We start from the raw sequence: 72,089 nt of genomic DNA, 5'->3' as shown, positions 1-72,089 counted from the left end.
AGAGGAAGCTAGAATGGAGAAGGAAAATGCTAAGAAATACAGGGAAGACTTCCAAAGGGCTGAAGAGGAGCTTACAAGGTTAAAGGAGAGAATGAAAGGCAATATGTCTTTAATTTAGGCTAAGGAAATTCTCTGGGATGAAATTATCAAAGTCATCAGGAATATCTGGGAATTCCTTGTCATTGTGTCATTTGAGAAAACTATTGTTAGGGACATGGAAAGTTTGGTTATGCAAGGTAAGAAAAAATTGTTAGAGAGATCCAAGTTTGCAAAAATAATGATAGATTTTATTAACTGTAAGTTTGATGCAGAGCTAAAATAACATGACCTTATGGACATAACATTGTGTGCAATGGATTCAATAAATGTTTATTAAAAATGTCTATAGAAAAACTGCTGAGAAGAAGATGAATGAAATAAAAGAAGCAGTTTCCAGGCTCAATATTCTGTTTGATAAAAGAGTTAGAGTTGGGCTCCCCTCTTGCTAGGATTTACAAGGAAATTTGTTGCCATGGGAATCATATGAGACTTTACTAGTGGAGGAAAAAGTAATATTGATGGCATCCATGAAAATACAACAATACTGAAAGGAGCAACTATTGTGAATTATCTGAATAAGGATTTTAAACTTCTGTGGATGGTAAAGACTTTGTTTACAGACAAGCCTACTTATAGTAGGATCACAACGTTCAGAATGGCACTAAACAAACTGGAAGAAGCAACAAAGCCAAGTGTACCATTATGGATAAGATGCAAAGAGTGGATGATGGAACAGACAAAAGATTCATCAGCAGAGCTGTCTACCTATACCAACAATCCGAGCAGTGATCAACAATAATAAATCATAATTTTATTTGATTTCATTTTATGTTATTTTATTTTCTAAGAAAAGTGAGGTGTATTTTACCCTCCAATGTAATATTTTAAGATGACTTTTTTACTTTAGGCAGTTAGAAAGTAGTTAAGTAGTTCAACAGTTTTTGGTAGTTACCAACTGTCCCATGATGTATAAAAAGAGGGAAGATTAAAGAAAAAGGGTTCAATTCTTGGGAATCTAAAGACTACACAATTTTGTACTTGATAAATTGATTATTAATGAAAGAATCTGGAGTTTCCAGAAGGTGCTGAGTATGATTTGTAATCTCTCTGTTATGTGTCATTTTATTTCCTTCCCTCTTTGAATATGGTAATGAAGTTGCTGGTCTTTGTTTACTTCTACGAATAAAGTTAAACTCCCTTAAAATAGTGCTCCCATGTTTAAAGTTCTTTTCTCTGTATTTCCTCCAAGTTAAAGATAATAATTTCTGTTAAACACAACATATTGTTTGTAACCTTCCTAAGTATGATTCACACAAAATTTGTATTCAGCATCAAATGGCATCTTGAAATTTTCATGTCATCTATATGTCAAGGGTTTTAAGAATAATTATATTCATACTCCTCAAGATAAAGACACTTTATACTAATGAGTGACGTGCATAATCAAACTTTAATGTCTTAGGCACAATTTCTCTACAGCCAAGAAATTGGTTTCCTAAGAGACAACATTAATTGGTGCCGCTGCCGGGGAGACGAAGATAAGAATATTTTTCCCTGGGTTTTAATACTTTCCTTTGGTTGTTCAATGAGGAGGAAATATTTGGCTGTATTGAAAAATAATTGCAACTCTAGCTCCAAAAGGCCTCTTAAGAGATTAGATACCTCGCAACAAAAGGCTCAAGTCCTTTCAGATCCTGAGAGATTAGTTTCTAAGAGGGTTTGGAAACCAAAAACTCCATCTACACCAAGTCCCACACTATCTATAACTAGTAGTAGTTCTGCACATCTTTTCCCTGAAAACTTAGCAAAAATATTATCATTTCTTGATCAAGAATCACCTTTTACACCCACCTCATTTCAAGAGCCTAAGTTTCAAGAATAGTCTTTAGAGTCTATCTTTCTCTTTTCAGTACTTGAAAATATATCTTCTATTGCTGTTCAACTTGAACCTATATCAACATTACCTCCTTTTCATAATTCATTTACCTTTCAGGAAAGTTCCACATCTGCTAGTACTCAAGGCTCAGTGAGTTCTGGTGCAAACATGGTAGCACCTGCATTCTTCCTAAATAGGTATGCACCTATTCAGCTGCCTCAACAACTAAATCCAATGCCTCAAGAATACTTAAATATTCTTCCTCATTTCACGGGGGAAGATGAACAAACAAAAGGAAAAAATATAGTGGTGTTTTGTAACTTTGTAGAAAATCTCAATGTCGAACACCTAGACGTTGTTTTAAGACTTTTTGTGCAATCTTTAGATGGTGAAGCAAGAAAGTGGTTTAAGGGGATCGCTAATAACTCTATTCCTACATGGGAGGAGATAGAACGACGGCTCAATTAGAGATGGGGAGAGAAACAAGATCATGGATATTCGATCACAAAGTTTAATTCTATCAAAAGGAAATCTGATGAAAGTATCATTGATTTCATCAGGAGTTTCAATAAGCTTTACAACTATCTTCTAGTGGAGATCAAGCCCCCTCCTACTAGTGCAAAAGTGACTTTTGCAGGGGCATTTGAATCAGACTTTGGATTCATGTTAAGGGAGAGAAGATCCTCAACCCTTGACCAGATTCAAACTGATGCTCTAGAAATAGAAGAAAATCTGGTGGCTACAGGCAAAGCACCAAAGACACAACTTGCACAAGATAAGGGAAAGGCCAAAGAAGAATCATCTCAAAACCAGACATTGGAGGATATGAACAAGGTGATAAAATTTTTTTCTAGCAAATTAATTAAATTGGAATTGGAGAATAAAAATTCTCAGAGGCAAGTACAACAGAACAAAGGTTTTAATCCCCAATACAGAAGGCAGCCTTTGCAGATTTTGTAGAAGGAAAGAAAGGACCAAGATCAAGTCCAAGCACCACTCTACTTGGAGGCAGATCTTGGTGAAGCATTAGAAGAACATTCTAAAGATCATGATGATCATATTTCCACATTGTATGCAGGGGGCGAAGATGAAATAGGTGTTGAAGAAGAATATACTGAAACAGATGTCACTTTTGATGAAAATAAAATTGAAGAGTATTGGAACCAGTTTACTGATTTTATGTAGGCAAAATTTCACAAGAAGTATGACTTGAGATCAAGAAAAATATATAGAGTTCAGGATAATGAAGGTGAGCAGTAAGTTTTTGCTCCCTTACAAAAGGGGACTCCACAAGAGGTATAGCGTGCAAAAGAGTTGAACAAAGGAAAATAAAAGAAAAGTGTAAATAGCAAAACTCAGGTGCATCAAGCTGAGTCTTCTCAAGATAAAACTAATGAAATTCCTTTAGAAAGAATTGTTTCTATTCCTTAAGAAATTCCAATTATGAGGAGAAATGAAGAAGAAACAGAAAGGAATACAAGATAGCTCCATGCCTTTAGTCTCACTAAAGAGTTGGAGAAAATAAAAATTCAGGTACCCCTCACAGAGTTGGTCAAGGCACTAGCTTACAAAAAGGAAATTGCTGAGTTTATCAACTTGTCTCAAAATGTAAATGTGAATGATACTGTGAACCTACAAGAAGATAAACTTGTAGTTGTTTTTGGCCCACATGTTGAGGAGGTAGATTCTTCAACCCCCCCTTTCTACATTTCTTTATTGATTCATGACTTCATCTTGCATAACTACATGCTCGACTCTGGATCTTCACATAACCTCATGCCACTGTCAATACTGAAACAATTGAATTTACAAGTCACTAAGACCTACAGAGACCTATATTCCTTTGATTAGAATAAGGTCCAGTGTCTTGGTGTCATCAAAGATATGGTGGTGTCATTAGCACAGATACCAGCTAGAAGCTTAGTAATGGATGTAGAAGTTTCAGATATCCCAGCTAGGTTTGGGATGCTGTTATCCAGGTCATGGAGAGCTAAATTGGGAGGAGTTGTGAAGTTGGATTTTACTTATGCTATTATACCAATTTTTGGTGGGGAAGAGAGAAGGCTATATAGAGAAACAAGATTTGTTAAAACCATTACAAATAACGGAGCAAGTAATTCACCTATGTACAGTCAAGAAAAAGATGATTTCTCTTATTTTATGCTGCATGATAATGCAAAACTCACTGAAGATAATAAGAGGTAGCTCACTTCAGCATGTGTAAATATTGAGCTGCAAACAGAAGGTGTATTGAAGTGCTTCTTTGATGGTGCTTACTCTAAGGAGGGCATAGGTGTTGGTTTCCTGTTGATTACTCCTAGAGGTAACATGATGCGATTTTATTTTAAATTAAGGTTTGAAGAAACTAACAATGTGGTAGCATATGAATCTTTAATCAATGCTCTTCAAACAACAAAACAAATGGGGGTTCAGTGTATCTCTGTTTTTGGAGATTCAGAATTGATTATAAAGCAAATCAAAAATCATTGTCAAGAAAAGCACCCTAGACTCAGGGCATATAGAAATGAAGTTTGGGATCTAGTTGAGAATTTATTTGAGGCTTTCAATATACAGTTTGTTCTAAGAGATGGGAACAGGTTAGTAGACTCATTGGTTGTTGCAACTAGCACTTTCAGACCTCCTATAAATCCAAAACTGAGGTATGAGGTCGAAATGAAGTACAGACCATCTGTTCCAGATAACATAAAGCACTGGCAGGTTTTTGAGGATGACCAACAAATCAAGGAGTTCTTAACAATGATTGAAGACTTTCAAGGCACTGAAATTGATCAAGATGGGTATGAAGTAACCAAAAATGAAGAACTAAGTGATTATCAAAAGTCCATAGCTAATCAAAAGATCATTCAATTGAAGGATAATGTTTTGCCAAGAGGACTTATCCCTCTTGAAAGACTCTTTAATTCTAATGATGTAGTAGTTGGTTCAGAAAAAGTTTCTCAAGATGAACAGGTCCAAGATTGCAACATTGGGACTCAGAAGGAGCCCAAGCTAGTCAAATTGTTTAAGGGAGTTCCATTTAATTATAAAGAAAGGTATATTGAACTTTTTAAGAAATACACTGATGTTTTTTCTTGGCCATATGATGATCTCAATACATATGATATGAACATAATTCAACACAAGATTCCCCTGAAATAAGGGATTAAACCCTTTAAGAAAAAACTCAGGAAAATCAATCCTTTGCTTTTGCTATTAATTGAAAAAAAAGTTAAGAATCTTCTAGATGCCAAGATAATAGTACCACTATGATACTCTAATTGAGTGACCAATTTAGTACCAGTAAGGAAGAAAAATGGTGAAATAAGGTTATGTGTGGATTTTAGGAATTTGAACAAACCCTCTTTAAAGGATAACTATCCATTACCTAAAATGGACCATGTGTTGCAAAAGGTAACTGGATCATTCAGAATGTCAATGGCTAATGATTTCTCGGGATATAATTAGGTGGTTGTTGATAAGGAGGATCAAAAGAAGACTACGTTCACAACCCCTTGGGGAACCTTCATGTATGCTTGGATGCCCTTTGGGCTGATGAATGCAGGTGCAACTTTCTAGAGAGCTATGGGTATTGCATTTGTGGGTGATAAGTTTGTGGTGATATACTTGAATGATATCACCATCTTCTTCGAGTCATATGAGGAGCATTTGGAACATCTGAAAAAGACTTTTGAGAAGTATAGGAAATATGGCCTATCTTTGAATCCTAAGAGGTTTGTTTTTGCTCTAGAAGAAGGCAAGCTGTTGGGACACATTGTTCCAAGAGAGGGAGTAAAAATATATCTGGAAAGAGTACAGGCTATACAAAAGATACCTTTGTCCAGAAGTAAGAAATATATTCAAAAGTTTTTTTGGAAAATAAAATCTTTAAGGAGATTCGTGTCAAACTATGTTGAAATTCTGAAGGAGATTACTAATATGTTGAAAATGGAAAATGAAGTACATTGGACCAAAGAGGCTAAAGAGTCATTTCCAAGAATCAAAGAAGCACTACAAACAACTCCAGTTTTGATTAGTCCAGATTATCAAAAGCCTTTTCAAATATTCTCATTTGTATCACCTAGTTCAATAGTTGATGTTTTTCTACAGAAAAATGATGAAGGTAAAGAGCATCCAGTTGCTTTCTTTAGTAAGGTACTCAGGGATGCTAAAGTTAAATATAACATTCTTGAAAAGTAGGTGTATGCCTTAGTGAAGGCCCTAAAAGCTTTCAGGACTTATATGTTATAGTCACAAATTATTTCTTATGTACCAAATGCAGCAGTGAAGGATGTCCTAGTCTAGAGTGATGTGGAGGCTAAAAGAGGAGAATGGATAGCTAAGATCCAAGAATATGACCTAGAAATAAAGACAACCAAACTAGTGAAAGGAAAGGGGTTGGCAAAGATGTTGGCTGAGTCAAGTTTTTAGGCTTTATGAATCAATTTACTAACACTTGTAAATGAAGAAACGAGGGACGAAAATGAAGACAAGTCAAATCTAGGTACGAATATCCGATACAAATTTCTATGATCAAATTGGTATAAGCACATAGTTCACTATTTATGTTTTATTTCTTTCCCTCGGTCATTAGATAGAGAAAGATATAGAGCATTAAAAATCAATGCACAACCATATGTGATTGTAGAGGGTAGATTGTATTGGAAATATCATGCTGGAATTTTGCTGCTATGTTTGACAGAAGATGAGTCTACAAAGATAATTAAGGATTATCATGAAAGGTTGTGTGGGGGCCATTACAGTTGGAAGGTCATTGCTCATAAAATTCTGCAGGCAGGCTTTTATTGGCCTACCTTATTCAGTGATATATATAGGTTTGTCAGAGGCAGTCAAAAGTGTCAGTTGTTTGCTGAGAAGAAGAAGTTGGCTCCTTTGCCATTGATTCCAGTCTTCATAGAAGAACCATTCAAACAATGGGGGCTAGACTTCCATGGAGAAATTAATCCCCCTTCAAGTGGATAGTATAAATGGATTCTTACAGCAAATGATTATTTCACCAAGTGGGTAGAAGTTATACCTACTAGAAAGGCAAATGACCAAGTGGTGATGAAGTTTTTAGAAGAAAACATTTTCAGCAGATTTAGGTGCCCTATTAAAATCATAATTGATAATGCTTAAGTTTTTAATTTAGTAAGGTTTGTTGCTTTTTTCAGAAATATAATGTTATTCTATCTCATTCAATAGCTTGTCACCCTCAAGGGAATGGATTTGTTGAATCCACCAATAAAACATTAGTGAAAAATCTTAAAAAGACCATTGCAGAGAATCAGAAGGATTGGGATTCAAAATTGAAGTTTTCTCTTTGGGGCGTTCGAGTGACTACAAAATGATCTACAAGAAAATCACCTTTTGAGCTAGTGTATGGAACGCAGGCTTTGTTTCCTTGTCAACTTGTGAAGCTTGTGATTGCAATGATTCAGGAGGCAAAGGAAGAACCCAATGCTTTAGTGAGAAGGATGCATAATGTAATGGAGTTGAATGAATGCAGAGATAAGGTGAGAGATAATTTGATTATGTATCAATAAAAAATGAAAGGTATTTTTGAAAGAAAAGCTAAAGAAATTTATTTTAAAGTTGGAGACCTGGTGCTAATGTGGGATACCAGGAGAGAAGACAAGGGCAAACATGAGAAGTTTAACCCTCTCTGGTATGGTCCATTCAGGATTACAAAGGTAAGGGAAAACAATACATTTCACTTGGAGAACCTTGATGGTGAAACTTTATAACTGCCTATCAATGGGCACTACCTCAAACATTATTTCCAGTTTTGAGTTAAGTACACCTTGTCATTGTAAATACTGGAGTGAATTCATTGTATATTTTCATAGAATTAAATTTGGCGAAGAAATACATGACTCCATGCCTGAGGTGAAGGCACTAATCTACGGTTCTTAGTGCTTCTGTGGCAAAAGCACTATCCCCAGGTGGAGCCAGGTGTTGTAGCTTACTCTGTCATTTTAGTTTTTAATATTATTCAAAATCCAAAAAAATGAAATATCATGTTTAAGTTTTGAAAAATCAAAAGAAGGTTTGAAATTTTTAAATATTAGTTCAAATTGCACTATCGGCGACATTTAAGACGTTATGAAAGTGGGCCTGATTCATTTGCTAAAGCCCGAGTGTTTATGTGAAGCACGATTAAATATCGGCAAAGGAGGTGGGTAAAGTGCTCTGCAGGGGAACAATGAGTGCAGGTTATAATTCTCAGCTCAACCCCTGCAGTTGACCCTGACATCAGCACGGTTGACGGAGATCGACGACCTGTGATCGAACCGGGGGTTCAAATGAGATCAACATCCCGTACACCCCCTACCCCCGTGGTGGGCCACCCATCAACATTTCGCTCCACCTCACCTCCTCCATGCCATCCTCCACTCCCATTCATTTCTGTCCAGCTCACCCTCCGTACCTCGTCACCTCATCTCTGCCACTTCATTAATTCGTTACATGATTCCCTTTTTCCCTCCGTTTTACTTACCATTTATAAAAGAAAAAATGAAACCCCGTTATATTAGTCACTTGTTTTTGGTACGAGAAGCACCAGCGTATCAGCTTTCACTTCCAGCTCAGCATTCCAAGTCAACAACTATCATTTTCAGTCGTCATGGCCAAACAAGTAATTTCATCCTCTATTATCCATACCCTGTTAATGGACATTGAACATGATATTTCTGATACCTTCTGTACAATTAAGCATCTCCCCCTATATCAAGACATTATTTTGAGCCATAAGAAGTCCCCTGTATTCATGGCAATGGTGAGGTCAAGTGTTTTAGCATCTTTTGTCCCAAAAAATCACTTGTTTCCAGAATCCATTTAGTGGTTAGCTTCTTCCATGTACCCTAAGCAATGTTTTTCCATGAATCAGTTAGGAGAAAGTGTCTTCTGGGTAACTTCTTAGTTAATCCACCAAGATTTCAATTACCCTGTCTCTGGAACTTATGTCACCTTTACTGAAGAATATTTAATCTCATATTATGACAACCTATCATCCCAGGAGTCCTCTTATGCTTTATCCTTCTTGGCTCCTAAACCTGGACAGTTCTCCCTGGATGAAAATTTGTTTTCTTTAGATATATTTGCAGCAGATATAAGACCAATTTTTCAAGTCATTTCTAAAATTATGGGGAGAGAAGACTCCAGACAGGTTGATAAAGCAGTTTTGGGATTTTTCACCATGATGATGAAGCCAGAAGTGGTATTATATATTCCAGCATTTTGGGTGGACACCATTAACACTCAATTCATGACTCTGTCACTTATTGGTTCATTAAAATTTCCTTCAGTTGTCACTTATTTGTTCTTGTACTAGAATGCTGAGCATTTTTCCAATTTGGGGTTAAACATTGTAGACATAAATAAAAAGAAACAGTTAGTGGTGTTCTGGACAGACTTGGTGAGGGGTGATCGAGAAGATGGTGGCCTATTTGAGTTTACCTCTTTATTCCTTCCAGTGGTCTATACGATTTTGAATGGGACCTTTCCACCAACATTTCTTTCCAAGGCTCACGAATTTCTTCAATTGGGCAAAGATGTAAGACGTGGAGACTGGTTTATATTTGAAGAGCATGCAGAAATTAGGCTTTATGGGGCCTCAGTCAAACCATATAGACTACTAAGATTTGTGCCAATGAGACTCTTTTCTCTTGAGTTTATTAGACAAAGTTTAAATATGGATCAGGTTCATTTTGTCCCAATGAAAAAGGGTTTTCTCTTTAAGTTGCCCAGAACAGTGGGACCTTTCATTGTGAACACAAGACAGGCTGCCCAAGTTGAAAAATTATTGGGTGATATGTGTCTTTTGCAGGTTGTTGAGTGGGCTTATGACCCTCATCAGATTATTTCTAAGAGAAGAACAGAAAATGGATATTCAACTTTTGTACATGAAAGCAGGCCAGAGGTTGAGAAAATGGCAAATGGAGGTCCACTGAACACCAAAGAGGTGGAGATTGAAACCCCTAGTATTTCAGAAAAAGGTGCAAAAAGGGTCAGAGAGGAAGTCATTGATCTTGATGAAGATGAATCAGAAACAACAAAAAGAACCAAACTATTGGATGCAATGTCTTCAACACAACTTGGTTTAATAATTCAATTGGGAGAAACAGAGTGTGCACCATCTTCTCCGTCCTCTAGTGAGCTTGTTCATGAGCAGGTTCCTCTTATTCAGAGCATGTTTGCCCAGATAGTTGTTAGAAACCAGAAAATAAAGTTGAATATGGAGGCTCAAGCTGAGTCTCAAATCGTTTCTAAGCAAACCAAGTTATTGTCTTCCATGGATTTAGAAAAAGGCCAACTTAAAATTGCACTCTCTCATCCCACAGAGATGTCAGTTGGATCCTCTAGTAACTTTAAAACTATCAATTTGACAGTTGATACTCAAAAACTCCCCATGCTTGACAAAATCAACTTGCACATGCAGACTCGGCAATTGATTTTCAATGATTTACATAAAACAAATGCAACTGCTATTAAAGCAAAGAAAATGTTGCATAAAGTGATCAAGAAATTGAAGCTGGAGAAAGCTAATTCCAGAGCTCTAAATGCTTAGGTGGATGAATTAAAGAAGATTATTGTGAAAATAGGAGTCAATCCTGATGATCAACCTGAAATACAAAAACTATTGCAATATGCTAAATTTGAGATTGGAATTTTGAGAAAGAAGTTGAATCTCCCTATAGGTGAGCATCCTATTGCTACAGGGATAGTTGAAGTTGAAAATGAAAAGGAGAAGCTTTTACAAGATGTTTTACAGAAGACTGAAGAGGTTTCTGTGCTTAAGGAATCATTGGCCAAGCTACAGAAACAAGTAGACACTCATGTTTGCACAATAGTGATGCAAACCAATACAGCGGATCCAGTGGCACAGGTGATGCAGTTGGGTACAGAATTAAAGATGGTTGAGCATGATCTAAAAAAATCTCAGAGGGATGTGGAGACAGTTTGTAAATTATTAAACTTGAGCAAAGAGGAAGCTAGAATGGAGAAGGAAAATGCTAAGAAATACAGGGAAGACTTCCAAAGGGCTGAAGAGGAGATTAAAAGGTTAAAGGAGAGAATGAAAGGAAATATGTCTTTAATTCAGGCTAGGGAAATTCTCTGGGATGAAATTGTCGAAGTCATCAGGAATATTTGGGAATTCCTTGTCATTGTGTCCGTTGAGAAAACTATTGTCAGGGACATAGAAAGTTTGGTTATGCAAGATAAGAAAAAATTGTTAGAGAGATCCAAGTTTGCAAAAATAATGATAGATTTTATTAACTGTAAGTCTAATACAGGGCTAAAACAACATGATCTTATGGACAGAACACTGTGTGCAATGGATTTCAATAAGATGTTTATTAAAAATGTCTATAGAAAAAATTCTAAGAAGAAGATGAATGAAATAAAAGAAGCAATTTCCAGGTTCAATATTCTGTTTGATAAAAGAGTTAGAGGTGGGCTCCCCTCTTGCTATTATTTACAAGGAATTTTGCTCCCATGGGAATCATATGAGACTTTACTAGTGGAAGCAAAAAGTAAGATTGATGGCACCCATGAAAAGACAGCAGTACTAAAAGGAGAAACTATCGTGAATTATATGAATAAGGATTTTAAACTTCTAAGGATGGTAAATAATTTGTTTATAGACAAGCCTACTTATAGTAGGATCATAGTGTTCAGAATGGCACTAAACAAACTGGAAGAAGCAGCAAAGCCAAGTGTACCATTGTGGAGAAGATGCAAAGAGTGGATGATAGAACAGACAAAAGATTCATCAACAGGGCCATCTACCCAGACCAACAATCCGAGCAATGACTAGAAACAATCAATCATAATTTGATTTGATTTGATTTTATGTTATTTTATTTTCTAAGAAAAGTGAGGTGTCTTTTACCCTCCAATGTAATATTTTAAGATGACTTTTTACTTTAGGCAGTTATAAAGTAGTTAAGTAGTTCGATAGTTTTTAGTAGTTACCAACTATCCCATGATGCATAAAAAGAGGGAAAATTAAATAAAAAGGGTTCGAGTCTTGGGAATCTGAAGACTACACAATTTTGTACTTGATGAATTGATGATTAATGAAAGAATTAGGAGTTTCCAGAAGGTGCTGAGTATGATTTGTAATCTCTCTGTTGCGTGTCATTTTATTTCCTTCCCTCTTTGAATATGGTAATGAAGCTACTGGTCTTTGTTTACTTCTGTGAATAAATTTAAATTCCCTTAAAATAGTGCTCCCATGTTTAAAGTTCTTTTCTCTGTATTTCCTCTGAGTTAAAGATAATAGTTTCTGTTAAATACAATAGATTGTCTGTAACCTTCCTAAGTATTCTTCACACAACATTTGTATTCAACATCAAATGACATCTTGAAATTTTCATGCCATCTATATGTCAAGGGTTTTAAGAATAATGATCTTCATACTCCTCAAGACAAAGACACTTTATACTAATGAGTGACATGCATAATCAAACTTTAATGTCTTAGGCATAATTTCTCCACATCCAAGAAATTGGTTTCCTAAAAGACAACATACTCCATAAGAAAATTTTTGATCAATAATTGATAAGCCTTCTTGAGGGAATTTTCTTGTAAACATGAGTGGGTGTCTGTCTAAAATTTGATGGCTCTTTCACCCAACGCTTGACAATATCTCTAGTGTTCACAAAGCTATGGGTGCATAGAAAAATGAGTCCATGCGCTTCACCGGTGAGGAATTGATACATCTGCTAAAATTTCTCTTCCCTAAAGGTGGAAAGTTATATCTCACTGACACTTCTCAATGTCATAATCTGTTCATCTATGTGTTAGAAAATCCAGCTAATAATGTCCGAACATGGGAAGGTTGGGTACCTGCATGCAACCTTGTATAAGCCTGACTGATGGATACTAAGATAAACCTGTGAGTCCTCTAAGTCCTATTTGAAGTTCTCTCCAAAAGTATATTTGATTTGCTACCAATTCAGTGTTGAACCCTTCTCAATGAACAACTAAGTATCTGCATAAATTGGTAGATCAACTAATATCTTCTCAACTACTTCCCCGGTACTGCTCTCGACGATTTCCTTTGATATATCTCTTTTGGATGCCATGTTAAATGTAACTTATATAGAGATGTTAAACAAATTTTGTACCTGTGGGAGAGAGATGACACTGATAGAAAGAAAATGTTAGCTTAAAAACCAAAGAAACTTCCAGACAAGATCAAGCAACAAGTCGAGCCCATGATGGGAAGGATTGCGCAATTCTGGTTGACAGAGGTCATTGTCTGACTGTGGGAATTGCAAATTGCACAACCCCAATAGTCAGTGAGGAAGCTTGATGGTTGGAACTGTGTAATGCACAGTAAGTCTTGGGCCAAGGCTGGGAGAGACTGCGCATTACGTAGTATCAGTGGGTAAGCTGGGAGGTTGGCCCCTGGAACTACGTAGTGCACAGTTAGAGCTAGCCCAAGATAGGTTCTACCCAATTCCATAAGCCAAGGTATAGGACTTGAGCTCCTAGATTTCATAGTGCATGCAGTGAAGTGTGAGATCTATGTAAGGGGAGCCCATATCTGCCCTTAGGGAGTGTGCAAAAAAGAAGATCTGAAGCATGGTGTGATCTTCAGTGTAGATCTGACTAAGTATCGATTCATGCATGTGAAACAAGTGCAGGAATAAAATAGACATAAAGAAAACAAAGCATGTGACACCTCTTAGTGCAAAAACAAGGTAACTCATATGACACCTTGGAAAGGCGATCTAAAACTTGAAACAACACTTCTCTAAGCTAAAAGAAGTTAAAACACCAGCATTCCTTCAAAGAAACAAGTGAAACATCACTCTCACAAGCTAAATAACAAAAAGCGACGGAAAACATGGCAAAAGACTAGAAAAGCAAAACTCACCCGGAAAAATGACACTTTGTGGCAGTGTCCAAAACTAACGCAAGTTCCTCCTTCGGGTTACTAAAATAGATCCCTACTTTTTAGGGATGATTTTTTTTTTGCTTTTTAGTAAAAACTGCCATGCATTGCTTGATAAGATTGCACAATTCTGGGAAGAACCAGGCAACTCTCTGGCTCATGCATTATGAAATTTCTGAGCAAAGTGGGTTTATATAATTTTTGGGTTGAGTGGCTCTAGGATACCTCTCATGTCTACGCAATTTTCTAGCTCAAGGTTCGGTACCATCCAATACTGCTCATTTTCTAAGCTCAAGGCTCACTAGCAGTCAGGACTGCACAATTCCCAAGAGCAAGACCAGTTTCCCTCAAGCATTGCATAGTTCTCTAAGGCAAGCCCAAAACTGTTAAGGGACCAAGTCATGAGATCAACTTGTGGGTTAGAAAAAGAGCCAAGTGAGCAAGCACAAGTTGAGATGAAAAGAATAAAGTTCAGTCAAAACACAAGTACCTGGGTCAGTGCAAGATATGTTATTGTGGTTTAGAAGGGAGGCTCCAAAAATGAAGCATAGGAAAAATTTTGGAGGGTGGTTGTAGCCATTAAAACATTTGCGAGACACTGGTAGAACTCCAACTCTCTATATGGACCTTATCTCATGAAAAATAAGTCTGATTCTTCCGGAATTATTTTTCAGTTCTTCAATTACACTAGCTTCTTCACTTAGCTTGAGTTAAATATGTAGCCCCTACCATTATCTTTATTGGTAGCACAGATACCAAGCCAAGTCAAACTAAGTTGTTTTGATTGGGGATGATGGGTATATATATGCACAAGTAAAATAGACTTCCAGAGTTTTAGTTTCATCTCTGGTGTTTCTCCACTGCCAGCAGGCCTGGACAGTACCCCAATGTAGTCACTTTAGGAACACAAGCATTTCTCTACTGCGATCGAGCCTAGATAGTACCCTGACGGAGTTACTTACTTCACCTCTCTGCGTAGGAAACCTTTCTCTTCTTTCACCCTTTATTTATTTTTTCCATTTTTCATTTTTCAAAGAACTATGCATAGGAATTTGTTTATTTCGTGAGGCATAAGAGGGATCCCAACTTATTGAGAGAAGAAGAGGTTGTCACTTCAAAGAAGGATATTTATATATACATCTAACATACTTGTTAAGGTTTCCCCCCTCTCCTGAATTTACTTGACTAAGTTGACAAGGGTTAACCAAATATAGAAAACTTATTAGAGTAGGTTGTTATCACTCAGGTTGTCCTTAAGCTCCTGAAAGGATACGACCGAGGTAACCACAAACCAATCTTTGGACTGCGGGTTTTAGCCCACCTGCAATCAGAGAAGGCTCTCTCTTTGTGATTTAGCTCTGTTGATGATGATTTTAGGCTAGTTATTGGGTTCAAGGGGTTTGTTTGTGTTTTGGTGGGAAGGAGGATGCCTTCAAGTAGAGAGGCAATGCATAGTATGGTAAGTTTCAAACCATTGGGCATGGAGTCATGGAGTAAGACTGCTGGTGAATTTTCTTGGTCACAAGAAGGAATATTAAGCAAGCTAGCTGCATATGAAACAATCATTTAAGCTTAATGGATGGAATGAATGGTAAGGGATGAGGGGCAACAAAGAATCCCTCTATCAGGTTAGCAGAAGAAAGATGAATGAGCCCTATCTAGGAGCAGTTAAGAATTCCTAGATAATAGTCATCCATATGTGAAATAGGTCAAACATGAGCCATAACAGAATTCATATTTATGCCTAAATCAAGAAGAAAACATTAAGAAGCCATAGAAACTGAGCATAGAGTGCAGCTAAACAAATTCTAAACCAATCCTTCGTTCTGTGACTTGAGCATAAATGAAATTGAAATAACAGAGGTGAAGAACACTTATTAATTCATGCTGCAGCACAAGAATTCCACATTCAATTCTTCAGAAACCATTAATAGCACATCAAACAGTCCATTCTTTAGACTTGAAGCAGTCTTTGATTATAGAAAATATCAGATATGCAGTGCGAGTCTCTCTTGGAGTACATTTTCCGACCAACCCTTTTAATAATGCAGAGGGTGGTATATATACAAAAACAAGATACAAAAATATCTAGATGATGAGTTAATAGCTCATAACTTCTTTACCAACTCGTAAGGAGCGGTTGATGAGAAAGTAAATGCTGAAATAAAGACAAATGTAACAGCTGTTCTTTTCTGTCAGCGAATGTTGACCTTTGAGTTCATTCAAGTCGGCTGGACTGCACTTTCAAAAACCCGCGCTCTTAGGCTTGCCATCACAGATCTTTGTTTTATGACTGCTCTGACATGCTCTGCGTGCTCCTTAAATGCATTGTCCGGTGCTTGCTGCTGACCTGTTTTGGCTCATAGCTGACCGATATTTGAAATAAACAAAAAAGGGGAAAAACTGGAATTACCTGGGCAAAATGGCTAGCATTTCCTGCCACCAATCCTCGGGAGGTAACTGATGCTTTTGTATTTTGACAAGTGTCTCATCGGCCTCTGTATACTTGTAATAGTTGGGTGGCATCTCAAACAGATGGTTAACTTCATGTTCCATGTAAAATAAGTTTTCTAGCCTGTCATAGAGAGTCTGTCCTGAAGGGGGTCCTGCTTGTGCCAGAGAACTTGATTCAGCAGTAAGTTGATTTGTGACAAAATTATTGATCCTGGTTGCATATTGGTCACGTGTCAATAACTTTCCAGCGCTGGTCAGTAGGCTGGGCAATCCTTTAGTCTGTAGTGCTGCAAGCTTTATTTCAAAATTATCCACATCCTTTTGTATTTCTCGACACCTTGCTTCCAGAGTTTGCACAAAGCTTCTCAATGTGAGCACCCTCTTTGCTGTCAATATGGCACCTGTTCTTTGCTGTAGCAATTTTTCAATCTTGGGGCCAAGGAGACAGGAGGCTTCTTCTAGCAAGTTGTTCATGGAGAAGGGCAATAGTATCAGAGTCTGTTTGAAATTCAACATCTGGTTGATGGAGTCAGGTGTGATATGAAAAAGTATGCTCCCAGATGGAGACTTAACAACCCTCTGACTTGGCTCATAATTTGCAGCACACAGGTGAATAATCTTAGGAAAAATATTGACAGAGGGGAGGAAATAATGTGGCAAATTGGACTCCCATATGCCATACATGTCAGTGTTGTTTTTAAAGTTGTTTCTTAGCTGACAGTAGGTATGCAAATGATTTCTGTTCGCAACCAGGTCTTGAATAAGATAATCTGTGTCAACCAAGGCCATTGACTCAAGATCTTTACTTGGTGAGTTCATGGGATCGATGTTCAGAGCTGATGGAGTGGCCATTATGCAACTTTTGAATGCTTGAGCTGAAGGGAGGATTAATGCTGTGAGAGACCAACTTTGCAGAGTTTTGGGTCAACTTTCCTTCCCTTAGTGAATTCTCTGGGGTTAGAGACTGTGAGAAACAATGCAAAGGGGGCCAAGGAAAATTATAGCTTCAGTGGACTGACTTAAGCAGTGGAATAAGGTACAAAGGGCAATGCTGAGCTGCTGCGAGATTTTCCCTGGAGGTCAAGCTCTAAACGGAACTCACCAGTGAAATTGTAAATGGACAGAAGGTTTATGAGGCTTTCTCTGAAGTGAAGGGTTTCCAGTGGTTTTGAATAAAGATTTAATCATGGCAGAGCTGCCAATTGGGGAAATCCACAGGCTTACAGTATGTGCAGTGGATAAAAGGAAAAACAAGAGCAAAAAGGGGGAAAATATGACAAATACCTGGTTTAAACAGCGCCGAGAGTGGGTTGGTTGGAGCGACGGTAGACTATAAAGTCGAATTGTATGCCGCATCAGCTAGTTTGGTTGATTTCAAACTTTCGGAATGAGGAAATGAATGAAACAGTGAACCAGAGCCTTCAAATGAACCAATAGAAGTGAAATAAAATGGTCGTTTGCGTGTTTCTTTTAAGCAAAAAATTGACATTTTGGCGCTTTTGGCGCTTTTTCGGGGTGACGTCAGCCTGACGTCATCAGTGGGTCCCGGGTACGGATGGATGATGCAGCAGCTGACGGGGCAGTGACGTGGGAATGACACGGTGGCAGGGCGATGGGAGGTGAGGGATGAGGTGGCTGCAATCGTGGCACAGCAGTGGAGGCGCGGAAGGTGACGTGTTGGGTGTGGAGCCTGATTATCTTCTATATTCAAAGGTATCGCCACATAGGACCCCAATTCAAAATGGAGGCAGCAACGCTGCCCGTAAAATATTCGCTGCAGGGGGGGTCCAGGGGGGGGCAGCTGCGACCTTTGGGAGCCCCCCCTTGGCGGGGGGGTTTCGGGGGCAGCGCCCCCGAAGCTAAAAACAACTGTAAAATTCCCTTGTAAAAGTATAGTAATTTCTAGTCAATTTGGGCCGTTCATTAGGCGGATGATCTGATGGTAGAACTTATGTTTAGTTTAGGGTTTTTTGCCCTAGAAGGCAACCCCTCTCTTTGTATGAGGGTATTGTATTTGAGGCTGTGTGATAGATGTGTGTTTGGTGAGCGAGAAACAGAGAGGTGAGACTGTGAGAGAAAATAGAGGATATTACAGCGGATTTGCTGTAGGTTGTGTCTCTTCATTTTGCTGGATAATAGAAAGGAAGGACTGGCTGTTCGGGGTGGACGTAGCCCAAACTGGGTGAACCACGTATATCTATGTCTCTCTTGTTTTGTGCGTTTTTTGTGTTTATATTTCTGCAATATTTTATGTGTTCCATTGCTCCGTAATATATAATTTTCTAACATGACGCGTGGTGGAACGTGGCGGTGATGTCATGCAGGCGAGGGCGGTAAGCGGTTTCATGGCGCACCACTTTAGCGCCTGGGTGGTTTGGGAGGAGGGGGCTCCGCCACAGCTGAGGAGGTGACGCATGGTGGGAGTACGACAGGAAGACCGCCGATCTCCCGGACGCTAACCCTCGTCATGTCCGGGTGTGAAAACACCCGCCCACTGTAGATCTTGGGTGCGCCAGATCTGACGGCTGGCAGGGCGGGAAAGGCAGCGGAAGGGTAAGAGACGGGGCCCGCGGCGCCTTTTCAATTAATTTGATTCGGTGGGGGGGGAACTTTAGGAAAGTGGGTCTACGGGTTTATGTGTGAGCGGGGGTTAAATGTAAGTCCCAGATGGATTTGACATTTCCTCGTATTTTTAGAACATATGGCTATAGTGCCAAGGGGTGGGGATATTTTTTTTTTTGGGATTTTATATCATTTTTGTAATAATAGGGACGGGAAAATTTAGTTAGGGAGCTATATAATAGGACTAGAAGTTAATATGAGTTTATGAAATGAACATGTAAGGGGAATGATGATAAACCTATGAAGTGATGATAGACATAGAAATTGTGTAGAAGATGAAAACATTTTTACACAAGAAATGTGGCTTCTTTTCATGAAGAAAGCCAAAACTTTGACTTAATGTTTCACAAAAATGAAATGGAATCAATACTTGTTGGGTAGATCGCAAGGTCCTTTGGGGGCGTTAGTAAGAAACTTTGAGGGGGAGTGAAAGGAAATTAGACATGCTTTCCAGAATTCTGCCACCAAAACACTGCTTTGCTACCTCTGCCACTGATGAGCTGAGCTTTCTTAGTCAAGGCCAAAAACTGAAGATGATCTTGCTTCTGCAACCCCAAGCTACCTACCCAACCTAATACACCTAGCATTTTTTGTTACTTCAGGAAGGGTGCACTTGGACTTGCAGACCCTGATTGCTTTTTTCTTTTTTAACTGCCCTCCTATCTAAAAACTACCCTTATTGCTTCCAAGGGCCCAGATTAGACAGTTGGGCGCCTTCATTCTCTACCTAGCTACTAACCTGCCAAGCTTAAACTGTTTGGACAGATTTTCTTTCTCTATCATCTAAGACAAACAATTTAAACCTAGGGAAGCCAAGCTTAGGCTGTTTGGCTTTCCCTAACTGAGAAATCTTTCAAAAATGGAACTTTTGCAGCATGAAAAAGATGAACATTTTTGGCACTTCCACTGTCAATCATGAAATATGAAACCTGTTGCAACAGGAGGCTAACAGTGGCTCCACTTGGGGATGACTTTTCCTTGTGAAAAGTCAAGAACAGCAGGTCAGAATGCCTTAGTATGCAATTACTTGCTGTATTCTGAAACTTTCCCTTTGCTGGCCGCTTTATTTATATATATGACAGCAGACTTGAAGAGCTTAGGGCCTTCACTTCGGGCTTCAACTGCAGCAAGTTTTCCATCTAAACAAGAAACTGAAATCCTACCTACCTACCCTAATCAACACCTGTTTGCTGGTTAGGTAAAATGAAACAACCAGTGCAACCACTTAAGCACTTGTAGAAAGAAACAAACTTTTTGACTGACAGTTGGTGAAATCAGAAACATTGTTTGGTTATGTGCTCCCATAATCAAAATTGTGACATATAAAGGCCACTGCTGAACCACTTGGTCCTCATAGAGAAAATATATTAAATATTTTGAGCTGAGAAGATCCTCCATGTAATCAGCTACAGGATCAACAAAAGCATCATGAGGGAGAGTTTCTTCTAGGCTTTCTTTGTTTGATGGAACAGCTGCATCTTTAGTAACAAATTCTGCAGCCAATACTTCAGTCCTTCTTTTGAAAGTTTGATTATCCTCCATCTGTAAGTCAGAAGGTAGTACAATTTCCTCATGACTTGGAGAAGGAAGATTTTGAAAAAAACTTTGGGATCATGAAAATCATATGACTGGATTTGAGAATGCAAAAGTTCAATCTCATTTTCATGTTCTTCCACAACTAAATCAAGAAGACACATTTTGATTTGAGGCTGTTGTATTGCTTTGACTTTTAACAATACCAATCTAAAAAAATATTCATCAAGTTCATATTCTGATAACAACTTGCTAAATTCATTTACAGCTTGTTCAAATTCATCTTCCACACACCCGGTCATCCTGTCTGACTATTATCACTTTGAAATGGGATTAGTTGGCTGCAGTGGTGTTCTGAAACTTGAAGTTTTTGGTTTTTGAACAAAAATATTCTGACCTTCCCTTTTCAGGTTCGTTCCTCCAGTGGAGTCTTGTTTGAAAATAAAGTGGAGTCGCCAGGTGGATGATCAACTTTGGAGTGCCTGATCTCTGTCCACCATCACAGATCAGAACTGAACTTTGTAAAAATGGTTCTGAGGGAAATAGAGAAAGAAACCTTCAAAGGTCTGGTTCTTTCCCAGTGGAGCTTTCCAACTTGACTTGTGAAATTATCTGAGGATGGTCCCCAGTGGAGTCGCCATTATGTTATCACTCAGGTTGTCCTTAAGCTCCTGAAAGGATACGGCCGAGGTAACCACAAACCAATCTTTGGACTGCAGGTTCTAGCCCACCTGCAATCAGAGAGGGCTCTCTCTTTGTGATTTAGCTTTGTTGATGATGATTTTAGGCTAGTTATTGGGTTCAAGGGGTTTTTTTTGTGTTTTGGTGGGAAGGAGGATGCCTTCAAGTAGAGAGGCAATGCATAGTGTGGTAAGTTTCAAACCATTGGGCATGGAGTCATGGAGTAAGACTGCTGGTGCGTTTTCTTGGTCACAAGAAGGAATATGGAGCAAGCTAGCTGCATATGAAACAATCATTTAAGCTTAATGGATGGAGTGAATGCTAAGGGATGAGGGGAAACAAAGAACCCCTCTATCAGGTTAGCAGAAGGAAGATGAATGAGCCCTATCTAGGAGCAGTTAAGAATTCCTAGATAACAGTCATCCATATGTGAAATAGGTCAAACATGAGCCATAACAGAATTCATATTTATGCCTAAATCAAGAATAAAACATTAAGAAGCCACAGAAACTAAGCATAGAGTGCAGCTAAGCAAATTCTAAACCAATCCTTCGTTCTGTGACTTGAGCATAAATGAAATTGAAATAACAGAGGTGAAGAACACTTATTGATTCATGCTGCAGCACAAGAATTCCACAGTCAATTCTTCAGAAACCATTAATAGCACATCAAACAGTCCATTCTTCAGACTTGAAGAAGTCTTTGATTATAGAAAATATCAGATATGCAGTGCGAGTCTCTCTTGGAGTACATTTTCCGACCAACCCTTTTAACAATGCAGAGGGTGGTATATATACAAAAACAAGATACAAAAATATCTATATGATGAGTTAATAGCTCATAACTTCTTTACCAACTCCTAAGGAGTGGTTGATGAGAAAGTAAATGTTGAAATAAAGACAAATGTAATAGCTGTTCTTTTCTGTCAGCGAATGTTGACTTTTGAGTTCATTCAAGTCGGCTGGACTGCGCTTTCAAAAACCCACGCTCTTAGGCTTGCCGTCACAACTCTTTGTTTTATGACTGCTCCGACCTGCTCTGCGTGCTCCTTAACTGCCCTGTCCGGTGCTTGTTGCTGACCTGTTTTGGCTCATAGCTTACCGATATTTGAAATAAACAAAAAATGGGAAAAACTGGAATTACCTGGGCAAAATGGCTAACATTGCCTGCCACCAATCCTTGGGAGGTAACTGATGCTTTTGTATTTTGACAATTGTCTCATCGGCCTTTGTATACTTGTAATAGTTGGGCGAATCTCAAACAGATGGTTAACTTCATGTTCCATGTAAAATAAGTTTTCTATCCTGTCATAGAGAGTCTGTCCTAAAGAGGGTCTTGCTTGTGCCAGAGAACTTGATTCAACAGTAAGTTGATTTGTGACAAAATTATTGATCCTGGTTGCATATTGGTCATGTTTCAATAACTTTCCAGCGCTGGTCAGTAGGCTGGGCAATCCTTTAGTCTGTAGTGCTGCAAGCTTTATTTCAAAATTATCCACATCCTTTTGTATTTCTCGACACCTTGCTTCCAGAGTTTGCACAAAGCTTCTCAATGTGAGCACCCTCTTTGTTGTCAATATGGCATCTGTTCTGTTCATGATATGCAGTGCTGCTAACTCTTCCTTGGTCTGATGATTTAAGAAATTGATCATTCTATTGGCCTGCTCAGGCATGTTTCCCAATGCTTCTTTGGCTCTCTGAGTTTCAAACTGAGCAAGGCCAATTAGTTCTACCTGTTCATACATTGCCTGAATTGACCTCCACTGCCTAGTGATTGACTGATTAATCTTGGTCCACAGAATCTTTTTTATTTCAGCCAAGGTTTTATCCAAAGACAGCTCTTTCTCCAAGGCCTTTATTTTGTCCTTCAGGGCTTTAATTTCCCTTGTCTGCTCAGCCACTGTCATTTTGGACTTATCATATTTTCCTTCCAGATTGGCCAACTTTTCTTTGGCCTCTTTTATCTCTGTTGCTTGAAGCTCTAGCTCTTTGACAGCTTTTGTCAATTCATCCATGCTCATGCTAGAGTCAGGAGCTGTTGCTCTTGTAGCTTCTGTCGCTGTTGTAGTAGCTGGAATAACTGGAGGGGTCGCTGCTGCCTGTATAGGAGGAACAGTAATAACAGTTGGAACTGTTTGAGGTGGCTGGGAGGTCGACTCTCCCTGCTTTTCTTGTAGTGCTCTCTCCAACTCTCCTTCCATCTCAATTACTCTCTGGTTCAGTTGCATCAGCAAATCCAATGTATCTTCAGCTTCTTTCTCTTTGACCAGTTCACCTGTTTGAGGGTGCTCAGTAGGAAGCAACCTCAATCGTTTTTTCAACGCAGCAATATCATCATCTTTCTTTTTCATAAGGGCCCTCACACCCTTAGGATCCTTAGGATTATGTCCTAAGTCCACAATAATGTCCTCCAATGTTTTAATTCTATTGTCTTTGGCTGTGGAGGACATTCTTTCTAAATCCAGTTGAGTGTTCGTATTCTTCAATGATTCATTCAACTCATGAGCCAGTGTGGCTTTCTCTGCAAGGGTGGCATAGAGCATTTCCGCTGTCTGCTTATGTAGCTCTATTTGATCCATGGGGTGAATGTCCTTGGCTAGGACCTCTAGCCTTGTCTTGACAAAGTCTGCAGCTGACTGAGGCTGCTGAACCTTGGGCTTGAAGTGGCTGAGAACCATTTTTTCTTGTTTGATGTCAAATGCTGCCATCAATCTTTCCTGCTTGGTAGGTGTTGCCTTAAGAAATTGGTCATATAGTTGCACTCTAAGTAGCTCATTTTGAGCTTTTATTTCTTTGAAACTAGCCTTGATGCTAGCTGGTCTTTTGCCTCGTTGTGTGGAGGAAGACACCTCCATGTCGTGCTGCCTGTCTTGCTCTTGCTGAAAAGAGCTTGTAGGTGTATGTTGGCTTGCTTCCCTTCTCGGGCTTTCCATAACCTCTTCACTGACTTCCTCCTCAATTGGAGAGTCAACTCTTTGCCTTTTAGATTCAGGCTGTTGTGTAGACCCACTAGCAGGTGTGGAGTCTTCTCGGTCTCGTTTTCTGCCTCTTTCTTCATTGACAGGAGTTTGCAGAGGTGGCACTTGTAGTGTCTCTGTTTGTTGAGGAGGGGCTTGCTCTTGAGTTTGTTCCATTGAAGTGACAGGCTGTTCAGTGGCCATTGGTTGTTCTGTCTCCATTGGCTCTTTTCCTTTGGCTGTATCTGTTGCTGATGTAGATGCTCCTTGGGCGGCTTGTGAAGCTGCAGTTGTAGATGTGTCCTCTTAAACTTGGCATGGCAGTTTGAAAGTTACCTGGCCAGCAGAATCCAAGTCAAGAGTCTTTTCAAGATCTTTAGCAGTTTGCTCCAAAATTTCCTCCTGAGTGAGTTCTTCAACTAAAGTGCCTTGTGCCCACGCATCTTGATTAGCATATTTTTCAATGTGTGGGATTTTGTAGTGTTCATAGGGTGTCAATCTATATTTGACTCTTCTCTCATTAATAAAGCCCAGCGGGTCATAAGGGACACACCAAAAACTTCTTTTCAACTTAGGTTGATCCTTGAGTATCAAGTCAGCATCTTGCCAACCTTCCTTCTTGTTCATGATGAAGGGGCCTAGGTGATCTCTAAATTTCAGTTGAGCCTTTTTCTTAGTGCTCTAGAAATGAGTCAAGTCTGAATTGATAAGCTTCCTGTAGTATTCCAAAGCAAACAGCCTCATTGGTACATATCTTTGGAGCCTGTAAGGACAAAGCTCGTAGCCATAGATTCTGATGACAGTGTGATCCTGGTATAGGTACCAATCACCTAATTTGTAGTTCTTAGATAGCTGCAATATCTTCTGCATCTCATAAGTTATTCTGGGAGGCGGAGCTTTCATTAAGAGGCAGGAGACTGGATAAACAAACTGGTCAATGAACTCACAGTATGAGGGAGGATAATGCTGGACTTGATGAAATACTGGTGACCAGAAGACAACAGATCTTCTTTCTCCCTTTGAATCCAATTTCTTGATGGGGCATTGGAAACATTCAGATTGGTAATACATGAACAAATGATAGATGTAGGAGGAATACTTGAAAACTCCCTGCCTATCTAGATTAATGAGCTGGTCATGGATTTTATTTGCTATGAACTTGGCATACTTATATTTGATAGCAGGAGGTTGTCCTTGGCCAAATGAAGACAACAGAACCAACACTGTCTCATCCACATGCTCACTGGTTGTGAAGCCTAACACATAGGATATCATGTCTACAAGTAGCTTGCCCACCTCATTGAAATGGTCATAAAGGAATGGAGGTGGTTCCTTAGGTTAGCAATCTGTCCTCATAAATGTCTTAGCAATTTTTCAATCTTGGGGCCAGGGAGCCAGGAGGCTTCTTCCAACAAGTTGTTCATGGACAAGGGCAATAGTATCTGAGTCTGTTTGAAATTCAACATCTGGTTGATGGAGTCAGGTGTGATATGAAAAAGTATGCTCCCAGATGGAGACTTAATAGCCCTCTGACTTGGCTCATAATTTGCAGCACACAGGTGAATAATCTCAGGAAAAATATTGACAGAGGGGAGGAAATAATGTGGCAAATTGGACTCCCATATGCCATACATGTCAGTGTTGTTTTTAAAGCTATTTCTTAGCTGACAGTAGGTATGCAAATGATTTCTGTTCGCAACCAGGTCTTGAATAAGATAATCTGTGTCAGCCAAGGCCAGTGACTCAAGCTCTTTACTTGGTGGGTTCATGGGAGCAATGTTTAGAGCTGATGGAGTGGCTATTATGCAACTTTTGAATGCTTGAGCTGAAAGGAGGATTAATGCTGTGAGAGACCAACTTTGCAGAGTTTTGGGTCAACTTTCCTTCCCTTAGTGAATTCTCTGGGGTTAGAGATTGTGAGAAACAATGCAAAGGGGGCCGAGGACAATTATAACTTTAGTGGACTGACTTAAGCAGTGGAATAAGGTACAAAGGGCAATGTTGAGCTACTGCGAGATTTTCCGTGGAGGTCGAGCTCTAAATGGAACTCACTAGTGAAATTGTAAATGGACAGAAGGTTTATGGGGCTTTCTCTGAAGTGAAGGGTTTCCAGTGGTTTTGAATAAAGATTTAAGCGCAGCAGAGCTGCCAATTGGGGAAATCCGCAGGCTTACAGTATGTGCAGTGGATAAAAGGAAAAACAGGAGCGAAAAAGGGGAAAATATGACAAATACCTGGTTTAAACAGTGCCGAGAGTGGGTTGGTTGGAGCGACGGTAGACTATGAAGTCGAATTTCAGGCCGTAGCAGCTGGTCTGATTGATTTCAAACTTTGGGAATGAGGAAATGAATGAAATAGTGAACTGGAGCCTTCAAATGAACCAATAGAAGTGAAATACAACAGTCGTTTGCGCATTTATTTTAAGAAAAAAATTGACATTTTGGCGCTTTTGGCACTTTTTCGGGGTGACGTTAGCCTGACGTCATCGGCGGGTCCCGGGTACGGATGGATGACGTGGCAGCTGACGGGGCAGTGACGTGGCAATGACACGGTGGCAGGGCGAGGGGAGGTGAGGGATGAGGTGGCGGCAATCGTGGCACAGCAGTGGAGGCGCGGAAGGTGACGCATGGTGGAACGTGGCGCTGATGTCATGCAGGCGAGGGCAGTAAGCGGTTTCATGGTGCACCGCTTTAGCGCCTGGGTGGTTTGGGAGGAGGGGGCTCCGCCACAGCCGAGGAGGTGACGCGTGGCGGGAGTACGACGGGAAAACCGCCGATCTCCCGGACGCTAACCCTCGGCATGTCCGGGTGTGAAAACACCCGCCCACTGTAGATCTTGGGCGCGCCAGATCTAACGGCTAGCGGGGCGGACAAGGCGGCAGAAGGGTAAGGGACGGGGCCCGCAACGCCATTTCAATTAATTTGATTCGGCCGGGGGGGGGGGGGGGGGGGGGAACTTTAGGAAAGTGGGTCTACGGGTTTATGTGCGAGCGGGGGTTAAATGTAAGTCCCAGATGGATTTGACATTTCCCCGTATTTTTATAACATATGGCTATAGTGCCAAGGGGTGGGGATATTATTTTTTTTGGGATTTTATATAATTTTTGTAATAATAGGGACGGGAAAATTTAGTTAGGGAGCTATATAATAGGACTAGAAGTTAATATGGGTTTGTGAAATGAACATGTAAGGAGAATGATGATAAATCTATGAAGTGATGATAGACATAGAAATTGTGTAGAAGATGAAAACATTTTTACACAAGAAATGTGGCTTCTTTTCATGAAGAAAGCCAAAACTTTGACTTAATGTTTCACAAAAATGAAATGGAATCAGGACTTTTTGGGCAGATCCCAAGGTCATTTGGGGGCATTAGTAAGAAACTTTGAGGGGGAGTAAAAGGAAATTAGACATGCTTTCCAGAATTCTGCTACCAAAACACTGCTTTGCTACCTCTGCCACTGATGAGCTGAGCTTTCTTAGTCAAGGCGAAAAACCGAAGATGATCTTGCTTCTGCAACCCCAAGCTACCTACCCAACCTAATACACCTAACATTTTTTATTACTTCAGGAAGGGTGCACTTGGACTTGCAGACCTTGATTGCTTTTTTCTTTTTTAACTGCCCTCCTATCTAAAAACTACCCTTATTGCTTCCAAGGGCCTAGATTAGACAGTTGGGCGCCTTCATTCTCTACCTAGCTACTAACCTACCAAGCTTGGACTGTTTGGACAGATTTTCTTTCTCTATTATCTAAGACAAACAATTTAAACCTAGGGAAACCAAGATTAGGCTGTTTGGATTTCCCTAACTGAGAAATCTTTCAAAAATGGAACTTTTTGCAACATGAAAAAGATGAACATTTTTGGCACTTCCACTGTCCATCATGAAATATGAAACCTGTTGCAACAGGAGGCTAATAGAATTTTGCATGTTTGCAAGGGTTTGAGGGGCTCTTTCTTTTAACTGGTAGGCCATATCTGGGTCGAATCCATCAGGGAATTTATACAAGGCAAGGTCAGGTGGAGGTCTCAGGTTCTGTGGTATTGCATTATAGACATTATTGAATCCTGCACAGTAATCTAGGATAGACTCTTGAGGGCCTCTTTTTCTTGTATCGTATTCAGCAAGTATGTGCAAGGGGTCTTTCTTTTTCTCCCATCTGTTGGTAAAGGATTGGTAAAGCTCATCCGGAGTGGTTATGGAATTTGCAGCAAGTGATCTGAACCAAGTTCTTACATCACCTGTTAAACTTTGATAAAAAAATTTCATCCTCACACTATCATCATCTATTTCGTAGTTCTCAAAGTAGTCTTGCATCTTCTTTGTATGCTGAAGGGCTGTGCAAGTGCCAGTTCCATCAAAATATGTGATTTTAGTTTGATAATCCTGAGGCATAGCCCCAGGGTTTGCAGGTAATTGCAGGGGTGCATATCTATTGGCCATGTTTACAGGGACGATCGGAACAACAGGGAAAAGTGGAACAACTGGGACAATTGGAACAACAGTAGTGGTAATGGTAGTATGTGCAGTGAATGGAGGTGTGGAAGGGGTGCTTTGGGAATTAGATGATGAACATGGGGAAGTAGGGGTTGAACGAAATAAGACTTTGACAGGGGTTGGAACACTGCTTGGGTGAACTGCTTCAGGACTGTTATCAGCAAAATCTTCTCTTTGTTCTTGCTTCCTAAGGATTTTTGGGATTAAGTTCGGATTTTCAAAAGAAACTGGTGGATTTGGGTCTAGATTTGACCTAGTATAACGAGAATTCTTTTTAGGAGCCAGATTCTGAATTTGTTTTGTTATTTTCTATGAATGTTTTTAGAGTTAGCAAGGAACTGATCAAATTTCGGGGACAGCTATCTGTAGTTTAAAACTAGCATGAAGATTGACTGAAGCAACATTTATTTTCTCCTGTAACTGCAAAGCAAGAACAGTTTCAAAGGCTTCCTGGTTGACATTCAGACTTCATCTGTAGTTTTAAGGAATAGACAGCACTGATTTTTGTTCCTATGGAGTTTTCCAACTTGATTTGTGAAAATAACTGAGGAGGTCCCAAGTGGAGTCGCCATTATGTTATCACTTAGGTTGTCCTTCTGGTCAGCTCAAAAGGATACGGCAGAGGTAACCACAGACCAACCTTTGGACTGCAGGTTCTAGCCCACCTGTAATCATTGAGGGATCTCTCTTTCTGATTTAGCTTTGTTGATAAGGTTCTTAGGCTAGTTATTGAGTTCAAGGGGTTTTGTTTTTTTTTTCAGTGGGATGGATGATGCTTTCAAGTAAAGAGGCAGGGATAGCATGAGAGTTTTAGAACCATTGGGCGTGGAGTCAAGGAGTAGGACTGCTGGTGCATTTTCCTGGTCACAAGAAGGAATATGGAGCAAGCTAGCTATATATGAAACAATCATTCAAGGTAAAAGAGATGGATTAAGGGCTAAGGAATGAGGGGAAATTAAGAATCTCTCATTCAGGTTAGCAGAGACAAGATAAATGAGCCCTATCTAGGAGCAGTTAAGAATTCCTAGATAACAGTCATTCATATGTGAAATAGGTCAAACATGAGCCATAACAGAATTCATATTTATGCCTAATTCAAGAGGAAAACATTAAGAAGCCACAGAAACTGAGCATAGAGTGCAACCAAGCAAATTCTAAACCAATCCTTTGTTCTGTGACTTGAGCATATGTGAAATAGAAATAACAGAGGTCAAGAAAACTTATTGATTCATATACCAGCACAAGAATTCCGCATTCAATTCTTCAAACCATTAGACACAGAGCAAACAGTCATTCCTCCAAATATTTTCAGCAATCTTTGATTAAGTAAAACATCTCAGATATCCAGTGTGAGTCTCTTCTTTCACCCTTTATTTATTTTTTTCATTTTTCATTTTTCAAAGAACTATGCATAGGAATTTGTTTATTTCGTGAGGCATAAGAGGGATCCCAACTTATTGAGAGAAGAAGAGGTTGTCACTTCAAAGAAGGATATTTATATATACATCTAACATACTTGTTAAGGTTTCGCCCCTCTCCTGAATTTACTTGACTGAGTTGACAAGGGTTAACCAAATATAGAAAACTAATTAGAGTAGGTGGTACTAGTTAAGAGTGCAAGCATCGTGATTTCACCATGACTCTCTCTGAAAGGAACATATTTTCTATCAGGGTATCATCGACTAGAAGAAATGAAAGATTCACATAAAGAGGTAATAAACATATAACCAAGTGTTGATAGTTGTACAAGCTCCTCTTGGATTTCACCCTACTTGTCTAAGAAGCCAAACATGGTTTCATGCGGAAACTAACCTATAGGCGAGAAAAGAAAACAAATAAAGGAACAAAGGAAGACAAAGAAAAAAAAACTAAGAAATCACGAAATAATCAAGGAAAACAAACATTACTCCTACTCCTAACCTAAGCATAGCCAACTCACGTAAAGTGATACTTCCAATGCAGCCATCAGTGCATTGGTTGGCCCATGTAGGCAAGAGCATGATCAACAAGAATGATATGCAAGAAAATCATCAGACAAGAAAGATAAAATGATGCAAACGTTCGAAGCTTGAATGCATCCACAGAAAAGAAAAAAGTAAAATCACATGAAAGACACTCTGCAGATGTATCATGGTGTCCTATCACATTGCGCATGGAAGACAAGAACGTACACACATTCAAACTTAAAAAATGAGAAAACATAAAGAAAGAAGAAAACTTACGTTTCACAACAGTGCTAGCTACATATGACTCCTCCAATGATTGATCTATAGGATCATGTGATTCTGGTGGAGGATGCGAAAACCATGAAATATATTGATTTTCAATGTGAGCAACAAAGTGATGAGGAGCCTGGAAAGATTCAACAGATTTTTGAACTGAAGTGGAAATGACCTCAAACCTATGAGAACTTGACATAACCATCATCTCAAACTAAAGTTCCTCGACAACTTGAGGAGTTTCCAGTTCATCAGAAGATGGATCATCAAAGACCAAAGGCTTAGAAAGGTCAACAATGGACAAATCATAATCATGATCGGATGAATGAATAGATCACGGCAACCATGATCATAAAGTTCAAGATGATGGATAGCGGCATCCTCATCATCTAATGAATTGTAAGGAGGGGAGGATAAAAAACAGGAAATTTCACCCTCTGTGTTTCTGAAAAGGTAAGATGATTGCTTTAGTGGATCAAGGAAGATATATTTATCCTCTCCGCATTCCAATGAAAAACTGGCATTCCACATGTTCTGCGAATGATCAAAAATAGAAACATCTGGGAATGAATTTTCACAAGATGGAAAAGGAATGATAGAACCGTGGAAGATGTCGGGATAAAGCGGATGAGGTGCAGACAGAAGGAGGTCATCCTTCACCATAGATCCTTGTTTAAACTTCCACACATACTCATAAAAATAAGAGCGCGAGTTGGTTGTTCAACACTAACTCCATCTAGAACTTGATCCTCGTGAATATCACATGTGAAATTCAAGATGGATGAACACAACACACCAAAATTTGGAGGATCAAAGGGCCATGTTGCATTTAACTATGCAAGGAAATATTTCTCCGAGATCTCATTCTCGATTGAGATCACCAAACAACAAAATAGAATGGCTAAGACAATCTATTATCAATCCCCAATCCATATGGCCATGCAACTTCGATGCAATTTCTAATGCTACAAAGTATAAGAAAGTACCTTGCCTCCTCGCAGGTTGGTGAATGGTTTTGGGCCCGATGAAAAATCTTTGCGCTCCAATGAAGCGATGTATTTTATCCATTCCTGATCAAAAGCCTTCAGAAAAGCACAACCAAGCAGAGATGACAAGTGATCTTCCATAGAATATCGTTAGCTCAAAACATCTAGAAATCACACATATAAATTATTGCAAAACTGACATAAGGGGAAGGAACATAGATTTGTGTTAACCATATAAATGAAAGTACATAAATTTTATACCTTCTAGCAATGGAGATCCTCTCCTCCATCTTGTAGTATGGTCTCCTCTCCCAATACAACAGAGCTCTTGTGCTATAGTTTGGATACTCTCTTTCCCCCCCTCTCCTCTTGGTGAGATTATAAAGGTTCATTCTATCCTTTAGAAAAATGTATCTGGACACCTACGTGCTTCAAAAATTAAGAAAATTTTACAATAATGGATCCCTAGCCAACTCATACATAATTGGGTCAAGTTGATCTCGTTGGGAATGACAGACTCTAGAAACCTTTTTCATAATTATGAACTTTTTCTCAATTATCTCAATTATGAAATAAATATTATCATATAATTATAATAATTTGGCAAATTAATTATGAGACATTTCTCAATTACGTAATTTCACCCTTTTAACACGGGATAAATCTCACATAAGTAAAAGAAAAGGTGAAAATGGATGCATTTTAGCCAAACAACTAAGGTAAGTTAAACTTGGGTTTCTCTCACTATAATGGAGTAACAAATAGGGTTATAACAGATGCCGCCTAATGCATGAGGTTAGAAGAGAAACTAATGGCCAAAATGCATTACAATAATACTCAATGCTCAAAATGGGAGGAAGGAGGAAAGACTACGAAGATGAATCGAAGGAACTCAAGTGTTGAAGTTTCAAATCCACTAATAACATCCTTGAGGCGGGAATACCCATGCTCGGTCAAAAGAAGTTACTTAAAATGTCTTCCATAAAATACATTGCAGATCCATGACATGAATTTCTATAACATGGACACAAAGACATACATAGTGGATCCATGTGACTCAATAGATAAAGCATAGCCACTAGCAAATACAATGTGGATCTATGTGAGTGTATACATCAATACGAATATGGACACATGGAAGATAGAGAAGTGTCTCAAGATAGTCTTCAAAGTACATGAATGATACATAACTCCAATGCACCCTGGGAAGGATTCCATAAAAGAGTGAGATGTACCTTACCCAAGGTCTTCGACATAACCCCGATGGTATGCATCTACACCACGTGAATAGATGAGTTGATGTCGAACATGGTAGAAACTGCCTGATTACTAGCCAATGAGGTAAACCAATAATAGATGCGAGGGAATCCACCAATGAGGAAAATGGAGCCCAAGGTATCTAGTACAATCCACTAAGTGTCAATAGATGATTTGATGTCAAACACTAGTGAAATCAATCGATTAGGAGCCAATGATGTAAACCCATTTTCGATCGTGAGGAAGCCTGCCACTGAGGTCTGCAAACTCCAAGGTACTATTGGTTCCTAGATCGAGCTCTTGGATAATGAGCTAAAGTCAATAGGAGAAGATCCATCGAAGGAGGACCATGATGTATCCCCCATCAATCAACACAAAATAGACCAGGATGATGTGATGTATGAATGAGGTCATAAAGCGATGAAGTACAACTGACATAAGGATGGCCGACTCAAAAATTTCAACAGGCTACTATAGATGGCTAACATAGGTTGAGAATTCCCTTGAACACATGGCGGCATGACACAATATTGACTTGGCATCATGACTAATGAGCACCATGTGATATCATGCAACGACGCAAGAGGCATGGAAGCACGTTCCATATGACTGGAAGAGTAACCAGTCAAAGGAGTAAAGAGACTCATATGGATGCCACGACTCCTAGGCAAGCTAAAACCCAATTGTGAGATCATGAAACATACAAGTTCCATGTTCAAGGGTGACACAAGTGAAACTGCCATTGTGATGACTAATGGAAAAATATGTTCCTTCTCTTCTCTTTTTATAAGTTCCTTTTTTATAAAATTGTCCCCCAAGCCTAAAAAAGAGATAAAAGTATACAAGGGGGAACCTTCTAGCCACAATAGAATACGATATTCATTTTTTGTAACTAATATATCCCAGTTCGGAAAAGGGTTAAACTTATACTAGGTAGATGACACTTCAAATACTTTAACAAGCGTGAAGTAGACAAGTTCACTCGACAATATTATAAATTAAGGAGTCTGAAAAGAGCTTAAAGAAAACTCCTCTTGGAGGAACGAGTGGTATAGAGGGTAGCAATTGGTTTCAATAATGTTGGAATTTCTCATGACATAAGGAGGACAAGAGGCTAGCTAATAGGACCACTCACTGCAACAGTTCCTCCAAGAAAGGGTAAAACACCAAGTGAAAGTGGAGGGTAGGCCAAGCAAATGATGACATTGGAATAGAGAAACCAAGGCTCATCATGCAGAAGTAGCCTAATAAAAGTGGAAATCACAAGGGATAAAAATGGTGGAATCCTCCTAGGGTATAGCTAGAAAAGAGACAAAGAAGAGGAAATGTGGCTCAGATTCTAGGGCATGGTGGGTTAGAAGGAGGATTTCCGAAAAGGAGTCAAAAATGAATGCACGGACACCAACTCGGAAAAAAGGTGCTAGCTATGGTATCCATGAGTGGGTAAGATTTACTACCAAGATACGACGTGCACAAAGGAAAATGTCTAAAGTCGCAACTTGACGGGGTCAGACCTACGACATAAAAATGGTGTTGATGGTAAAAATGCAATATCAACAAAAATGACCTACCCCTATATGCCAAGTTCAATAGAAACGCATCTAAGGTCCAATGGATGTCACAATAGAAACACCACCCTATCCTATAAAAACCATCTAGAAATACTAGACCCATGGCTAAATCACATAATGAAAGAAATAAACATGGATGAGGTAAAAACATGACCATATATTTTTGGTTTTTTGAATCTTATAATTTTTTTTTGTATTTTTGGCATAAATAAGGCATGGAAAATACTCGCATCACACAACAAACCAAAAATGGTAAATTAATCACACTATGATGTACAATATGTACAAGCACAACATAGTTCAGTAGGTCATGCTAATGTGTCCCCACAGCCGAGCACAAACCAAGGATTTCTATACATGAATTCATGGAGGATAAGGGAACCATATGGCTCACCATTGTGGGGCCATGCCAAAGAAAATAAATTTTCCCAATCTAGAAAGGTTTACCATGCTAAGGACATTCTAACATAGTCAAATTCTCGAAATTAACATAAGGACATAAGGGTGGATCAAGACATAAAGGGGGTACAAAGCACTTGTCAACAGGTGGTAAGGAAGTGCAAAATTCATTAGTAAGTTCAGTAGTATAATCCCAATACTTGACTTGGTCTAGGCATGGAAATTCCAAGGAACATCGGGGAGATGCCCCTGGGTCAAATGAAGATTTATATTTCCAATCTCTACTTGTTCTAAAACAGGGAGACTAAAGGCAAAAAGATACATAATCTCCCTAGGATTATCAATAAATAGATCCATGACCTCCAAGTTTACTAGCCAGGGTGGTTTGTCATCAAGGGAGTCATGTGGAACATGCAGAGGGGTGGCCTGTGTGGGTAAAAGAACCCGGTCATATTCCATATTATGATGGAGTTTCTGACCAACGTTGGGAGGTACTGACGAGACTGCTGGAGAGGTAATATCTTCCACAACAAGTGGTGAAGGGTGCTCACTATCTTGATCAAATTCCATAGGAGAAAGAGGCACCACCCATAGTGTTGTTGGGAAAAGTATCCAATACGGAATGACCCTATCCCACTCTAAGGGTGATAGTACCTCAGCAACAATCAAAGCAAATCTATTCAAGATTACTTCTTTATGAGATGTAAGAGAGAGGAGAAAGGGATCCACTAACCGTTGTCTTCCGCTAATGGTTGATCCAATCTTCCCTCTTTGTTGCTTGCTCCCAGCTCCTTGCTCTTTCACTGGCCCAGCTACACAAAGATCCTGCAAAAGCACAAGAAAGGGAAACTACAAGAAGCATACATCCATAATTGATTCAAGGATTAGAATAAATCAAATATACAAGCATCAATACGCCACAGAGACACATGCATATAGAAGAACCTCAAATGCTTTATTAATGGAAGAAGTAAAGTTCTGAGAGTGTTACAACCATAAGAGGCCCAATCCAGCAACACTTCCCAGCAGAAAGAAATCTCCTCTTCACCTCCTTCAAAGCAATCACCCAATAGTTCTATACTCAAACCAACAACACTTCCTTACATTCACAAGATTCCAGCCTCCCTAGACCTCATGAGAGAGCTCTATATATAGGAGTTTTGGAGAAAGGATGAGTCAGCTTGAGGCTGGCATGAAGCTGACTAGTGTCCTCTCCCACTTCAGTTATACTTCAGTTCTTGAGTCCACTTGGAGTTTCTTGCTTCCACTTGGAGATCTAGATCCTCTTACTCATCACAAGGCGAATTCCCTGATCCAAGTGTCATTTTGGAAGCTTCCTGGGCATTTGACACCTTGCAGAATGACTGTGCCACTTGGCCAATCTCGCCCAGCGCAGGTAGCCTTCATTGCTTTTGACATTCAGCGCAGGTACAAAGTGGAGCAGTTGACATTCAGCGCAGATGCTCAGTGGAGCAGCTGACATGATCCAGAAATAGCTTGTTTTTGAGTGTTTTCAGGTGGAGAACTGATTTTCAGTGCTATGGTTTACTGACCTTGTTCCTCTAGGGGTAGGAACAACATGTTTAGGGACTTTGGATCCCTTAGATTATTGACATTTCATGCTTCATGCTGTTAGGCACAAAAATGTCTATAACAGTTGCCCCCTAAAGTATGAGGTCATTTATCAGGTGAAATGCTTTATCAGGAGGATCCGAAGTTCATTCAATCGCTGAGAGGTGCCCTGTAATAAAATACAATACAATACATTATTTTTCATTCTGCTTTCATGATCTAGCTGAGGCGGGCATTCCCATGCTCAACTTTATAAATTCATTTTGGTACATAGAACAGACGATCGTCTGATGGTAGACTGATAATTCTCTGCTGAAATTATCATCCTTTGAGTAGGATGATCATCTGCTTCAATGATGTACATAACAAATGTCTTTATATCCTGAATATATATATCGCAGCCCGGATGGATGAAACTAGATCTGGGGTCTTCAAAACTCGTTCGATCTTCACTCTAAGTACAAGCCGATCCATGTGAGAATTACGCTGAAGTCGAACATGGAAAGACATCGCTTGATTACCGGTCAATAATGTAAACCGTTAACAAGCACGATAGGAATCACCAATAATGACAATGATCCTCAAGGTACTACAGTACAATTCACGTGGTGTGAATAAAGGACTTGGCGTCGAACACCACGCAAAATCTTCTAGTCGAAGGTCATTGATGTATACCTGTCGCCGGAAGTGAGAAACTTGCCATTGAGGCATGCAAGCTTCAAAGTACTGGGGGGGTTTGTTCCTAGATCAACTTCTTGGATAATGAGCTGAAGTCGACAAGAAGCGATCCGTCAAAGGAGGGCCTTAATGGATCGCACATCAGTGGCACGGAACGGAGCTAATGATTTTAGTGGAGGTGAAAACAATCTGTGAAATATGATTCAGGGTGGCGATCATGGGTGGATGAAAGATAATGTATGGTAGTGGATGGGACACGGTTGACTCTTTCTGAACAACATCTCTTGAACATATAACGACACTGATGTGATGGATCGGTAGCATTACCCCAAATGTGGATGGTTTGGCGAGGACCATGGTGATGAGACCGGTGAATGAAACAACCCAACCCGATGTGATACGGAGGACAAAGTGTCATGTTCAAGAGCGACTTGCTACCATTAAAGCTTTGAGGTTCTCCCAATTTTTGCCCAGTCATTTCTGACCAGTACCTCTTTATTTTTGTCAAGCTTGAGGAGGATAACATATGCTTGTTCTATAACCTGCCCTTCGGGCAAGCCCATCGCTATGTTTTAACGAGCTTAGCGATAGGGAAACTCGTTCTCGTCTAAAGACAAGTTTGTCGCTATTTAATCATTTTAACGAGTCTAACGACAAGGAAAACTCGGTCCTTTTCAATTTTAGAGAGTCTGAAAAGGTACAGAAAGTTAACTCCAAATTTCCTTTTTCGTCATCTAATCCCTTAAGTCCGAAAAAGTATAAAACAATACAGAAGGGATGAGTTTTCTATTACTTTAACGAGCCGAATAAAACAAGCGCTCGACCTTTTTGTGTAATAATCCCTCAGGTCCAAAAAAGATTAAAATCTAGAGGAGGGATAGCTCTCCCGGTCAATTTAACGAGCTGGAAGGCCAAAACTCGGCAAACTTTTCATATTTTACGTGTCAGATGAAAAGAGCTCAAAGAAGACTCGTCTTTTGAGGAACGAGTGATAAACAGGGATAGCAGCAGATTCCAGGTACAGGTTGGAATTTTCCAATCACGGCAATGTCACAAGGATGGCTAAGTGAAATCACTCTTCGCAGCTGTTCCTCAAAATGGGTAAACAATCATATGGAGGTGAACGATTGGCCAAATGAAATGGAGGTGGCAGGTGCAAACACGACCAAGGCTTTTATGGCTAATGATTTTACGATCACAATGGTTATTTACCGGGGTGTTCATTTTTTAATGAGCTTGACTGCTCAAAAGCTTATGTTTATTTTTTAACGAGCATGAACTATGATGCTAAAACTGCTCGGATATATGGTCAAATTTTGATTTTTTACCATTACTAGATTTTCTCTTTTCAAATATAGTACTGCTTTTTCAATTGCTGCAACAAACTTCATTAGAAATGAATAATATTTGCATGAAAATGAGATTATAACCCTAATATTTCACTTTAAACTGTGTAAAAAGCCATTAAAAGGTGTTTTTACCTCTCATTTACCATTTCATTTGCATTTGGTTTGTTGGAGCTCTGGAGGTGCCTCTTCCCCCTTGATTTTCACCAGCTGATTTCGGGAGATTCTGCGGACGATTTTCGGCACCGTCTGGACCAGGTAGGAGCTAAACCCTAGCTCTTTCTTTTCATGATTTCTTTTTCCTGTTTTTTGCCTGTTTTCCGGTCTTTCTAAGCCCCTGGGGTTTTTCCAGGGCGCCCTAGGTTCAGCGCAGGTTCCCCATTCGAAACCTACGCTGAAGGTCAATCTGCCTTAAGGCAGTCTGACCCTCAGCGTAGGTAGAGGACCTTCTGCCTGCGCTGGGCTCAAGAAGACTGAGTTTTAAGGTCATTCTTGATGATTTTTTTCGCCAGCTTTTCATCAAATCAGGAATTCACTCTTTCTCTTGTTTGCTTTGCAGGGAACCTTGAACAAAATGTCCCTTACATGGCGAGAACGAGAACATGAAGAGGAGGACATGATTGCCCTCCATGACCCGGTCACGGTGAATGCGCTGCGGAACTGTGGCCTGCTGAAGTTCTTCCGTATCTATAGCATGAGAGCACAGATTTCTTTACTGTAGTATATGCTTGATGCTTGGGATCCTGTTAACCAAGTGTTCCAGATTAGGGGGAAGACCATCCCCTTGACCATAGAGGACATGTACTTCTTGACTGGATTGTCAAGACGAGGTGCCCCCATTTCCTTATCAGGTACGGCCCGGGGGACTGATTCCACCAGAGATTATGTCCACCAGTATTGTAAGGAAGGTTCTCAGCCGAGCAGAGACGACAAGATTGTTATCCGTGAGATTACTGATCGGGCTCTCAGGTCCATTCTGTTCACTATTGGTAGGATGGCCGGTAGCGCAGCTCTACATGTTGCCAACAGGTCTTATATGCAGCACGCCTTGGAGTGTCTCCAACCGAAAGTATTCAACTGGTGTGATGCGGTACTTGTTCAGATGAAAAGTCAATTGACCAAGGTAAAGGACGGGAAGCTGAAGAACTTTGGATTTGGTTCTATTCTGACTGCCTTCGCCTTGGAGAAAATCCCACTGATGCAGCCTCAGTACATCATACTTGACTTGCCTTCTCCGACCGAGCCACGCATGCAGAGGTGGGTTGACCACATGTCTAAGCATGTAGGTCAACCTCAGATTACTTTTACTGAGGCCTTCTTTAGGTGGTTCGAGCACCAGGAGATGGCGTTTTCTGAGTATCCATATGTGGGTATGGATTTCCGAGGCGATCCGGATTTGGTGCTACCGGATGGCGAGCAGTGGGGTGCCATTGGTAAACTCCTTGACCATATTACTATTTACTGTTCTTATTCATAATGTTGTTGTGCTTTATTCTATCAAGACTTTTAATTGTACTCTTGGGTGCATGCAGATATTGGTCCTGTTCGTCCAGCAGTTCGTCCGAGATCGCCAGTTGCTGCCCCGGCAGCAGAGCCTGCTAGGAGAGTTGTTATTCGCGATCTTGACGATACTGAGACCCTTTCAGCTGTGCAGGAGCAGGTCGAGAGCCTTACTCGTGGTCTTCCGGATGTACAGATTGACGAGTTACCTTTACAGCTGCAGCGGCATACTATTGGCGTGCCTAGACGATGGACTCGTCTCTTGCGCATGATTGCACAGGTCGTGACGTACTATCATGAGCACCACTAGGCTAGGGTGCCCCCTAGCATCTTTTTGAGTTTTTAGGTCATATGACCAATTTTGTCTTGGTTACAGAACATTATGTATGAACTTATATAAACAGCTTATATGTATTTTGATTTTCGGGTTTTATTCTGGTTGATTTATGTGATCCATATGTACAATCTTTAATGATGCGTCCTTTTTATAAATGTTGCAAATGTCTATCTAACACATAGTTCGCTAATGAGTCAGTTAATGTGTTTAAGTTTCTTGAAATATGTTGATATTGAATTGAATCAAATCGTCTTTCCAAGATCTTAACCCTTAGGAACATGCGATAAATAGCTGGATTGCGAACAGAATATATACCATTGAGTTGCAGTATTACGAGCTGTGAGTCTAGCCTGACAATTAATCGGCGTATGCCACGTGTGATGGCATCAGAGAGTAGTTCTATCAACGCGCTATACTCAGCGATGTTATTCGTTGATTGCCCAATACATACACCTCTAAAACTTACTAACTCGCCGCTTGGATCAAAAATGGCCCAGGCTGCGGAGGACAGGTTCCGCGAACTACGACTCGCTCCGTCGGCATATCCAACACATGTCTCCAGAAGGTTCGACATCTGCAACGGAAAAAGGTGGATCACTCGACCAGAACAAACGCTCTAGCGAAAACAAAATACAACAAAAGCATGCAGGTTACTATTTAAGCATAGTAACGCTTGAGGTACAACCCGTTGCGGGGCTGCGCCAGTGGAATTCCATCGTAATCCATTAACTCGTAGGCTCCTTTTGCTAACACCCTTTTAACAATATAGGGGCCCATCCATAAGGACTTGAATTTACCTGCTCCCAATTTATCGGATTCTTGGTGATAAAGCAAGACCAAATCACCTTCTAAGAAGACACGGGGTTTGACATTTTTGTCGAACTGAGCCTTGACTCGTTTCTTATGAGCTTCGTTAGCCAAAGCGGCATCACGACGGGTTTCATCCAATTGGATTAGTTCCAAGAAACGGGCCTCTTCTTCTGAAGTTCCGGGGAGAAGATCGATTGCGAGTTTAAGCGACGAAATTTCGCACTGGATCGGTAAGACTGCTTCCAGGCCATACACCAATTGAAAAGGTGTGAACCCGGTTGCGTTCTTTACCGACATTCAGTAGGCCCACAAGGCTGAGTACAGGATTAGGTGCCACCTTCTTTTGTGAACCCTGATCATCCTTTGCAACATACGCTTCAGGACCTTGTTGATTGCCTCAACTTGTCCGTTGGCTTGCGGATAATATGGGGTAGAGCTGTCGTGAGATAGCCCTAGCTTGGCAGCTAATTCGACCATCATGTGATTGTGAAAATGCGACCCATGATCTGTAACTATAGCCTGTGGTATGCCGAACCTAGCGACTACATGATTGAAAAAGAAAAGGGCAGCTGTTTCACCAGTGTTATCCAATGTAGGCATCGCCTCGGCCCATTTGGTAAAATAGTCAACAGCGACTATAATATACCCATGCCCCCCGGTCGAGGTGGGGTTACATTGCATGAAATCGATGCCCCACTTGGTGAAGGGCCCAACAGCAACTATCGGCTGTAAAGGTGCGGGTGGTCGTCTGGTTTTGCTATCAAAGATTTGACAAGCATGGCAACTTCTGACTGCGGTTATGCAATCTTTGAACATGGTTGGCCAGAAGTATCCTGCTCGTAAGATTCTTTGTGCTGTTGCATATCCAGACTGATGCCCTCCACACGCGCCTGAATGACAATCATTCAGGGCTTTTTCGGCCTCCTTATGGGTAAGGCACCTCCTCAGAACTGTATCGACACCACGACGGTAAAGTGTATCACCGACGATCATGTAGTCTTTTGCTTGGTATCGTATACTTTTTTGTTCGGAGCGAGAGGTGTTAGGCCTGAACTTTTGGGTTTGGAGATAATCTATGATGTCTCCATACCACTCATCACTTACAGATATCAGAAACAAACTTTCGTCCACGATTGACTCTTCCGATGTTTCATCGTTGGATGATGATGGGAGATCGCACAATAATTCCACGAAAACTAGAGCTTTCTTTGATTTGGATTTCAAAAATTCCATATCAAACTCTTGAAGGATCGCTATCCATTTTGAATATTTACCCCCCAGCAACTGTCGCGACAGTATATAAGTCATGGGGTTGCAATCTGACAAGATGGTAGTTTTCCGAAAGAGGACATAATGTCGAAACCTTTGAATCGCTTGAACAGCTGCAAGCATTAGTTTTTCAACATAAGAATATTTACTTTCTGTATCGTTTAAGTTTTTACTTAAATAATAGATAGGATGTTCAATTCCATCGACTTATTGAACTAAAACCATCGCAATGGTCGTATCCGCTGCAGCTAGATACAGGTTAAAATCTCTTTGATAGTCCGGGGCGTACATTAATGATGCTTTTACTAGACAATCTTTCAGAGCATCAAAGGAAGCTTGCGCCACCTGGTCCCAGACAAAAGGTACATCCTTTTTCAAAAGACGAGTATAACCCTTAGCAAGTTCTGCGTAATTTGGAATGAACCTCCTCAGAAAGTTTGCTTTCCCTTGGAGTTTCTGAATCTGAAGCAAATTTGAAGGTGGAGGCAAATTAATGATCGCCTGAACCTTACAGGGGTCGAGACGAATCCCATCCTTAGAGACTACAAAGCCAAGTAAACGACCAGAACCGACGCAAAACACACATTTGTGCGGATTGAGTCTTATCTTGTAGTGTCGGCAACGTAGAAATATCGCTCTTAAATGTTGCGGATGATCAGTCCGCTTTCGCGAATGAGCCGGAAGATCGTCGAGATAAGGTTGAACAATGTTCTTGATGTCATGGAAGGCATAATTCATCGCCCTCTGAAACGTCACCCCTGCGTTCTTTAAACCAAAGGGTAATTTTCGATAAGCAAATGTGCCCCACAGACAAATAAATGCAGTCTTTGACTGGTCCTGTGGGCGGATATTAATTTGATTATACCCGGAAAATCCATCCATAAATGAAAAGATTTCACATCCGGCGCATTCATCAATTATCTGGTCGATGAAGGGTGTAGGGTAGTTGTCCTTCGGACAAGCTTGGTTTACATCCCTATAATCGACACACACTCTAATCGTCCCTTGTTTCTTCATAACAGGGACAATATTCGATACCCAATCGGTTAGAGGAACCAGGTAGATGAATCCAGCATGGAGGAGTTTTTCAACTTCCGCCTTAATGGCAGCAGTTTTCTTGGGGTGCACCTGCCGAAGCCGTTGTCTTACTGGTTTGACATCAGGATACATTTTAATTTCATGTTCAACGATACTCGAGTCAATGCCTGGCATTTCATCATATGACCAAGCAAAGACATCTCTAAATTCGCGAAAAAGAGCGTTATATATTTCCAGTTCTGAAGGGGAACAACCTTTGCCGACATAAATATTCTCTACAACATCTGTTTTTGTCGAGATATTTATGGCTATAGTCTCTTCAATAATGGATAAGTTTCGCTCGGAATCCACCGTGTTTACAGTATTCGTTAGGAATTCAAATACTGAAGGGTGATAAAGGTCACTTTGAGTATCTTCTTCATATTCCGGAAGAAGGGAACGATGGTGGTGATCATTCCATGGTGCCCCCTCAATCATCATTGATTGTAAGATTCCTTCGTCAGTCCCATGTACTTTCGACCAAGGATCTAATGGGGTTCCATATTCTCTAGACCTATCTACCCAAACGCTTGACGAGCGTTGATTTGGGCTCGCCTCCCATGCTTGAAACATTGATTGCTACAATATTTCTAAAGGGCTTGGGGGCAAAACCATTGAATGATCCATGTTGACCTTCGTGGAAGATATCATGTTGCAAGTTGCTACAAACGATACATTTCCTGTATAAATAGGAGGTGGTAGCGTGAAAGTTCCCATCAATGTGGGGTCTTTCAATAATCCTACTCCGATATCTTGAATTGAATGGTTGCTCTCATGGATCATGGGAATGCTTCCTGTAACTTGTGAACCATTAGGGAGGAAATTCTGTTGGTCGACGATCGTAATCCCTCCTTCAAATGGGAATGCGATCTTCCTAAAATAAGTCGACACGACAGCTGCCATGGCATAAATCCATGGTCTACCCAGTAGGATGTTATAGTCAAGATTTCCATCAATGACTTCTACATCAATTTCTACTATTTTTCCTCCTAGTTCAAGTTTCAAGTTATTAAGGATACCGTAAGGGGTATAAGTCCTTCCGTCGAAAGCTTTTAATGTCGTCGAAGATCGCGACAAGGTTGGAGATCCTAAAGTTTTCCAGCAACTCATTGACATAATACATGTCGAGGCTCCCTCATCAATTATTGTTCTGTGAACAGTTTTGTTGAGTGATTTCACTTGAATAAGGAAAGCTAGCTGAGCTGGTAACTGAGGATCATATCCTTTGTGATCAAAGGATACAAGATTGGAATCCTTAGGATCAACCCCACCAATTGCTGATAACAGCGCCTGCCTTTGGGTTGGACAATTTTGTAGTACTTCAAGAGTCGACATAGCGGATGGCGATTGGGCCAAATCTTCCACTATGTTATAATGCTGCGCCGCTCTGGCGCGAGGATTAAATGTCGACTTGTGTACTACACCCTTTGGCGGTTTTATTGTTAATTCAGGGATGGTGGGCGTTACAACTTCTGTCGAAGTTGTTGTCGAACTACTTGGTTGATCTTTACCTTTTTCGTTCGACAGTTGAGGATTCCCATAATCTTTGTTCCTTGTCGAAATCAAAGCATCATTCTGCTGTTTCGAAACCGACAACATAAGTACTTGCGACGGGGAAGCATTTCCACTATCAACCAGATTTTGACCTGGGTTGGGAAATGGATCAGTTAACACAGCTGAGGTTTGGGAACTTTTAAAGAACCTCTTTAACTCAGCTTTGAATGGGCAATTCTTTGTGGTATGATCCTTATCATCACATATTAGACATGGATAATTTTGTTTCCCTTTGCCAGGAGGGTTTGAAGAATTTTTTCCAGGGGATGACTCACCCTGTTTCTTCTTCTTCCCTTTGTTTTGTTTCTTCTTGCTTCCTGGTTGATTGGTTTCTTTGCCTTTATCTTCTGATACGACATTTACTTCCGAAGCAAGAATTTCTTCTTTTGCATTTTGGTCCGAATTCTTACAGGCTTTCTTTGACGAAGCCTTTATCGATTTCGCGTTTGCTGTGCCAATCACGCCATCACCGGCATGAGAGTCACTATTTGATTTAGGAGGGGGAGGAATTGAAAACTCTGGTCTAGGGGCGTCAGGTATTTTGTCATAGAGTGTGCCGGACTGAGTATAAACTAAGTCCAAATATTGTGCACGAGCAATCACTTGCTCCTCTGTTACGACTCCCCCCTTGGCCACATCTTCCGTAATAGCCGGAAGTAACGACTTTATAAACCATTCAGCTAATAGCTGATCGGGAACATATGTTTTCACCATCCTACGACGACGACGCCACTCATGTATATGATCAGATATATGGGTAGCAGTTGTCTGTTTGAAGTTGGTTAATATTTCTGTTCCCGTTTCATACCTTATCGGTAATTGAAAATGGGTTAAGAAAGTCGTGGCTAGGGAACTAAAGTTGTCGAAAGAGGCTCTTGGCAATTCAATATACCATTTAGCCGCTGGACCTGTCAATGTCCTCTGAAAAAGGAGAAGTCTTATCGAATCGTCGTTAAGGGTGTTTGACGAACACCACAGATGAAAAGTCATCACGTGATTCGACGGGTCTTCACCTGGATTTCCATTGAATTTAGGAATGTCAGATGGAAGTTTATGAGGAATCGCTGGCCACCAAGGGGCATAAGAAATCGGATCATTCGTTAACCGGTGTAAATCGGGTAACTCTAAAGTTGCCACGAATGGTAACTGTTGATTCAGGTTAGGCGAAGCGTAACCAGGGTACGATGGAATCGCTTGAGTAGTGGGTCTTTGCATACCAGCATAATGTAATTGATGTTGGTATGACTGATACGGTTGGTGGACTTGACCACTATAAAGTGGTTGGTTTTGACCGTTTTGGATATACGGTTGTCCACTGTTCGCAAAGATCTGCTGCTCAGAACCTTGGTACACTTGCTGGAATTGCGGTTGTTGGTATTGTACAAGCCATGGTTGTGACGCCATGTTCTGTTGTGCCATGCTAACCGTTGGACCAAGGTGTGGGGTAATTGTACCCGTTTGTACTTGTGTCGTCCCACCAGTTGGCGATTGTGGTTGTGACCCATGGTCAAGCGACTGTTGCATTACAACCTGAGAAATCTGAGGTTGACATGTAACAGGTATCGCTTGAACTTGCGACACGATTACAATAGCCGGCGTGGTTGGGATGTTCGTCACAGGTACACACTGTTGCATAGAATATACAATCCTTGGTTGTTGAGGTAGCATAGGTACCCAACTACTTGATGCAATTCCAGTATAACCTGAATACTGTTGCGAACTCACGTATGGGTACCCTCCCGGAGGGGGTAATGAAAGGGCATATTGCCCCCCATACGGTATCAATCCTGAAATCAAGGGGATTGATTGCCCAGATTGACCTCCAAATGGATCAATTTGGCGAGTTTCAACATAAGAATTACCGGGTATTACTCCGGATGAACAAACTGGAACAGACCATACTGTCGAAATAGTCCCTTGGTGGACTCCTTCTAGCTGTTGTGAGCTAGTTGGGACAGCTGGTATGTCGGCAAACATCGTCGGAGTGACGGCAGGGACTTCTGCTGTCGCTGTGTCGTTTGACACAGTCCTAGATGATGATGGTTGTTCAGACATCTTAAGTCTATCCAATAGATTGCCTAGTGATTCTATAGGAACTTCCACTTGTGGTGGATTAACTTCTGATGAAGGAAATAGAGTGACCCCGACTCCAAAATGAGTTGGAGTACTTGCTTGCGGATCCTCTGCGATTTCCTCTATCGGAATCAAACCCGGTGGAAGAGGAAGACTGTCAGGCCCGTAAAATATTTCTGGTGCCGAAGAAGTGGTTGTTTCGACAGCGACAGTTGTTTGGGGAACAAAACTCTCTGGACCGGTTACAGATGGAACTGGTTCAATTACACAAGTACTTGCCCCCAGACTAGGATCAGTATTACTGTCCTTCTATGGCTGTTGAACTTCTTCTATAGAGGTAGGGTTTCTAGAAATGTTAGGAGTAACAGGAACCTCAGATGCAGTCGGAACACTTGTTCTAGCTTTCAAAGGGGATTTTGAACCGGTTAAACGAGTTCGCTTTGCCCGTACTGTTTTCGATTCCGGGGACAAAGACGGTTGACTCGTAAGCCTCCGCGAACGACGGGGTTTCAATTGACTTTCTTCCACGATTGCGGATTACTCGATCAACTAAAATATTAAAAGGGGAAATTTGTGTTTCCGAATTGAATGAATTTTATTAGATGCTTTTAGACACAACTTGCTTTTTCACTTTTTAAGAGTCGAGAAAAAGCTAAAGATGACTCTAGTCTCCTTCGATGTATTAATGAGCCCGAAGTGACAAATGCTCGGTTGGACTTTTTCAGTTATAGAGTTTGAAAAAGGCCAAAAGAAACTGCTCTGGAGATCTAGGCAGAGGGTGCGCCAAACCTTTCGCAAAACCACAGAATACGTTTTACGGTACGAGTGGTCGATCTTCGTGAATGCTGTGTTCACTACATTGCGATCAGTAGGGCGGCCGACACGGTTTCCTATGGATAAAGGCTTTATTCCTATAAGGGTTTCCCAATATATACACGACGGTACGTGGGAGCACAAGTCCGTATTAGTGCCACCGACTCTCAGGAGGAATCACCCACCTTCGTCGAGATCGACAGTCACTACGTTTAACGACGTCGGAACACGTCTCTAGCTTAGACCTCTAGATGTTTGCGTTATGTTTCAAAGCGTTGTTAGGTTCATTCAATATATTTTAAGTTGATCTTTTTAAAGTTTGCCTTTCAAGGTTCACCACGAGATGTATTGATACAAATTCCTAAATGCAGTCTAAGATGAGAAGCAAGCTTTTTCAATCTTTTCGACTTATGAAAATCTTAACTACTCAGGGAAAAGAGAGACAAAATCTTTTCACACAGATCAAAGAGCACTCGCTAATGCACTTTTTCCCTAAATCAACATACAAACTTATATGCAAAATGCAAAATGCAAGTATTTCTTTTCTCTTTCTTAATGTTTGTGCGACACAAAAAGAAAGCTGTTGTATAATTTCGAATTCAATTTCAAGTGAAAGCAAACAAGCTTGTCCAAAATCAAAAGACACCTTAAGATTTACTTGTTTCGACACTAGAAATATATAAATTCAAACCATATGACGAAAGCAAAAGCTCAATCAGCTATGAACAGCAAACAAACTAACTCTTAGGATCAAAACGACACTTTATCACAGGTCTAGATCTAAGAGGTCACAGCAAGACTAGTTCACTTTCGTTATGGGAAACTGTAAATGATACAAGAAATACACAAAGAACAAACACAGTTTCTTTATACAACCGAGGCGGAATAGTGACAAGGAAAGTTGGTTTCAGATAGGCACATTGACTGGTAACAGGCAACAAAAACAAGAGTGAAAACAGGGCAAGAAACAGCAGGAAACCCCAGTAGCACAAGGCAAGACTGGTCCAGCGCAGGTGGGGCACTGTCTGTTTGACCTTCAGCGCAGGTAGCCCTTTCGGGAACTGCGCTGAAATGCAGATAGCCTTTGTACAGCCTGCACTGAAGAATGAAACTTTCGTTTCTCTTGGTTTCCGGGTCACAGATTGCTAAAAAATTCACAGTTTTTGCTCAAATCAGAAGCTATCAGTCAAGGAGACACTAAGGGATGACAAGGAGGATGAAAAGCTATCACTAAGAGCTTATTAGAGTCCTTGTGGATCAGCTCTTCAAATCATAAACTTGCCCAGAAACTGAGCTAGAGTAGCTGCCCTCTACTTTGCATTTGAAATATTCAAATACAGTTCGATTCGGTACTCCCTTTGTTTATGAAATGAATAGCAAAAAACACAAACAACCAACAAGATACGATCCCCAGCGGAGTCGCCAATTTGTTGTTGGGAAAAGTATCCAATACGGAATGACCCTATCCCACTCTAAGGGTGATAGTACCTCAGCAACAATCAAAGCAAAGCTATTCAAGATTACTTCTTTATGAGATGTAAGAGAGAGGAGAAAGGGATCCACTAACCGTTGTCTTCCGCTAATGGTTGATCCAATCTTCCCTCTTTGCTGCTTGCTCCCAGCTCCTTGCTCTTTCACTGGCCCAGCTACACAAAGATCCTGCAAAAGCACAAGAAAGGGAAACTACAAGAAGCATACATCCATAATTGATTCAAGGATTAGAATAAATCAAATATACAAGCATCAATACGCCACAGAGACACATGCATATAGAAGAACCTCAAATGCTTTATTAATGGAAGAAGTAAAGTTCTGAGAGTGTTACAACCATAAGAGGCCCAATCCAGCAACACTTCCCGGCAGAAAGAAATCTCCTCTTCACCTCCTTCAAAGCAATCACCCAATAGTTCTATACTCAAACCAACAACACTTCCTTACATTCACAAGATTCCAGCCTCCCTAGACCTCATGAGAGAGCTCTATATATAGGAGTTTTGGAGAAAGGATGAGTCAGCTTGAGGCTGGCATGAAGCTGACTAGTGTCCTCTCCCACTTCAGTTATACTTCAGTTCTTGAGTCCACTTGGAGTTTCTTGCTTCCACTTGGAGATCTAGATCCTCTTACTCATCACAAGGCGAATTCCTTGATCCAAGTGTCATTTTGGAAGCTTCCTGGGCATTTGACACCTTGCAGAATGACTGTGCCACTTGGCCAATCTCGCCCAGTGCAGGTAGCCTTCATTGCTTTTGACATTCAGAACAGATACAGAGTGGAGCAGTTGACATTCAGCACAGATGCTCAGTGGAGCAGCTGACATGATCCAGAAATAGCTTGTTTTTTAGTGTTTTCAGGTGGAGAACTGATTTTCAGTGCTGTGGTTTGCTGACCTTGTTCCTCTAGGGGTAGGAACAACATGTTTAGGGACTTTGGATCCCTTAGATTATTGAAATTTCATGCTTCATGCTGTTAGGCACAAAAATGTCTATAACACATAGATCAGGAGGTTTATGGGGTCCACATGTGTTACAGGGAAAAGTGTCTATATAGAACTACTCTATCCCACTAAGGTGTGACAGCTACCTTAGAAACAAACAGGAAAAAACTACTTTCGTTTTTCCTTTATGAATTATAGATAGAGAGGAACAGAAAGACCAACCTCTGTCTTGCGCTAATCTCCTGATTTGATTCTTCTCTTCTTTGATAGTCTTCAGCTACCTGCTCTTTTGCACGCCCAGCTTCACGAAGTACCTGTAAGATCACAGAAGCATAGCACTATACAAAGACATGGATCTATAATCATAAACGATCTAGGATCAGATGTAAATTGACCATACAAATGTAGCAAACATCAATGACACAAAAGCATGGAGTAAAACTTGAATAGCTTTTATTGATAAACAAGAAAAGAGCCAAGAGGAGTTAAAACCAGTTGTTCTGACCCAGCATCAACCTCCCAGCAAAGAAGCCCCTCTTCACCTTAAACAAAGCTTAGATCACCCAACAATCTGATGTTTGTCTCAAGAAACCAACAACAATTCCTTACAATATGCAAAATTCCAGCCTCTGGATCTCTGGGATGGGGGATCCATATATAGATATCTGTAAGGGGGATGAGTCAGCTTGTGATTTGATTAGTGTCCTCCCTTTGATAGTTCTTGCTTCCACTTGGAGATTGATGGCCTCTTACTCATCCTTGGTCGAATTCAGTGAGGCAAGTGTCACATGAGAAGATTCTGGAAGCTTCCATTGCCTCTCCAACTCGCGGAATGACACTGCCATTTGTCATTTCTTGCCCATCGCACCCCATAGGAGGGATTTTTGAAATGCAATGCACCCACACAGTGTATTTAGGTGAGATGCAACGCACTTAGCCAGTGGAGCAGCTGAAATGATCCTGTTTTGACTAATTCTGAGCAGTTTTTTATGGAGAACTTCTGGGAGAAGTTGTAATCTGTCAACCTTGTTCCTTTAGGGGTTAGAAAAACACTTTTAGGGACTTAGGAGCCCTTGATTTATGGAAATTTCATGCTTGGGGTTGTAGGACCCAAAAATGTCTATAACAGTTGCCCCCTAAAGCATGAGGTCGTTAATCTTTTGATGTCGGGTGAAATGCTTTATTGTGAGGATACGAAGTTATTTCAATGCTGGGAGGAGACCTGTAATAAGATACAATACAATACATTATCTTCATAATATTTCATGATCTAGCTGAGGCGGGCATTCCCATGCTCAGCTTTATAAATTCATTTTCATGTACATAGGACAGACAATCGTCTGAGTGTAGACTGATGATTCTGATAGAGCCATTATCCTTTTGATTGGATGATTATCTGTGCAACAACGATGTACATTTGATGTCTTTATTTCCCTGAATATATATCGCAGCACGGATGGATGAAACTAGATCCAGGGTCTTCAATCTCATTCGATCTTCACTCAAAGTACAAGTCGATCCATGTGAGAAGAGTTCTGAAGTCGAACATGGAAAGACATCGCTTGATTACCAGCCAATGATGTAAACTGTTAACAAGCACGAGATGAATCACCGATAATGATAATGACCCTCAAGGTACTGCAGTACAATTCACGTGGTGTGAATAAAGGACTTGGCGTCGAACACCACGCAAAATCTTTCGGTCGAAGGCCATTGATGTAAACCTGTCGCCGGAAGTGAGAAACTTGCCATTGAGGCATGCAAGCTTCAAAGTACTGAATGGGGTATTCCTAGATCAACTTCTTGGATAATGAGATGATGTCGACAAGAAGTGATCCGTCACAGGAGGGCCTTAATGAATCCCACATCAATGAAACGGAATGGAGCAAATGATTTTAATGGAGGTGAAAACGATCTGGTGATATAAGGTTCAGGGTGGTGGTCATGAAAGAATGTAGTATAAATGTATGGTAGTGGGTGAGACACAGGTGAATTCTCTGAATGACGTCTCTTGAACATATCGGCGACACTGATTTGATGGATTGGTAGCATTAACCCCAAATGTGGATGGTGTGATGTGACCATGGCGATGTGACCGGTGAATGAAACAACCCAACCCGACTCGGACACGGAGTGGAAGTGTCATGTTCAAGAGCGACTTGCTACCAACAAAGTTTCTTCAAGTATTCTTCCCAATTTTTCCCCAGTCATTGCTGACCAGTACCTCTTTATTTTTGTCAATCTTGAGGAGGATAACATATGCTTGTTCTATAATTTTCCCTTCGGGCAAACCCATCACTATGTTGTAACGAGCCTAGCGATAGTGAAACTCGTTGTCGTTTATAGACAGGTTTGTCGCTATTAATATTTTTAACGAGTTTAACGACAAAGATAACTCGGTCCTTTTAAATTTTAGAGAGTCTGAAAAGGAATGTAAAGGTAACTCCAAAATTCCTTTTTTGTCATCTAATCCCTTAAGTCTGAAAAAGTATAAAACAATATAGAAGGGATGAATTTTCGATACTTTTAACGAGCCGAACAAAACAAGTGCTTGATCTTTTTGTGTAATAATCCCTCGGGTCCAAAAAGATTAAAATCTAGAGGAGGGATAGCACTTCCTGTCCCTTTAACGAGCTGGAGAGGCCAATGGCTCAGCAATTTTTTGATATTTTACGAGTCAGTTGAAAAGAGCTTAAAGGAGACTCGTCTTTTGAGGAACGAGTGATAAAATGGGTAGCAGCTGATTCCAGGTAAGGTTTGGAATTTTCCAATCACGGCAGTGTTACAAGGATGGCTAGTGAGATCACTCTTCGCAGTTGTTCCTCAAAATGGGTAAACAATCAAATGGAGGTGAATGATCAGCCAATGCAAAAGTGGAGGTGACGGTGCAAACACGACCAAGGCTTTAATGGCTGAAGTACTACATTCACGATGGTTATTTACCGGGGGGGAATAGTTCATTTTTTAACGAGCTTAAACGTGGGAGGAAAAATGTTCTCATGGCTTATGTTTATTTTTTAAGGAGCTTGAACTATGTGATAAAATTGCTCGATTAATCCAGTCGTGTGATAAGAATGTCTCATATAAAAACGACAACTTTTAGAGTTTTGCCCCACATCCTTTCTTTATGCAAGTTAGGAAACAACCAATCCTACGAGTTTAAAGGGTTAGAGGACCTACAAATTAAAAAAATAAATAGTCACTCTTCGCTTGCACGCCAAAAGGCTTGCATGCCCCCAGGTATAAAACAGAGACTTTTCAAGGTTACCCTTTCTTTAGTCCGTTAAAACATTTGTTTTACCGAGAGAGGCCTACCTCTTACAGGTTACCCAAAGATCGTTCTATTCACAGCGCAAACAAAACACTTCTTCGGCGATGTCTACCGAGATAGACAAAGGTGAGTGAAGGAGGCTACTCCGCTCACATAACTTTGACAAGAGAATCTTGTTCCAGAATAACCCCTCTTCCAACCACGGATGGGAGTACAGACTAGTCATATTCTCTCGCTGAAACCTACCCTATACCCGAAGTTTTCCTGCCGAAGCAGACAAGGGTGCATGCCCCCTGGGTTTCAGTCATGTCCCCTCAAATCACTCACGCTCATCGGGTGGACGGACTGGAGATTGAGACATTTCTTGCGTGAAAAGACCACTCAGGGATGGTATATGACTATTTGCTCTGTATGATCCGGGAAATGAAAGCTGGTCTACGAGCTTGACCACTCTTCCTTCGTGCGGAAAACACATTACTCTAAAGAGTGAGGAGACAATTGCTCCCATGCAATAAATATAGTCTCGTCCAAGGAGTAGATTGTAATCCAAGGGTCCTTGGACTACCATTACGTTCATGTGAATGGTTTTCCCTCTCAATGTTATGGGCACATTGGGAAGGATTCGTAACGGTTGACTGGTTCCTTTATCAAAACCTGTTAGATTTCTCATCTCAGGCAAAAGCGATGGCGAACCAAGTGCTTTCCAAGCAGTTGAGGAAAGGATACTAACAGAAGCCCCCTCATCTATGATGGTGCCATCCATAACCATTCTATATATTTGAACAATAATTCGGAATGGTACACTAGCTGGTAAACGGGGTCTGCCTAGTTGATTCCAGTCGAAGGAGACAACTAAGTTGCTTGGAGGTGGGACCGAATAGACGGTCGGGTACGACTCTGACGAACTTCCTTCCTGCGGTAAAGGAACGGGTAAATTGCCCCCATGTTCATTGGAGTCTGTGCTTATGAAAAGAATTTGGACGGTGTCATCCTTGTTCTCTTCAGTGACTGTATCATCTGAAGATGGAACCTCTGAAGGCAAGACCGGGTCAACTACCGCCTCGACCTTTTGACTTTCGTCTGGTATGGGTTCATATGGTTTATCTTCAATGATAGATGCTTCAGCCGACCACCTGAGCGGGCCAGCCGGATTTTCAACTAGCGTCGGACTCGGCAAGAGTTTTTTATATCCAGGAGGAAGTCGTAACGGTGAAACCGGACGATCGTCCAAAACTCTTTTAGCCTCGTCTAAGAAGGGACAACGGTGGACGGCATGATCACCTTCGCACGGTTTACAAGGAAATCTATATTTTCCTTTTTGTCCTGGGGCTTCACTTTCACTAGTTGATTGTGTGTTTTCAACATGATCATCAGAGGTTGACGACACCGGGTTGTGCAAACGAGGAGACCAGTCCCTTAAGATCCGAGGGATGCAAGGACAATCTTTGTGATAGTGGTCTCCTTTGCAAATGACACATGGTGATTTAGGCTTGGTCGGTGCGGTGTGTGGATTTTCGCTAGACGACACTCGTTTGCCCCCAGTCGCTTTTGGCTCCTTCTTCTTCTTCTCTTTCTTCTTATTTTCCTTCTTCTCCTTAGGTACTTGACTTTTGGCTTTACTAGCCCCATCAAGAGAAGAGGAAGGAGGAGAGGAATAATTAGAGGAAGTAGAAGGTTGGTGGGTAACTCTAGACTCGTCTAGTTGCTGATTCGATTGTTCAGGAATTGTGGTGTTCTGAATGACAGAGGTTGAGAAGAGCCATACAGGCAAACCAATTGTCAGTCCTGGAAGCGACAATGTGGCCATATGGGGCGCACCAACATCCCCCCAAGAGGAGAAGGGACTAGGATTTCCTCCAAAGGGAATTCCTTGGTTGGTGGACTCCATTTTCTTAACCCAAGATCAACGTAGGAAAGGGTGATGAATATTCCGTTTAAAATAAATTTTAGACGCTTTGACACAACTTGTTTTTTCAGTTTTTAAGAGTCAAGAAAAAACAAAAGATGACTCTAGTCGCCTTCGATTTTTAATGAGCCTGAAGTGACAAGTGCTCAGATGGACCTTTTGTGTTAAGGAGTCTGAAAAGGAACGAAAGGGACTGCTCTGGAAATCTGGGTAGAGGGATTACCAAACCAATCGCAAAACTGCAGAATAATTTTTACGGTACGACAGTCAATCTTCCCGAATGCTTTGTTCAGTGCATTGCGATCGATAGGGTGGCAGACACGGCTTCCTATGGATAAAGGATTAAGCCTATTGGGGTCTCCCAAAATATACTCAACGGTACGTGGGAGCACAAGTCCGTACTGGCACTTATCGTCTCAAAGTGGAGGAATCACCCAACCATCAGTGAGAACAATAGTTACCAGGCTTTACGACGCCAGAATACGTCTCTAGCCTAGACTTCTAAATGTTGTGTGTTAAGTTCCAAAGCGTTGTTAGATTCATTGAATTTATTTTAAGTTGATCTTGTTTATGAAGTTTGCCTTTCAGGTTCACCACGAGATGTAGATGTAATTCCTAAAATGCAATCTAAGATGATAAACAAACTCTTTATCTTCTTTGTGCAATGAAAATCCTAGCTACTAGGGAAAAGAAAGATATAATCTTTTCACAAAGAGCAAAGAGCACACTGTAAATGCACTTTCCTAAATCAAGCCAATCAGACTGTCTATATGCAAATGCACATGCATGTATTTTTTTTCGACTTTCTTAGTATATGAATGCTAAAAAGAAAGTTGATGCACAAATCTGAATTTCTTTTCAAGTGACAAATATCAACAAGTTTTCTTTTCGAAATCAAAAAATGGAGACGATCACAACACCTTACGATTTTGAAATGAACACTTGTTCTAGACACTAGAAAAATACAAATTCATACCAAAAGCAATAGTAACAGGATAATCGACCATCAACAGCAATCAAACTCTTTCCTACGATTGAAATTGACACTTGCGACAGTTTCAAATCAAAGGACGATAGTACGATTATGCTACTTTTGCAAAGGAGAATTGTAAATGACTCAACAAACACACAAAAACATCTGCAGTTCTTTTGTACAAAGGAGGCGGAATAACAGTAAGGAAAAGGGGTTTCAAATAGACATATACTGATCACAGGCAGCAAAATTCAGGAATAGAACTAGAAAGAATGAATCACAGAATCCAAAATTGCACAGAGCTAGTCTGATCAGCGCACCTGTAACACAGAGAATCTGAAATGCAATGCAGCTTGTCTACTCGGGAAGTGCGCTGAAATTCAAAATCTCTGAACAGTACCTGCGCTGGGCCAGAAACGAGACTTTGTTCGGGTTCTGGGTCACAGTTTGCAGTTCAGTTCTTGGGTTTTGGCCGAGCAAAAAGCAATCAGTAATGCAACAATCAAGGGTAGATCTAAGGAGGATCTAAGAGCTATCACAAGGGCAATCAGATAGTTTGTGAATCAGTTGTTTAAATCATAAACAGATCCAGTGGATGGATTGAAGCAACAGTTATCTACTTTGCATTTGTTATGGCAATGTAGTTTGAATGCTACTTGTAAGTTTATGAAATAGACAACAAAGAATGATAAACAAACAAACTAATTATCTCCCCAGCGGAGTCACCATTTTGTTACAGGGAAAAGTGTCTATATAGAACTGCTCTATCCCACTAAGGTGTGACAGCTGCCTTAGAAACAAATAGGAAAAAACTACTTTCGTTTTTCCTTTATGAATTATAGATAGAGAGGAACAGAAATACCAACCTCTGTCTTGCGCTAATCTCCTGATTTGATTCCTCTCTTCTTTGATAGTCTTTAGCTACCTGCTCCCTTGCACGCCCAGCTTCACGAAGTACCTGTAAGATCAAAGAAGCATAGCACTATACAAAGACATGGATATATAATCATAAACGATCTAGGATCAGATGTAAATTGACCATACAAATGTAGCAAACATCTGTTATGAAACCAGCTCAAGAAAAGATAGAAAAGATAGATCAACGCCTTAGAATTCAGCCTCTTTGAGGGGGCAACCTCCTTTACATTACATAAATGAACAATTCTTGGATGATACAAATGAAAATACCTCCTTTCTATATATAGGAGTCTAAGTGGTCCCAATACAATCAAAGCCTACATAACAATAATATTGTAGGGCACAACAGTAACAATAGTGGGCTTCTATGTGGCACAATAGTAACAATATGGGCACTACATGGGTACATCAATATAATAAGTGGGTTGTACTAATAACAATAAGGGGTTCACTAGTATTATAGGGACCTAACATGCCCCTCTCCTTCAAAAAGCGTTGTCCTCAACGCTTGAGCAGTTCTGGGTACTTCTGCATAAAATTCTCATCCTCCCATGTGGAATTTTCAGCGGATAAGTTCTTCCACTTGATAAGATACTCTGAAATTGATCGATTTCGTAGCTGTCGAGTTCTTGTTTCTGTGACTGCTTCCGGTTCCAATATAATTTTTCCTTCCTTGTCAAGTTCTGGCAATATTGTTTGAACTGGGAGCTTGTCACCTATAACCTTCTTTAAACATGAAACATGGAAAACTGGGTGCAATCGAGAAGCTGCAGGAAGCTCCAATTTGTATGCCATAGTACCAATCTTTTCCAACACCTTGTATGGACCATAATACTTTGGTGATAATTTATTATCCTTCTTAGCTTGCTTTAGGGACATTTGCTTATATGGTTGTAGCCGTAGGAATACCCAATCACCTACATCAAAACTTCTTTCACTGCGATGTTGATCTGCCTGTTGTTTCATTCTATTTTGTGCCAACACGAGGTTATCCTTTAAGAGTTGGAGGACTTGTTGTTGATGTTCGATGTGATGTTCCACTGCCTGAACCTTAGAATTTTCTCTTAAATATGATGTGATTGATGGTGGTTGGTACCCATAAAGTGCCATAAATGGGGTCATTTTTGTTGCTGTATGGAAGGAAGTGTTATACCACCATTCAGCCAGAGGCAACCATTTGACCCATTGTGTCTGTTTATCAGATACAAAGCAACGAAGATATCCTTCCAAACATTTGTTTACTATCTCAGTTTGCCCATCAGATTGAGGATGATAAGATGAGCTATGAGCTAACTGAGTACCAAGACAAGAAAATAATTCTGTCCAAAAATTTCCAGTGAAAATGGGATCTCTGTCACTTACAATAATCTTTGGGTTTCCATGTAGCTTTTGAACTGTTTCCATAAATGCAGTAGAAACTGTACTGGCTTTAAATGGATGTGATAATGCACAAAAGTGTGCATACTTGGTAAGTCTGTCAACTACCACCATGATGACACTCTTTCCCTCAGACTTGGGTAAACCTGTGATAAAATCCATTGAAACCTCCTCCCAACGTTGGCTTGGAATGGATAAAGGTTGTAATAGACCCGGTGTCTTAATTGTTTCAACTTTATTTTGTTGGCAAACCAAACATTCCGCCACAAACTTTTGAATATCTGATTTAAGGCCATCCCAAAAAAATTCCTTCTTAACCCTGTGGTAAGTTTTTAAAAATCCTGAGTGCCCTCCTAAGGGAGAAGTGTGCAATTCCATAAGAATCTTTTGTTTTAGCTGGGAATTCTTACAGAGGTATAAGCGATCTTTGTACCATAACGAATCATTTTTCCAGCTAAATGTATCAGAAGTACTGGAATCTTGTTGTAGCTTTCGAATAAGTGCCCACACTTCTTCGTCATTCTTCCATTCCTCCTTTGCTTCGTTTATCCAATCTGGTTGGATAATAGAAATGGCACACAACAATGCTTCCATATCCTCATCCTTTCTTGAGAGTGCATCTGCCACCACATTTTGCTTCCCTTTTTTGTAGATGATTTCAAAGTCATAACCCAACATCTTTGTGACCCACTTTTGTTGCTCTTCAGAGGATAATCTTTGTTCTAAAAAGTATTTAAGGCTATCATGATCTGTTTTTACCTTGAAGTGTCTTCCCATTAGGTAGGGTCGCCATTTCTTAAGTGCATGGAGTATTGCCAACATTTCCTTCTCATAAATAGCTTTGCTTAAAAACTTTCCCTTGATTGGACGACTTTCAAAAGCAATGGGTCTTTCATCTTGCATTAGAACAGCACCAATTCCATTTCCTGAAGCATCACATTCCACAATAAAGGTTTTTGTGAAGTCCGGTGTAGCTAAGACCGGTGCTTGGCACATTGCCTCTTTAAGATGTTTAAAGGCCTTTGTTGCTTCCGGAGTCCATGAAAATGAATCTTTCTTCAATAATTTTGTTAGAGGTGCTGCTATTCTCCCATAATTCTTAACGAACTTGCGATAATACCCTGTCAACCCAAGAAATCCTCGCAGATGCTTTATGGATGTGGGGATTTTCCATTCCTTAATGGCTTTAATTTTGCTAGGGTCTACCTTAACTCCTTCATGAGATACAATATGACCCAAATATTCCACCTCCTGGACTCCAAAGAAACATTTGGATCTTTTTGCATATAATTGTTTCTCCTCCAATAGTTGTAGCACCTTGTCAACATGTTCAACATGATCCTTCCAAGACTTGCTGTAGATTAGTATATCATCAAAAAATACTAACACAAATTTTCTAAGGAATGGTTTGAAAATTGAATTCATCAAACCTTGAAATGTTGAAGGTGCATTGGTAAGGCCAAAAGGCATGACCAAAAATTCATAATGACCCTCATGAGTTCTAAATGTTGTTTTCGGAATGTCTTCAATCTTCATTCTGATTTGATGATATCCCGAACGAAGATCCAACTTGGTGAAGTAAATTGATCCATGCAATTCATCCAGTAATTCATCAATGACAGGAATGGGGAACTTATCTTTAATAGTGAGCTTGTTGAGCTCCCTATAATCCGGACACATGCGCCATGATCCATCCTTCTTGTGCACCAATACTACTGGAGCAGAGAAAGAACTTTGACTTGGTTGAATTATACCAGCCTCTAGCATTTCTGCAACCATACGTTCAATTTCACTTTTTTGGACATAGGGATATCTGTACGGCCTGATGTTTGGAGGAACACTTCCTGGAATCAGATGAATAGCATGATCATGATCACGCATAGGTGGGAGACCTTTGGGAGTCTCAAATACCTTGGAATGATTGTCCAGGACTTTTTGGAGATCTGGAGAAATAGATGATTCCAATGTGGAAACATCTAGCGAACATAATTGTGCAATTACACCTCTTTGCTCCTTTTTTAGAAGCTTTGTCATGCCATTAGAGCTGATTATCTTTCCTGGTTTCCCTGCAATACCCCTTAATTCAACTTCCTTTCCTTCCACAGAAAATTTCATGAAAAGTTCTTGAAAATTAAAAGCTATTGTACCCAAGGATTGTAGCCATTGGACTCCTAGTACAACATCAGCACCTCCCATTGGAATGGAAAGCATTGGGCTAGTCAATACATATTCTCCCATGGATAGCTTGATATTATGGCACTTTCCAGAACAATTTATTGTTCCTCCATTTGCAATCATCACTTGACACTCTGGTGCTGGATATAGGAAGCAATTCAATTCTTTTGCTACCCTACAATGAATAAAATTGTGGGTGCTTCCTGAATCAATCAACACTATTACCTTTTTCTTCTTGATTTGTCCTTCTATCTTGATGGTTTGAGGAGTGGTAATTCCCGCCAATGCATTACAAGATATGGTTGGATTTATTTGTTCTTCATCTAGGCTTTGTTCCTGGAATATATCCTCTTCTTTTGACCTTTCTTGCTCCTTTTCTTCTTCCTCTTCACAATCTATGTAGAATAATTTCTTCTCACCACACTTATGACCTTTGTGTATTTGCTATCACAATTGTAACAAAGCCCTTTTGCTCTTTTTTCTTCCAATTGTTGTGGTGTCAACCTTGTAGGTTGTGGAAGACTATGGGCAACAACACTTCCATCTTTATAGTTGTGAATGGTATGCTTCCTAGTTGCCATAATTTTGCTTTCCATTTTTCTTGCTAACCTGAATGCCTTCTCTAATGAATCAGGTTCCCAAAGGCGCACATCATGTTGGATATTATCCTTTAAAGACCCTATGAACACATCAATCCTATGCTCCTCTGGAATATCTTTTACCCTTATGTTCAATTTTTGGAACTCCTCAATGTGCTCCATTATTGAACCCTTTTGTTTGAGACTTATCAATTGGCTAAAAAAAGTGTTGCTTTTTGTATCCTCATAATGTGCTATCAATTCTTCCGTAAAAATTGCCCAAGTGATAAATTGTTTACGAGAACAAAGCCATTGATACCATACAAACTGATTTGGTTCCAAATATAAAGTTGCCATACGTACCTTTTGTGTGTTTTGCACATTATTGAGATCGAAGAATTGCTCCATCTGTAATATCCATGTGGCGGGATCCTTGCCATCAAACTTCCTCATATCGATTTTTGGAACATGGTGAGTCTTCGATCCAACATTAGAGTCTATGGAATCATGATTAACATTTCTTTTGTTCTCATCATGAGTTTCCTTTACTACCTTTTCACCATTAGTGACCCTTTCTTGTAGCAACTTCTTCAATTCTTCCATCGAATCCTCCATCTTAGCTTCCATGCCCTTTATCTTAGATTCCACACCATTTATCTTAGATTCCATGCCACTTATCTTAGCTTCTGTTAGCTTTTGTGAGCGTGACATTTGTTGCACTTGTTCTTGTAATTTTGATATATCATGTAGCATTTCTTCCTCTTCTTCATGAGTCATGCTAGAGCTTTCAGGTTCCTTACTAGGTGTTTGCATTTTCTTTCCTCGGGGCATCAGTTACCGATAATAATGCTTTACTATGCCCTTTGAATTCCTTCAAACCAAGCTTATGCAAAAATAAAAAAAAAATACACACCTTTTTGTTTTACTTTGTAGAAGCCTGATATTGAATCTGATGTATCTCTGTAATTTCGAATCATCCACTTCTGAAATTGTGACCTGTAGTAGACTTCTATGTCCTCTTTCCAATGCCACTAGTCTGATCCAAATTGGATTCTCCAAGAAATAGTTATGCACAATCTCCCCCAGTGACCTGATTATAGACTAGTTCAGTAGAGCGAACTTGTATGAAGTGCCACGTGTCACTGTTTCAACCTTTGACTCTAAAAAATATATAAACCAAAACTACAGTCCGTCCTCTTTCTGTACCTTCTTACTAAATTTCAATCCTATGCTCAGAAAGAAAGTTATGACGATTTTCCCCAGGTCACCTGTTTTGAGTGTAATTCAGGAGTCTGCAAAAAGACCAACTTCCTCAGATCATATCTCTGAAAATATCGCGCAAAAAGCTCTGAAATTTGGACCCAAGGTTCAGCGCGATTTCTTCTCAAATGGGTTTTTTTTGTGACTTCTGAAACGTCACAGAAAAAAAGTTATAGTGAAAATACCACGATGACCTGTTTGGAGCAGCGAAACCCTAGAATCCAAAGCTCTGATACCAAATGTTATGAAACCAGCTCAAGAAAAGATAGAAAAGATAGATCAACGCCTTAGAATTCAGCCTCTTCGAGGGGGAAACCTCCTTTACATTACATAAATGAACAATTCTTTGATGATACAAATGAAAATACCTCCTTTCTATATATAGGAGTCTAAATGGTCCCAATACAATCAAAGCCTACATAACAATAATATTGTAGGGCACAACAGTAACAATAGTGGGCTTCTATGTGGCACAATAGTAACGATATGGGCACTACATGGGTACATCAATATAATAAGTGGGTTGTACTAATAACAATAAGGGGTTACACTAGTAGTATAGGGGCCTAACAACATCAATGACACAAAAGCATGGAGTAAAACTTGAATAGATTTTATTGATAAACAAGAAAAGAGCCAAGAAGAGTTACAACCGGTTGTTCTGACCCAGCATCAACCTCCCAGCAAAGAAGCCCCTCTTCACCTCAAACAAATATTAGATCACCCAACAATCTGATGTTTGTCTCAAGAAACCAACAGCAATTCCTTACAATATGCAAAATTCCAGCCTCTGGATCTCTGGGATGGGGGATCCATATATAGATATCTGTAAGGGGGATGAGTCAGCTTGTGATTTGATTAGTGTCCTCCCTCTGATAGTTCTTGCTTCCACTTGGAGATTGATGTCCTCTTACTCATCCTTGGTTGAATTCAGTGAGGCAAGTGTCACAGGAGAAGATTCTGGAAGCTTCCATTGCCTCTCCACCTCGCAGAATGACACTGCCATTTGTCATTTCTCACCCATCGCACCCCACAGAAGGGATTTTTGAAATGCAACACACCCACACAATGTATTTAGGTGAGATGCAACGCACTTAGCCAGTGGAGCAGCTGAAATGATCCTGTTTTGACCAATTCTGAGCAATTTTTTATGGAGAACTTCTGGGAGAAGCTGTAATCTGTCGACCTTGTTCCTTTAGGGGTTAGAACAACACTTTTAGGGACTTAGGAGCCCTTGATTTATGGACATTTCATGCTTGGGGTTGTAGGGCCCAAAAATTTCTATAACAACATGTGCCAAAAGAGATCATATGCATAGGAGCTATCGAAGAGGTGGAAGAAATGTTGGGCACTGGTAGTTGAGGCAAAACTCCCATAAGAGTAAAAATTTTAAAGAGTCCAAATCCAACACTCTGAAATTGACCAGGGTGATCTCCCAATAGTGGTACATAATTCCCATGGTGGAAATATAGGTTGATGGCACGCAATAGTCAAGTTCATCAATAGTGACAATTTTTCCTTCATGAGGAAAGAAAAGCAAATGGAAGACTGACAAGATAACTGTGGTCATCACAGAAATCCAACTACGACCAAGGAGTAGGTTGTAATATAACGTGGCATCAACAACTTCAAAATTGACATAAATAACTTTTCCTCCCAGCACAATGGAAAACTTGGGAAGAACCCCCTTAAGCACAAAGTTGTGTCCATCAAAATCTTGGAGAGTCACGTTGGACGTGGTGAGTGTTGGAGATTCAAGAGCCTTCCAGCAAGATATAGACATTACACATGTGGAAGATCCCTCATCCACCAAAGTGTGATGAATGTTTCGATGGAAAATACGCACAATGATCTGGAAAGCAATATGATGGGAAAGGTGATGAGCATCTTTGTCGAAGTTAAAAGAAATGAGATTAGAGCTAGACATGTCAACTCCACCAATAGCTAACAACAAGGCTTTGCGATGTTGAGAACAACTTTACAAGATATCCAAGGTAGACATGGCACAAGGAATCTAGGCAAGATATTTAACAATACTACAATGTTGAGTAGCCCTGGAAGAAGAATTGTGTGTCATCTTCTGGAGAACACCTTTGGGAGGACGATAAATCGGTTCCACAGGCTTAGCGAAAGTGAGAGGTCCAGTGGAAGGTAATAGAGTTGATGAGTCCTTAGAGGGAGACTTGACTCAGGGACATCATAAGATTTGGCTCACGTAGTCACATTGACATATTCCTTTCACATGAATATGGATGAACTATGAGGAGGATGGGAAGATGACCCCTCATTTCCCCCTTGCGGAGGTTGAGGAGGTTGAGAAACCATCTATTTTTGGGGTTGTGTAGGGAATAGATGAGTCAAAATGGTAGGTTGTTGAGTAGACGGTGGTGAAAGAATCCTATGGACTTCATCCATTCGAGGGAATTCATGAGTAAGGTGGTCATCTTGACAAATTTTACAGGGGAACTTGACTTTATGACGACGTTCACTAGTGCCCTTTCCCTAACTCTGAGGGTTGGGTTGAGACTCCTAAGCATTTTGATTCTTTTGTTTATTTCTCTTATTATTATTTTTACCACCTGATTGCTAGTTGTTCTTCGGTTGAGTGGACTTCACCATGAGAACATCAGTGGACTGCTCAGGAGGGGGTGCTTTAATAGATCCAGACGCACTTGTTGGGGCTTGAGATGTAACAATTAATTGCCCACATTGGGCAGTAAGTTGGCTCATGGAATCAGAAACAAACCTGATGAGATCCAACTGTTGAGTAGCTAAAATAGATTCTTCCTCGGTAACAACTCGAAACATGGACACATCCTTAGAAATTTTAGGTTAGAGAGATTAGATGAACCATTTACGTAATATCTCATCATATAACTTGGTTCTCACTAACCTCTTATGACAATGCCACTCATGAATATGATCATAAATTAGTGTGGCATCGTCTTGTCTGAAATTAGATAAGAGGTCAGAACCGATGTCATACCAAGTAGGTAACTGAAAGTGTGTCAAAAATGTTTGAGCTAGGGAGGAAAAGTCACCGTAGGATGCAATATCTAACTCGATGTACCACTTTGCAGCATCCCCATTAAATGTACGTTGGAATAGATGAAGTTTAACCGAATCATCCACTAAAGAATTGGAAAAGCACTGCAAATGATAAGTGGTAATATGCATGGATAGATTATCCCTAAGCTTTCCTTCAAACTTGGGAATATCAGATGGTAATTTGGAGAGCATGGGTGGCCACCAAGGATCATGACGGATGGGGTCATTAGTCAATTTCACCAAATCCAAGTAAATCAAGAGAAGATAAAAGTGGATTTTGAAGTTGACTAAATTGGTCATAGGCAGGAGAATCTGTTGACCAACCATGTGGTCCCCCGTATAAGGAGTGGAATGATGCACCTACTGGTGAAGAAAAGAGTTCGCCCCAACATAGGACTATTGCAGGCCAACATGACTGGTAAATGGATGCTGCCCCCAAGGTAAGTATCGCCAGAGAGAAAAGGACCCCCAAAAGCATGGATGCTAATGGGGTTGTACCCATGGATAGAAGAAGGACCACTCTACACAGTAAGACTGACATAAGGGGGATAACCCATGTGAGAAATAGTACTGGCAGTGGGGTTTCCCCCGGGTAAACTAGCCCCTCCAGTAAAAGTACTAGTAGGTTGCGCCCCTCCAAAGAGCGAAATGTACCAAGCCTGTGACATACTATAAGTGGTGTTTCCCCCAGACTAACTAAGGACAACTGGTTATGACCCCCACATATTACTAGAAGTAATGATGCATAACTGAGGGACAAGAATAGTTGGTTGGGGAAAATGTGGTGCAAATATTCTTGAACCTACCGGATGACTAGTCTAAGGTGCCATGGTCGGCATAGGAGATAGTGTGGGCATGGAAACATTCAAGAAATTTGCAGGATTCATAGAAGAAACTGGTGGAATTCCCCAAGAAGATGTGAGAGGTGTGTCGCACAGAATGAGTCGATCTTGCAGACAAGATAGACCTTCCTAAAATCTAAAGAAGACCTAACGACAAGCAAACCAACCAGACACTATCTTTCTCTAAATATGCTTTAATAAAAAATAGCAAACAAGTGTTTTTAGGGCCTACCTTTGGTCCAACGCAAGCTTGTGGATGCCCTCGCTCCTTTGATCCAATTGAGCTCCTTTTCGTGAATCTGCAAACACAAACAAGGCAAACAAATTAAATAGCACCTGAAAAACCAATTGCATAAAACATATTTAACATGAAAGTCAAGGAGTCCATGAAACAAATAACATAAGATACTTGTTGAGAAAAATGAGTTTGATTGTATTAATTCAAAAGAAGAAGAACCTTACAACCTTTGCCTTGACGCTGTACAAGCTCCTCCCAGGGTCCAGCAAGATGTCTTCTCTACTTTGACAATTTTCACTCACTCTCTAATGGAACCAAGAGGTATGTGATCTCTCCTCTCAAGCTCAACCAAAGAGTCTTAATTTCACCATCATTTACCCTCAAAATGTTCAGCTTCTAACCTCACTAGTCCTCACCCCAATGCCTGTATTTATAGTGCAATGGAGGGAAGTTACTAGGTCCTCCTTCAAAGGGATAAAGCCCTCCTTCAAAGGGATAGCTCCTTTAGTCAAGGGATTAGCTCCTTCTCTTTTGGGATGCATGAACCACCTCAGAGCGAACAATCCACGTCAAAATTCCTTCTAGAAAACTCTAGAATTAACCCAAAGTGAGTTTTTTAAGATAAAACTTGTGCCTTTTGACTTTCACAGGGGTTCGCACCTACACCGTTAGGAACAGAGCGGGTAGGTACGCAGCTTTTGTACACAGAAGGTGCGGGACCACAGGTGACCATGAGAGAAAGTGTGGAACTAGAGTTACATTGATATTTAATGTATTTCTCCCACTTCTAAATCTTGATTTGAAGAGCTGAGGTCTTAGACTTGCTTAGGAGGACAGTACAAGTGATGATAGACCCATACTAACTGCAAATAATCATGGTGATGATATTTTTGTGTAACAGATTGCCCCCTAAAGTGTGAAGTCTGTAGTAGATGAGGATTTCATTTATCATATAGGAAGAGTGAAGTACTTTATCATTTCGAGGATCATCTTGTGGAGATCCCGGTCGGAACTTGTAAAAACATTCAATGCAAGATATATATATGAGATCATATCATCGCTGAGGTGGGTATTCCCATACTCAGATCAAAACTAACTAGAAAACTATCTACTGCTCTGATATAGGAATGATCTTGTAACATCATAAGTATAGACTCGTGTGAACACAGTATGGACGCAACCATCTGTTTATGAATAGTCCACAACATAATGAATACAAAATTCCTCGCAACCTGGATGGTGGAAACTAGATCCAGGGTCTTCATTTCTACTTCCCGAAATAGTACGATTTTATCCATGCAAATAAATGCGTTGATGTCGAACATGGTAGAAACCACTTGATTACCAGTTAATGATGTAAACTGTTAACAAGTGTGAGAGAAACCACCAGTGATGTCAATGGCTCTCAAAGTACCCAGTACAATCCATGAGATGTGAGTAAATGTGTTGATGTCGAACATATCACAGAATCCTTCGATCGAAAGTCAATGAAGTAAACTGTCGTCAAAGGCGAGAAACCTACCATTGAGGCATGCAGATCTCAAGGTACTGGCGATTTCTAGATCATCTTTCTAGATAATGAGCTGATGTCGATAGAAAGCGATCCGTTGTAGGCAAACCCACAACAAGAAATCATAGATCAAGTTGAAGAAATTTAGTTGCAAGGACTGACTCAGGGATGGTCAAGATGGCTGACAGATATTTTGCAGATGAATGGCTTATTGGTAGTGACCTCTTGAACACATAATGACACGATAGATGGCTTGGTGACAATTGACCCAAAGTTAATACCCAGAAACTGGCTGAAGACTTTCAATGTGGTTTGATCAACTGTTAGGCAAAGGATTTCCCAACCCAGGTGAATAAAAGTGTCGTGTTAAAGAGTGGTTACAAAGTATGACAAACAGACTTATTTTTCCCTCTTTTCCCCCACCATTTCTGGCAAGTACCTCTTTATTTTTGACAAGCTTGAGGAGGATAACATTTGCTTGATTATAAGCTCATCCTTTGGATAAGTCCAACTTAGTTTAGATTTGAACCCTAAGAAGGAGTGGTTCGTTCCTGTTTGTAATTGAACAGGTCCTTTACTATGAAATTTTAACGAGTCCAGTATACGAGAAACTCGGCGTTTTTCAATTTTAGAGAGTCTGAAAAACTTAAGAAGACTCCAGGGTTGACCTTTTTCGTAAATTTGTGTCTCCCAAGCCCGAAAAAAGTATAAAATAATACTTGAGAGAGCCGCTTGATCTTTTACGACCAAGGAGTACTTTTCGTTATTAGTGTCACTGATCCAAAAAAGTAAAAAAGTGATCAACGACACGTCGTTTTATAACCAATATCGAATTCAAAACGACAAAAATCCGGCAATCTTTTCATGTTTTTACGGTTGGAAAAGAGCTGTAAGTGGACCGTCTTTTAATTCTGTTTTAACGAGTGTAAAAGAAACGCTCGGCAATCTTTTCATATTTTAGGAGTCAGAAAAGGGCTTAAATATGACTCTACTTGTTTTTTCGTTGAAAATGATAGATTTCACATGTATAATCCTTTATTCTGCACAGAAACACAAACGTTACTCATACCTATTTGAAATGGATAAAAGCGTTGCAAAATACCTTTTCAAAGTGAAACATAAATAAATTTGCGATTTATTTACTCAAAAAACTTATAAAAAGGGCCTTTGTCAATTCATTTTTATCGTTCGAGTTTGGGTGAGAAAATAGTGCTTTTGCTTAGAAAACTTCCCATGAATATTGTGGAAAATCCAACCGTCGGAATCGAGCGCCCTCTTCTCCAGGTAACCCACATCATCCTACTCTTCATTTTCAACCGTTTAATTTTTTGATTTAGTTCTTCATTTCATTTTTTGGGAGGGTTTTTAGGCGCAAAACCCGCGCACGGGGGTTCGCAGGTTTACCATTGCGGACCCGCGGACCCCGACATTTTATCCACTGGGAAAAAGCTCGGGGTCCGCACCTTCCGTGTAGACAAAGTGCGTACCCACGCACTGTGTCTAACTCGGAGGGTGCATACCCCGCCGCAAGGGTTTTGAACCCAAAATTTCTCAAAAATGGACCAATCAAAATGTTTTCTAGCAATTTAATTAATCTTTATACTTGATGCAGAGAGTATATCATGCTAGATTGGCGTGAACGAGAGCATGAGGACGTGGATACTGCCGCATGGAATCATCAGCCTTCACTTGATGCTTTGAGGGCATGCGGACTGTACAAATTCTGGACCATTCCTGGCATGAGGGCTTAGGTGGATTTCTTAAAGTGGCTGGTTGATAGATGGAGCATACAGGACCAGTGTTTCTTCATTGGCGGGCACCGGCTCGAAATCGAGCCAGAGGACATTTATTTCTTGACTGGTTTGCCTAAGAGAGGCGAAGACTTGACTCTATTCGGGACTAGGCCAGGTGGCGAGTTTGTCGATAGCCTCCGGTTAGAGTAGTGCAACAGCTAGGCTAAAGACAAAGGGATAGACATAAAGACCATATCCCGTCCTGAGCTCATGGTGATTGCGTTTACCGTCACCAGACTTTGCGGAGATGCCGCATTACATGTTGCCACCGGATCCCAGATGCGTATGGCATTTGATTACTTTCGAGGCACCATCTTCAACTGGTGCAATGCTGTGCTGGCCAATGTGAAAGGCCAACTGACCAGGGCCAAGAGCGGATGACTAAAGACCTTTGGTTATGGGGCTTTGGTCGTGAGTTTTGGCCTAGAGAGGGTTCCTATGCTGATCCCACAGCACCTTACTGTTGGAGCTGGGCTTCCTCGAGAGCCCAAACTGATGTGATGGGTCGCAGTCATGACCCGTCACCTGGACGAGAGGACAGAAGTTGCTCGGTTCAAACCTGAGTATTTCCAATGGTTGGAAAACCAAGTCTTTTCCATTCAGGATTTCCCTTATGCTGGGATAGATTTCTGTGGTGACCCAGACATGGCTCTTCCACCAGGAGAGCAGTGGGACGAGTCAGGTAAAATCCTTTTCAACTTTTCCTATTTTAATTTTTTTTATATTTTTCATCGTCTCAAAACTGATAGTAAAAATTTCAAATGCAGATGTGGGTCCACAGCGACCAGCAGCTCTCCGGCCTTTCGAGAGGAGGCAACCAGTTGCACCTGCGCCAGCCACACAGGACGAATCAACAGAGGTTTTGGCCGAGTTGGAGGGTCATCTTGAGCGCTTGACAGGGGATATTCCTGAGACCACTATAGACGACATTCCTCGTTGACTTCAGTGCTATGTGATTGGAGTCCCGGGACCTTTTAGGAGGTTCCTTTGCAAGGTGGCCCGGGCAGTGGTTTCTTATAGAGATCATCACCAGTGATAGGATGATCGCCTTTTGTGGGCACATGTGACATTTTTGTTTTTTGCACTTATCATTTTTTCCGATCATAAGGTGTTTTTCAACCTATGATCGAAGACAATGCATTTTTTGACACACTCCTATATATATATATATATCACTATTACCGGCTTATCTTGTAAATCATGTTATGGAATGGTTTTAAATTTACATGTATGATTATTGCAAATGTCTATTTAACATTCGAGAAGCAATTGCATCTGCTAATGTATTTAAAGACCTTGGAATATGTTTATATTCAATGTAATCAAACTCACGTTCCAAGAGACGCACTCTAAAAAATAATCTTAATAACACTGGATTTCTAATGGCATACACTCTATTAAGCTGTAATACAACGAGTTCAGAATCTAACCTCACTATCAAACTCCGAATCCCAAATGAAATAGATTTAGACAATATCTCAATCACTGCACTATACTCTGCAATGTTGTTTGTTGTTTGACCGAGGCTTACCCCATGCATAGAAACTAACTCGTCAGAGGGCGAATAGATAACCCACGCTGCGGAAGAGATGTTCCGTGTATTACGACAAGCACCATCAGACATCTGCAATATCAAGAGTAAAACCAAGATAAGCAGGAATAATGACGGAAAAAACACTCTCTAAACTAAGCACCCTTTGTAAACTAAAACACACCAGCTAGAAAGAAACACTATCCTAAC

The sequence above is a fragment of the Pinus tabuliformis genome, chromosome 5_1 (genome assembly GCF_031772625.1).
Source record: "Pinus tabuliformis cultivar Carrire ecotype Pingquan chromosome 5_1, CPIR1, whole genome shotgun sequence".
NCBI classification, from domain to species: domain Eukaryota; kingdom Viridiplantae; phylum Streptophyta; class Pinopsida; order Pinales; family Pinaceae; genus Pinus; species Pinus tabuliformis.
This window is presented reverse-complemented; position numbering follows the sequence as displayed.